Source organism: Cornus florida, unplaced genomic scaffold (genome assembly GCF_030987335.1).
Source record: "Cornus florida cultivar Cherokee Brave unplaced genomic scaffold, ASM3098733v1 CherokeeBrave_3.0.0_Hap2_Chr10, whole genome shotgun sequence".
Classification (NCBI taxonomy): Eukaryota; Viridiplantae; Streptophyta; class Magnoliopsida; order Cornales; family Cornaceae; genus Cornus; species Cornus florida.
This window is the reverse complement of record NW_026775580.1, coordinates 97,104,265-97,175,637: the sequence shown is the minus strand read 5'-3', so window position 1 is coordinate 97,175,637 and position 71,373 is coordinate 97,104,265. Positions and strand designations below refer to the sequence as shown.

General features: G+C 34.6%; 6 protein-coding genes and 1 long non-coding RNA gene across 10 annotated transcripts in view; 3 read left to right on the top strand and 4 right to left on the bottom strand.

Moving 5' to 3' along the window:
• LOC132279325 (uncharacterized) overlaps window positions 1-947 on the top strand; it is a 1,248-nt gene extending 301 nt beyond the window's left edge. The window contains exon 1 of the mRNA XM_059781275.1: window positions 1-947. This exon is cut by the window's left edge and continues 301 nt beyond it. Within this exon, the coding sequence (XP_059637258.1) occupies window positions 1-786 (786 nt within the window). The 3' untranslated portion in view covers window positions 787-947.
• Window positions 948-6,272: 5,325 nt separating this feature from the next.
• Window positions 6,273-8,057, bottom strand: LOC132279324 (disease resistance protein RUN1-like). Its single transcript, XM_059781273.1, has 2 exons — window positions 7,428-8,057; window positions 6,273-7,341 (listed from the first exon to the last, which is right to left on the bottom strand). The coding sequence occupies exons 1-2, from the start codon at window positions 7,931-7,933 to the stop codon at window positions 6,366-6,368; spliced, it is 1,482 nt and encodes a 493-aa protein (XP_059637256.1). The 5' UTR covers window positions 7,934-8,057; the 3' UTR covers window positions 6,273-6,365.
• Window positions 8,058-16,582: 8,525 nt separating this feature from the next.
• Window positions 16,583-18,052, bottom strand: LOC132279321 (disease resistance protein RPV1-like). Its single transcript, XM_059781268.1, has 2 exons — window positions 17,291-18,052; window positions 16,583-17,003 (listed from the first exon to the last, which is right to left on the bottom strand). Exons 1-2 carry the CDS (start codon window positions 17,878-17,880, stop codon window positions 16,721-16,723), a joined length of 873 nt encoding a protein of 290 aa, XP_059637251.1. The 5' UTR covers window positions 17,881-18,052; the 3' UTR covers window positions 16,583-16,720.
• Window positions 18,053-26,994: 8,942 nt separating this feature from the next.
• LOC132279489 (uncharacterized) lies at window positions 26,995-27,517 on the top strand. Its single transcript, XR_009471327.1, has 2 exons — window positions 26,995-27,126; window positions 27,326-27,517. It is a non-coding gene; the product is annotated as an uncharacterized LOC132279489 (long non-coding RNA).
• Window positions 27,518-28,119: 602 nt separating this feature from the next.
• On the bottom strand, window positions 28,120-33,772 carry LOC132276126 (probable protein S-acyltransferase 7). Of its 2 annotated transcripts, none has more exons than XM_059777399.1 (6): window positions 33,124-33,772; window positions 32,793-32,995; window positions 31,950-32,132; window positions 30,792-31,100; window positions 29,500-29,733; window positions 28,120-29,412 (listed from the first exon to the last, which is right to left on the bottom strand). In XM_059777399.1, exons 2-6 carry the CDS (start codon window positions 32,895-32,897, stop codon window positions 28,984-28,986), a joined length of 1,260 nt encoding a protein of 419 aa, XP_059633382.1. In that variant the 5' UTR covers window positions 32,898-32,995; window positions 33,124-33,772; the 3' UTR covers window positions 28,120-28,983. The 2 variants fall into 2 exon arrangements, with proteins under 2 accessions (XP_059633382.1, XP_059633381.1); XM_059777398.1 differs by having other exon boundaries at window positions 32,793-33,016; window positions 33,124-33,771.
• Window positions 33,773-38,391: 4,619 nt separating this feature from the next.
• LOC132276124 (probable inactive ATP-dependent zinc metalloprotease FTSHI 5, chloroplastic) lies at window positions 38,392-65,898 on the top strand. The gene is made up of 19 exons (XM_059777393.1): window positions 38,392-39,600; window positions 41,111-41,582; window positions 45,904-46,104; window positions 46,207-46,500; window positions 46,657-46,926; window positions 48,617-48,706; window positions 48,799-48,930; window positions 50,519-50,692; window positions 52,096-52,217; window positions 53,441-53,642; window positions 54,149-54,277; window positions 55,355-55,537; window positions 56,541-56,660; window positions 58,769-58,954; window positions 59,039-59,113; window positions 59,226-59,285; window positions 62,044-62,151; window positions 63,818-63,898; window positions 65,504-65,898. The coding sequence occupies exons 1-19, from the start codon at window positions 38,651-38,653 to the stop codon at window positions 65,570-65,572; spliced, it is 3,918 nt and encodes a 1,305-aa protein (XP_059633376.1). The 5' UTR covers window positions 38,392-38,650; the 3' UTR covers window positions 65,573-65,898.
• Window positions 65,899-67,259: 1,361 nt separating this feature from the next.
• LOC132276125 (delta(24)-sterol reductase) overlaps window positions 67,260-71,373 on the bottom strand; it is a 6,683-nt gene continuing 2,569 nt past the window's right edge. For 2 of the 3 annotated variants that reach the window (XM_059777395.1, XM_059777397.1), the window contains exons 2-3: window positions 68,557-69,830; window positions 67,260-67,985 (exon numbers count right to left, since the gene is read on the bottom strand). In XM_059777395.1, coding sequence (XP_059633378.1) covers window positions 67,530-67,985; window positions 68,557-69,804 — 1,704 coding nt within the window. In that variant the 5' untranslated portion in view covers window positions 69,805-69,830 and the 3' untranslated portion in view covers window positions 67,260-67,529. The remainder of the gene's footprint in view (window positions 67,986-68,556; window positions 69,831-71,373) is intronic. The other variant, XM_059777396.1, reaches the window with a different exon arrangement.

Below are 71,373 nucleotides of genomic sequence, written 5' to 3'. Positions count from 1 at the left end.
AATCTCTCTATGATGGTGAATCCGTGGCACTGTTTTAACATGTTGAGTAAACTCCAACGCCACCACCGCCGCCACCGCGGCCAATCCGCCGTGATCAAATTGGTGAGGTGGGACGGCGAAGTTATGATCTACGACAAGCCGGTCCATGCCTCCGAGCTCATGCTAGAGTTTCCCAAACACATGGTTTGCCGCTCCGATTCCTTCTTCATCGGCCAGAAGATCCCTCCTCTCAGAGACCACGACCAGCTTCAGCTCGGCCGCAACTACTTTCTCTTGCCGACCCATCTCTTCCATTCCGTACTCTCTTTCGTCACCATAGCCTCATTGACTTCTTCCAATTCTAATTCCAACTCTCAACTGTGTCATTCCTCGTCTAAAGCTGCATTTGTAAAGAAGGCTGGTGCAGTCAGTTGCCGGCCGTTTGATGTTATGAAAACTCCGACGGGTTGTCTCGGAATACGGGTGTGTGAGGAGTTTTTGTGGCAGTTGTTGACGGAGCAAGCGAAGATCAAAGAAGAAGTGGAGGAAGACGATATTTTGAACAGTAATTGTAAATTGTGCACTACGTCTCAGTTGCAGAAAGATTATATGCAGCTCGTTGAATCTCGCAAGTGTTGGAAGCCCAAGCTGAACACGATAAGAGAGTCGTCTCATGACAAGAGGAGGAAACTGGCTTCGTTTGGAATGATCAAGAGAACCAGAAAGTTTTCTAAACCTAGATTATCGAATCAAAAGAATCGGAGATCTGAGACCTGTCCTTTCAAATCAAAAATTAAGAATCATTAGTTAATTCCACATGTATTATACATATATATAGTTTTGTAATATTTGAGTTAGCCTTTTAATTTCGTTTCTTGTTCTTGGTTTCTCACATCTGTACTTTGTAGAACAAGTTTATATAATATAACAGTGAATTTGTGTTAATTAATTGTTGATGCTGCCAATTCTTGTGGGTACGATTTGTTGTGATAAATTGAATATGATCAAACTCAAGCCATGTAAGAAAAAGTTTCATATCTACCAAATTCATTAATATTAGGTCGTGTTGGATAAAATCCATTAAAATGAAAGAAAAAAAAATTAAAAACAAAAAAATCAATCTCATTGATGACTATATATATATATATACACACAAAGCATCATGACTTTAGATTAGATATATTACTGTTTCCACCAATTACCGTGAATTGAAAGTCCCTCCAATCGTTATCACCACGTGTTGGGTGGGAAAAGTACAAATTAGCAGTCAAATGGAGTCAGCCAAGAATGTGTACTTGGACCAGCTGTATTTGGGAGTGGGCATGGAAGGAGTATTGGATTTTGGTACTCCAACTGACCTAATTTTTTATTCGAAAAATATTTGAAACGCCAAACCGACCCAAATAAGTCCAAAAGTACCATCCTGAACCTCGAGTACTTTCTCTTCCATTGTTTGGATCTTGTGACATTCATTACATTCAGTATATATATATGTATATGTATATGTATACACGTATACACATATTAGATATATGTCCCTCAGTATCTAGCCTTTATGAAAATTAAATTTCATTGGACGGTGCAAGTACTAAAATGGGTGTGCAATTTAAATGTAATACATAAATTTGAATTCAAGTCTTTGGTGGATTCAGTTTGAACTTTAAATTTGAAATTAAAAAAAATATGAATTAAATATGGACTCATTCTTACCGTGAAGCATAAAACATAACATGAATTTAATTCAATTTATTTAAAAAAAGTTTAATTATGCTTAATTTCTGATTTTGAGTCGAATTAAAATTATATGCATTATACATGACATATTGCATGGAGTTGAAATAAAGAGAAATCACACCAAACAAACATTCTAACTTGAAAACTTTGTCATAAACATCTAACAATCTAAATACTAATAAAATATTGTATTATTCAAATAAAACACCTATAGGAGGCAAAAATAATAAATAAAAAAAATAAAATGCAAAGTAAAACACTTGTATTCAAGTCTAATTTGAGTTTTAGGTTGAGTTGAAAATATTTAGATCAACAAGCACAATTCAAGTAAACAAAAAATAATCCAAAATACGGATGTCCAAGAATTGGATTGAGCTCTAAATAGATCAAGTTGAATTTGACCTAATTTGAACCCTAGGTCACATGGGTTCAATATCATTTAATTTGTTTTGAGTATCACTAGAGTTGGAAAAGGATGTTAAAGATCAATTCCAAACATGAAAAATGCGTGCTATGATGATCACACACATAAGGAACATGTGAATTGAGTGATCTTATTATCTGTATGTTTTTCTTTTTCTCTTTTGATAGTATCTTAAAATGATTTAAGTATGAAAATAATGTTGAAAAAGTAATGCAAATTTGCAAAACAAAATGTTAGGCATCGATGCTCAAAATTGAGCACGTGGTACTTGACTCCATAGCAAGTTGGTACTTGAATTTTAGTTGTGATGGATTTGGATCCCGTTTTATTGAAGAGGTCATGTAGTCTTGTCTTGTGCTTCAAAACTACCGTAGTTTAAGGAACAATAACTCATCCTTATTATAACTTTTAAAAAAAATAAAAAAATTTACCATTATCATATTTATTCTCTTTCTCCACTCTCTCATTCCATATCTCTGTAACTTTATATACTTTTTCCACTTCTTACACCCCCACCCTCTAACCATGGCCACCTCCACTTCTTCCACCTCCAACCGGCTAATGGTAGCCACCACCCCTCCCCTCTCAACCTCCTACCACCACCCCCTCTCCACCAACCACCAAATTTATAGCATGTGCACATAAATTTTTATGCATAAATCTAATTTAAACAAGAATCAATAGATTCCCGCGAATACACTCGTGGTATATATAAAATCACAAATTGTTCTTCTCTGATGAAAATACTTCAATTTTTTTCAATTAGTTTTCATCACGTTAGATTTATTTTGAGGGCTGATTAATATTTCAAAAACAAAACATGGCTATTTAAGGAACGAACAAATACTTTCTTAATTAGTTTTAAGTGACTGCCAACTATGCTTCCAAACGTAAACATTTTGAGGCACAAAATAGGTCTTGTAATTTCCACAATAAGAGGGGATCCGGATCCTAGCATATCGCAAAGTTATTATTATTATTATTATTTTTTGAAGTAAGATTGTCTTAGCGATTAGAGGAGAGGTACAAGATGAAAGGCTAGTGAATATGGGAAGCAATTCAATAGCTGGAATAACTTTCAAATCACCGGTACTCACAAATAGTGTTAACAAAAATAAATTCAGGTAAATTGTATTTAACCCTTTTTAACTTGCAGGGTTTTGCAATAAATCTTTCTTTATTATATATATATATAACTTTTGTTAAAATACCCGAACTAGTCAATGGGGTTTCACTTGTGTGAATATAGTTTAAAGTCTAAAAAAAAAATTTAAAAGTAAAATTTACATTATGAGCGTAAACTAAATATTATTTTTTCTATTGAATCAAACAAAATGAGAAAAAATCATACTATTTTATGCCACTCAATTACTTTTTGTAATTGAAATTCATTTTTGTTAATCTAATTATTTGATCAAATGTACATCTTATATATGCACATTGTATAAAATAAAAAATATAATATACATAATATAATAATTATATATGTAATATTTAATATGAGAAAACATAGAAGTTTTGAACTTATATGCAATTACATCATAACTATGAATTTAACTTTAATTTTTATTTTATTTTATGTTTTTCTTTAATTGAAAGTATGATGATGCATGTACCCAATAAATTTCAAGGACTTTGGGCCTAACCGAATAGAGACAGGCAGGAGTTGTACCCACCATGCCCTAGCCAAACATTATGTCTCTATTGGGCTAGGGCCAAATGGGCCCAAATAAAAGTTTGATTGTTTTTTTGATTGATATTTTTTTTTCCCTAGGGGAGGGGGAGGAGTACTCAAATACACGTCTGTTTGAAAAAAAAAAAAAAAAAAATACTATCTGGGATTGCATATATGGTTGCTGTCTATATGTAAATGTAGCTCTCCTGCTTGTTTGTGGCCATAACTAAAAGGCATGACTGACCTTATCTGGGGAATCAATTCTCACATAATTGACATTCTCCTAGCCACTACTGTACACAGTCAATTAATTCAGATATATATATATATGTCAATATTCCCAAGAATTTGAAACTATAATTTCCAAAAATTTTGAATTTCAAACTATAGTGCATGTAAATTAATTCCTAGCTCTTCAGGTTCTCATAAGTGGAAACTTCCAATTAAACCACTTTTTGTAGCTTCAGATAAGATCACGCAAAAGGCTAAGGATGAGAATATTCGCGTGGCATTAAAGTCCATTTGAATTGATAGATGATCGATCTCTATATAAACCACACTGAGATTTGTGTGCTTGGTGTGAATGGGGAGGTTCTCAATCTCTCTCAATGGCTTCCGACTTTGCTGTCCTTTAAGTCTGAGAGCTGGCTGGAGGTTGGAGGCTTACTCATGCCTGAAAATGAAGGAGATCGATTTCGAAACCTCGAGAATATTGGAGGAGTTACCAATCTCCCTCAAAGGCCTCCAATTTTTCCAACTCGAGCACCTCAAGTGTTGAAAAGTTGGAAGTCTTCGTGGGACGTTGATGACTTACCTCTCTTGAATCTGGAATGGTAATGTGAATAGTTAGGGCAGCTAGGAACATTCATGATGGGATCTCTCTCTTTGAAGCCAAAATATTTTCTGCATGTTATAACCTTTGTGTATATATGCATGCACGCACCTCAACTAATGCTTTCAATTCTCAACTAATAAATTTAGACATCCAATTTGTAAACACCACTTAACTATTGACTAACAAGTAAACCATCCAACGTTCAATGTTAATTACTAACCCAAACTCATAAAGGCCCTTAGATATGTTGATGCATGCATGTGAGGCGCCTTAGTTCCGCATTAACATATCTAAGGGCTTATAAGGCATTCGGTCAGTATATTTGTTTAGAATTTTTGTTTAAGTAGTAGTGTTCACATGATATACTAAAATGAAAATAATAATAATAATAAAAAATTCTCAATTTAAATGCACGATATCGTAGAAAATTCTCATTAACTTTTATTTTTGCCCAAAATCCCTTTGTACTATCCAAAAATATGTAGATATCCGGTCATTTGCGGACCATTACCATATAAAATTGTCATTTTTGGACCAAAACTCTCTAAAATATTTATCCATCAAAATGCTTTTGATAATTTATTGTGTTGAACCACTTAAGCACTTTTATTTTTATTTTCAACAATTTTTTTTGGCAGCTTTAGTAACAAAAATGTTTTTCTCATTCTAACAACGATGCCAAGCGGACCCTTCGATTTATGAATTGACCTGTAATATTTTTTTATTTATAGGTTATCCATATTTCGTTTTATATATATATATACACACCTAATTCTTGACTTGTTGCAAGTAAGCCACCAACATTTGATATTTATCTCTAACCCAAACCCATAAAGGCCCTTTAGATATGTTGATGCATGTGAGACTGTTAGTTTCGCATCAACATATCTTAAGGGTTTTTAAAGCATTTGGTCCGTATATCCTCAAACTTTTATATTGGTTTAGAATTTTTTGTTTAAATAGTAGTGTTCACATGTTATACTAAATGGAAAAATAATAATAATAATAATAAATCCTCAACTTAAGTGCACGATTTCGTAAAAAATTCTCATAAGCTTTTATTTTTGCACAAAATCCCTTTATATATTCCAAAAATATGTAGATATCCAGTCATTTACCATAGAAAATTGACATTTTTGGACCAAAAATCTTTAAAATACCCTTATTTATCCATCAAAATGCTTTAGATTATTTATTGTGGTTGAACCACTTTTATTTTATTATCAACAATTTTTTTGGCTTAACAAAAGTGTTTTTCTCATTCTAACTACCCCCCAAAGGGGGCCTTAGATTTACGAATTCACCCGTAATATTTATTAATTCATAGGTTATCCATATTTTGTATTAATTATATATATATACACACACACACCTAATTTTTGTGTCACTAAGGATTCTTTTGTCATTTTACAACCAGTGTTCTTTTTATTTATTTTTTATTTCTTACGGGAATAAAATAGTGGGTTAGATTATACATGCATCGTACATCTTTAAAATAGTTGAGAAGGTCAGTTGCATGCCCCATTCACCATATAATATTTGCAAAACCGTGAAAGTTGAGGACTTACAGCAATTAACCATTTGTTAAGACAAAAAAAAAAAAAATCAAAAACTGCTAGCTAATATAAAATAATAATAACTCAAATAGATTTAACTAAAATACGAAGCAATTAATAACAGAATATGACTAACAAGTGAACGTTTTACAACAAGAAGAATCAATCGGACACAATTTCTTCAGCATCGAGTGAATCAACATCATCCAGACTATCAGAATCTATACCATCAAGATCCAAAAAATCAGAAAAATCCTGGATAAAGTTTTCAACTTTTTGAGCGTATCTTTCTAACGTACTGATAGGCAAATCTGGACCAAATTCATCAACAAAAAGTTCAACAATTTGTTCAGCTTCGAGTGAATCAACATCATCGAGAAATTTCTCAACTTTCTCCAATTCACTACCCCATTCTTGTACTACTTTGTCTGACAAAAAGAAACCTAATGTTTGAAGAAGTAAAGGAATCCCCTTAGCATAAGCCACTGCTTCCTTACAGAGCATCTTATAGCCATCGAAAATATCATACGACTTGAAGGCATGCCAACCAAAGAGTTGTAGAGACTCCTTCTCACTCAGCACCTCGGCCTCGTAAATGTCATTCACTTGAAACGGACTTAGCGAAGACACATCCCTAGTTGTTACCAGGACCCTACTTCCAGGACGTAGCAAATCATGATTTATGGCTAATGCCCTCAATTGGTGTGCGTCGTCCACATCATCCAGAATGAGAAGAACCTTTCGACACCATGCATGACGTTTTATTACCTCAATTCCGTGATCGAGATTTCTTATGCTTTGCTTTTTATCTAGTAGCAAATCAGAAAGAAGCTTTTTCTGTAATTCAACATGGCCGTCGTCTTGCTTCCAAGTTTCTCCAACATTTTTAAGAAAACAACTGCCGTCAAACTTATGATGTATAAGATTATACGTTGCTCTAGCAATTGTAGTCTTGCCTATTCCCGTCATTCCCGAAATTGCAATAATTCGAACATCATTTGACTCCAAGTCTAGCAGCTCCATGAGGTTTTCAACACGAGATTGTACTCCAACTGGATAGTCCGCAACATTTAATAACGAAGGATCTAATCTAATTGCGACCACTTCAACGATATTTTCAATTAGCTCCGACTCATCCCTGCAAATTCTTAAATACTCAAAATGTGTATGTGAAAGTCACAAATTCAAATACTCAAAATTTGAGAAAAAAATTATTATCCGTACCCGTCTTGAAAGTGCCAACCCGACAAATTGGCAACCTCAGTCAACGCATCTCTCCACCTCTGAACCTGGCCGTGACTGTAACGCGCCTGGTGCCTGGCAAATGGTTGAGCGTATGATCCCCGTTGACGCCGGACGTCGCAGGGATCCACGCCATGAAAAACAGGGAGAACAATCTGTCTGGAAGTCCTCCTGCAATCCATGATCTTCACAAGCTCTTCAAGGCACCATTTTGAGGACGCGTAGTTTTCGGAGAATACGATGATGGAGAGCTTTGATTCATCGATGGCGTTCAGCAATTCGGTGGCAATCTCTTCTCCTCTTCTGAGTTCGATGTCGTCTTTGAATGTTGAGCATCCATTCTCCTCCAAGGCTTTGTAAAGTTTGTCCGTAAAGTTATCGCGAGTATCAATGCCCCGGAAAGACAAGAAGACGTCGTATTCGTAAGTCCGTGAGGAAGAAGAAGGGGGCTCTTCAAGCCAGGAAAGTTCACTATCCGAAGAAGCCATTCTCGAAACTACTGTAAAAATGATGAATTGAACAAAGAGAGTTTGTGAGACGGATCGATAGCCAGACACTTATAGCAAAGAAAGAACGAGTTTTCCTTTCTCTTTCCTCGCAACGTCAATGGAAGTTCCAGGGACGACTTCGAACCCAAGACTTCAGCCCAAGTCGTCTTCCCCATTCCCTCTTCTGGGAAATTCATTGCCATCAATTAATTAATTGAAATTTCTTTATTTTAATGAATCATAACATGGGATTATTTAAGCACTAATACAAACCGACTTTCTCAAGATGGACCAGATCGAAAAGTTTATACAATACATTATAAGATTTCTCAGTAATTGAATCATTCATTAGGAATGAATTCCATTACCGGCATTATTTAATCACTAATATAATTTCTGATCATCTATTAATTTATAATTTATGATTGTTCGAGAATCGGGCGACTACTTTTGTATTATCAATGGGTGTGTCTCCCATAATTAATTATCGTTGACTGCGTCTTATAATAAAATTTCTTTCCAAATCAGTGTGAAGCGCGTCTACCATTATTACCATACAACTCCAATCCACAACACCACTACCTTCGAGGAAGCATCCAAATGAAATAGAAATAAACCTAATCATACAACCACTTTTTCAAATACGCCCGAAAGTGAGACGGGGATAATTTGTGGATTTTAAGACTATGTTTAGTATGCAGTAATGAAATAAAATGTAATTTGAAATAGAATAAAAAAGAAATGAAATGAGTATTACCAATTTAATGTTTAGTGTGGTACGGTAAATTGTTATGGAATAAAATGAATATTACTACTCTATTGTTTGGTTGACTATCGATTAAATTTGGAATGGAAACATTTTTTTTAAAAATATCCTTTTCATTACTTTTTAATAAAATCATTCTAATTAATATTTCGATATAAAGGGTAATATATATATATATATATATAATGATATATCAATCTCAATAATATATAATATGGTTAAAGGTTTTGTAACTTTATGTCAATGGCAGTTCTGGATATATTTAGAAGAGAGGGAAGGTGAAAGACCTTTACCACGTCTAATAAAGAAATTCGAGAAACGTGAAAAATGGAATTTGAAAGATTTTTGATCTATGCGAAATATTTTTGCTTTATTCGAATGTGAAGAAGGGGTTATTGGAAATATTATAAAAATATTTAATCTTACTATGGAATGGAATAGTGATTGGATAGGTTCAATAATGGAATGGATTTTCATTCCATTTCATTCCTGCGCACCAAACAAATGAATTTTTATAATGGACATTCTATTCCAGCACACCAAACGTAGCTAAATGTTTCGTTTGGATTGGTGAGTTGAATAAAAATAAATAAAAAATCAAAAAACAAAAAAAAAAATGGACCACATTGACCTTTGACAATATAGGCGAGTCATGATTGTATCAGCAACTTGATCATCAAAAGGATTTTTTGTTTTAATCAGTGGAGAGAGTGAGGGAGAGCAACAAGGTCTCAATCTAAGCCCAGAATATAGATTTTAAGTACTGGCAAATTTGGAAAGCCACAAATTTTGATTTGGAGATCAAATTAGAACTACGTAGTGAAAGTATGTTTGAAAAGTTTGGGTTCCTTTGGTTATGTTTCAATTTCATGTTTCTTGCTTCTAAAATGCTAGAAAATACTGTATAAATAAGTCTAATAATCATGTTTGGTAATTTTATTTTTATTTTTAATTTTAATTTTTGGAAACATGTTCTCAAAAGACCCATTTTATGAAGAAAAAAAAAAAATTTGTTTCCATTTGTTCCTGACTAAAATAAGGTGAATATATTCCATCTTATTCTAAAATTATACGTTTATTCCTAATACCTTTTTTATATCCCTTCTAAACCTTTTAATATTCTCCCCGAATCAAACTCTATATATTTGGCCAGTCACTCACTCACACATTCTTTGCCTCTCTTTCTTATTTTGATTGAAGATTGAACTAAAAAAAAAAAACCATATATATATATGTTGTTGGACAGGAACCAGAAAAAAAAAAAAAAAAAAAAAACATGGATATATGAATGATTGATAGCTTAGAAATTTGGCAGTTACTTTTTTAGAATGTGCTTATTTTATTATTATTATTATTATTTTTATATAGTTAAAGACTTGAAAAAATTTAGAATAATGGATTGGATCTTGATTACTTTGTGCAAACCAAGTGTCAGCAATATTGACATGCGCCCCACGCGTTTTCTCCGGCAAAAATTCGATTCCGGTGAATTTTTTGACGAGAATTCGGTCACATCTCCGACGAGCTGAGCCATTCAGTGCACTAATGGGTGAGGGGCAAATTGGGAATCAAAAGGGTAAAATAAGATTTTCATATTTAGTTTTTGTCAAAAAGTGGTTAGAATGACTTATTTACATCTTTTTTGAATTTTATAGATTAACATGCACATTTTAAAAAAATAGGAACTTGTTTTGCACAAATCTTGTATATCATGGGGGTCAAACAAAATATATGTACCATGATCACACACATAACAAAAATGTAGATTGAGTCATTTTATTATTAGTATTTGATTTTTTTAGTCTATTTAAATTAGGGTTAAGTGCAAAAAATCTTTCTCTACTATTAATATAGTGCAAAAATATTCGTGTCTAGTATAAAACTCTCCTATGCTAACAATTTGGTGTAAATACCCCCTATTTGCATAAAAAGACTATAATACCCTCTTGTCAATAAAATGAAATAATATTAAAAAGACTAGGCAATGTAAAATTACTATTTTAGACAATTCTCAAACTCACCCAAAAAGTTAACATTTTTGTGACAAATATACCCTTAAAAATACTCCTACATCTCTATGTGGCAATAATCCATGGCAGATAAAAAATGATGCAGGAACCAAAGAGTTTTTAAGAAATAATTTTTTTTACAAAAAAAATTACTATTTAGAAAAAGTTTATATAAATTATGTTTATTTTTTATGTTAATCAAAGTAGTGTGAAACAATAGTGGAGACCAGTTTTTTTTATGAAAAATAACATAACTATATTATATAAATGTTATATTTTGTTTCATCATAGACCAAATAATAATAATAAAAAAAACTAAAGAACATATTTGAAAAAGTAAAAGTAAATGATTTTATATGTATAATTGAAAAATTAGAAATTCCTTACCAAAATTTATTAGGAAGAATAAACAAATAATTTGAAAGCATTACATAAAATATGAAATTATATCTGTATAATAATCATATAATATCATACCTAAAAAAAATATATTTACATTTAATATGATTAGTATTAAAAACCAAATTATTTTGTATTCATATATGTGACGTACAAAAATAAATATTTATATTTAATATGTTTGATACTAACACCAAAACTGTAAAGCATTCGTATAATCTTTGACTTAAAGAAATAAATATTTGCATTTAATATGATTCATACTAAAAGTAAAAAATAAAAAAAAAGAAAAGAAAAAGAAAAGAAAAGAAAAGAAAAGAAAACATATTCTTTGATCTTGGTGATATGAGAAAAAGGGTAAATTAGGGTTTTTAAATTTATTTTATGTCAATTTTGATCAAAAAGTTATCAGAGGGGCTTATTTGCATTTTTTTTTAATTTTATGCATTGAAATGCACATTTTCAAAAAGGAAGAATGCATTGTGCACATAACCTATATTACAGGGGTTTTTCTGCATTTAACCCCTTAAATTATTGAAGTTTAAAAAGTTTGAAAAAATATGAAAAAACTTGGTATTAGACTCTCGAGAAAGTTGAGCAGCATCGATCCTCATATACAAACACCAATACTCACTTGAGTTAAAATTTTCTCTTGGATTGGAGTGGTGCACCAATTAATGGTGGTGATTGGCACCGGACATAATAAGTCTCACCTGATAGATGGATCTTACTTAATTATGGCAATATTCACCAATATTGATAGTGTATTAAAGTGAAAATGGTTCGAGTTGGTACTCGCATACACTGTTTAGAAGAGAAATAAATTTCAAGTAAAAAATTTATATATCAACCTCGACTAGTCATCTCCAATTAATTAGATGACATTGGTAACTCAAATAATTATTTTTGAAAATTTTCTTTAGGGCCAATTCGACAGCCTTAGCCCAATAGAAACAACCAGGAGATGCGCCCAATATTATGTTGAGTTCCACTCTTAGTCACTCTTGTGGAATTTTTTCGGTAATTGTCGGTACATATGAAATAGAAAGACTATAAAAGTTCACAGGTAAATGATGAAGTGTTTTAAGTTGTCCAACACTACCATCATCACAAAAAAAAAAAAAAAATAAATAAATAAATAAATAACCACACACAAACATGGCTAACCTCTATCAGATAGCTAGTATCAATGTGGGGAATCAATTCTCCCATAATTGACATTCTCCTTGCCACTGTTGTACATGATGAGTCAATTAATTCAGGATATATATAAAAGTCAATATTCCCGAGAATTTGAAACTATAGTGCATGCAAATTAATTATTTGACACGTACGATGAGAGCACCTAGGTGTTCTGGTTCGCTCATAAGCTGATCGAAACTTCCATCCTTGTAGAACCTTTCTAGTACTGAATAATGCTACAAATTAAACCACTTTTTCTAGCTTCGATCAGATAAGATCATGAGGCTGATCGAGCATGAGATTCGCGTGGAATTAAAGTCCACTTGATTGATAATCAATCTCTATATAAACCACACTCAGATTTGTTGCTTGGTGTAGCATTGTCCATAATGATTAACATGTGCAAGTTACAGGCAGCTGAATGAAGAGGTTTTCAATCTCCCTCTCAATGGCTTCCAATTTTACTGTCCTTAATTGGATGCCGGAAAATTGGCAGTCCGAGAGCTAGCTGGAGGTTGAAGGATTATTCCTGAAAGCAAAGGAGATCGATTTCGAGTGTGCGCAGAGCATGCAGTAACATTTCAAAGCCTCGTGAATATTGGAGGAGTTACCAATCTCCCTCAAAGGCTTCCAATTTTTCAAACTCAAAACAACTCGAGTGTCGAAAAGTTGGGAGTCTTTGAGGGACGTTGATGACTTACTTCTCTTGAATCCGGAATGCTAATGTGAATAGTTAGGGCAGCATGCACGATGGGATCTCTCTCTTTGAAGCCAAAATATTTTCTGTTATTACAATTATTTATTGTATGTATATATATGTATGCATGCACCTCAACTGAGGGTTTGAAGTTTGAAAATTTTGAACATGAATCCATGCAAGGGCACTAAACACTTAAAAAATTCACTCCTCCACGCTCATACTGCACCCGAGCTAATCAAAGCACATAAAATTAAGCTCTTAGGGCCTATTTCGCATCTGTTTTGTTTTACCATGTTTTTGTTGAAGGCCTGCTACAGTAGCTCATTTCAAGGCCAAAACATGTTTGGCTGAGCTTGTTTTGTTTTAAACAGTTGCAAAACAATGTCAAAAAAGGGCCGAAAACATGAAACACCATTTAGGTGTTTTAGCTTGTTTCTGTATTGTTTGGGCTACACATATTACTGTAGTGGAGGAAACAATTTGGGCCATTAAACTATAGTGGAGGAAACATGTAATCCACGTATAAAAGGCAAAATTGCTCATTTTCTAAGGTTTATACCCATAGCTTCTCTTTGGTGATTTTGGGCGACTCAACTATTTGTGATTGTTTGGCTAGAAATCGACGACCCATCGATGCTCACCATACTATTTTCGCTCAAAACCTTCAAGGATCTTTGCTATTTTCCTCTTATTTTTGAAGAGCATGCCAGGTTTGACCATTTGGTTTGAGTTTATTCGAATAAATGCAACATTATGGCTGTTTTTGAGTTGTTATTTAAGTTTTGTGGTTGGAAATCCTCATATGGTGTTCCATTTTGGAGTTTTATTGAAAGTTCTTCGAATTTTTTTAGAAACCCTAATATTTCATGTACTTTTACCTTCGGTATTCATGTTTTTGACTGATTTCTTCAACTTTTGTCGTTCAAAATCGACAGATTAGAGGAATATTATATGATTTTAGCCTTTGTTTAACCTAAAATGAAACTTTTTTGAAACCTTTTTTTTTTTTTTTCTGTGTTTTTTTTTTTTTTTTTAAAGTTTCACCTCAAACTCCAATCTTGTGATCTTTCTGAGTGATTTCTTTTGATCTGTTCTTATTTAATTGACTTCATTCAATTATATATCATTTGGTTTGTATAATTTGTTGAATTATTTTTGTGCTTATTGAGTAAAACAATGAGTTTTGCTTAAGTTTGTGGTGTTGTTGCTTTAGAGTCTTTATCAAAATTTCAAAAAAGTACATAAATTATTTTGGAGTTTTATTGAAAGTTCTTCGAATTTTTTTAGAAACCCTAATATTTCATATACTTTTACCTTCTGTATTCATGTTTTTGACTGATTTCTTCGACTCTTGTCATTCAAAATCGACAGATTAGAGGAATATTATATGATTTTAGCCTTTGTTTAACTTGCAATGAAACTTTTTTTAAACCTTAATTTTTTTTTTTCGTGTTTTTTTTTAAAGTTTCACCTCAAACTCCAATCTTGTGATCTTTATGATTGATTTCTCTTGATCTGTTCTTATTTAATTGACTTCATTCAATTATATATCATTTGGTTTGTATAATTTGTTGAATTATTTTTGTGCTTATTAAGTAAAACAATGAGTTTTGCTTCTGTTTGTGGTGTTGTTCCTTTAGAGTCTTTACTTTTTTTTGGGCCTCTTTTTCTTGTTTGGTGATTACAGTCCTCTCAAGTCCTACGGGAAAATAATTAATACCTAACAATGACGCATCCAGTATACCTGTCATTACTTTTCTTCTCTTTTATCACTACCAGGCATCCATGGAGACTCCCCATTAGAATCAGGATTGTTGTAAACAATGGCAAAAAAAATTTGTAGCATTTGTATTTTTAGAGTCATTACGTACATTTTTTTTTTTTACCAAATTAATTATATTTACATACCTTTGGCTTTGAGTATCTAATTTGTATCTTGGTTATCATAATAACTTTTTGAAAATGCAGAAATGACGATTGCCCTTGTTAATATATGAAACTGAAGTAGTCGATTTTCCTTGCATTTTGAGCTATTAGAAAATTTAAAATCTATCATGCTCAACCACATTTCATAATTCAAGAATATCTTGAGGAGCAAAGTCCATATAGAGCATGCATAATCCGAGCTTAAAAAAACCTTACCCAAAACTAAAAACTAAAAAATCTGGGCTTTAAAAAAGATAAACCATCCATGTATTGAAACATTCCCCTAGATAGCCTACTTCTTTAGGTATATTATTTGCTAATTTTTAAGAACCCAAATAATCAAACACACTCCGGAAATGATAATAAAAAAAAGAGAGTTTATATATCTATATATATACCTTTAAAACAAAATTTGAACCAATATACTCTCTTTTTTCCTTTCCTCCAATTATTTCAATTTCAAACACATTTGAAATTTGCATATGAAGTAATAATAATTTCTACCACAATTCCAAGTTCAACTAATTTTTGTTGTGTTTGGGCTTTACAAGTCACCCTTGTTTGGCAAGAAGAACTGTATTACAAGCACCCATGTCTATAAAGTCAAGACCCCCCATCTAATTTTGTTCCACGCATAGCCAACATATTTTTTCAGCTTCTTTGGATCCCCAACCCCCAAAACAAAATTATAATACTTCTCAATTTTTTAGATGTTGACAATTGGGTAATATTTTACTGCTGTTATGTGCATGTGCTTCTTGTTGTGTAATGCAACTGCTATGTTGGATTCAATTTGACATCATCTTTCAAATTTTGGAACTAGGTTTGAAAAAAAGTAATCATTTTTCGGACTTACATTACTTCATTGTTCACTGACACATGCTGTGGACAATTGGGTAATGTTTGACTTATATTCTCTACATGTGCTTCTTGTTGTAATGCAACTATTATGATGGGATTCAATTTGAGGTCATTTTCAAAAATTTGGAACTGAGCTTGAAAAAAACACGGTATACGTACTTTGAAGGCTCATTAAATTTTAATGATTGATTAATATATGTGTGTGACCAGTGGAGATATACTCACTTTATTTTTTCATTTGCTAGGTAACTATTGCAGACAAGAAAAATTGGACTAGTATTTTTGAGATGTGTTAGGCATTTAGAAGAAAATTATAATATTTGCTAATGTAAAAATGATGAATTGAACAAAAAGAGTTTGTGAGGCGAGCAAGGGACGGATCGATAGCCAGACACTTATAGCAAAGAAAGAACGTTCGTGATTGTATCAGCAATTTGATCATCAAAAGGATTTTTTTATATTTATTTAATCAGTGAAGAGAGTGAGGGAGAGACAAGAAGGTCTCAATCTAAGCTCAGAATATAGATTCTAAGTATTGCCAAATTTGGAGAGCCACAAATTTTGATTTGGAGGTTATATTAGAAGTATGTAATTAAAGTATGTTTGTAATTAGATGTATGTCTTATTCCAAGTTGAAATAGTTGAGGGGTTAGTGGCATCATTATCCAGAGTATTTGCAAAGCCATGTAAGTTGAGAAGGACTTTTGGCAGTTAACCATTTCTTTTAATAATTAGTACATTGGAACTAGCTACCAATTTTTAATCTTCAACAATCCATTCACTCTAATAAATGTAAAATTGCTAGCCAATATAAAAACAATAACAATAAATTCACTAATATTGTCACTTAAATGGATTTAACCATAAAGAATTGACCAACTGAAAAACTAAAGCAAAAGAGGAAAAGACATGAGGACAACAAAATCCCAAAGAATAACAGAATATCAAGAAGAATCCCAGAACTTATTCCACTCCTCCTTCAGACTATCTAATGCATCATCCACACTATCAGAATCAGAAGAAGTATCAGAATCCAGTAAATTAGAAACATCATCAATAATTTCACCAACCGTTTCACCAACTGTTTCAGCACAGTCTTCTAGTGCTTCAATGATGGTCACATCTTGTTTCAATTTATCAAAAACACTTTCAATAATTTCGAATAAGTCACGATTTAATCTATCTGCTACCGTTTTAATGATACTTCGAATTTCCTCTGACTCATGCCTGCAAATATATTTTCGTGTCACAATTCAGTGTTTTTTTTTTCCTCTGGAGACGTGCATTTAGTAACTTTGATGGAACAATATGGATAAACTTAATCATAGTACTTCAAATTTGAACGCTTAAAATTCAGTCCTTAAAATTTTATGTATTTAATTTTCAGTTTTATCAAACGGCACCTTAATTGGTGAAGAAATTCTAAATTTGAAAAAGTTTATCAGTTAGGAGTCAGATTACGTATTTAAATTTTGGTAAAAGAGAAAATTAAATAAATAAAAAAATAAAATTACCGGTTAAGCAAGTCCCAACCGGACAAATTGGCAGCCTCAGTCAAAGCAGCTCTCCACTCCTGAACCTGGGCGTCTCCGTAACGCTGTTGGTGGTTGGCAAATGCTTCAGCGTATGTTCCCCTCTGTTTCCGGACGTCGGTCGGATCTACGTAATGAAAAACAGGAAGAACAATCTGTTTCAAAGTCCTCCTGCACTCCATGATCTTCACAAGCTCTTGGAGGCACCATCTTGAGTCCGCATAGTTTCTGGAGAATATGATGATGGAGAGCCTTGAATTCTCGATGGCTTTCAGCAATTCGGGCCCAATCTCTTCTCCTCTTCTGAGTGACAAGTCGCCTCTGAACGTGGTGAACCAGTGCTCCACCAACGCGTAGTGTAGGTGGTCAGTAAAGTTACGGCGAGTATCTCCGCCCCGGAAAGACAAGAATACATCGTATTCGTAAGTTCGTGAGGTAGAGGAGGAGATTTCACTCTCGGATTTTGTCATTTTGGAAACTATAAGGTGGATCAAATGAATGGTTAACTGGATATATCCTGCACTTATAGCGGAGAAGAGAAGGAATTTTACTTTTTCTTTCCTGGAAACCATTAATGGACATTCCAAGAAGCACCATGCTATTGGAGTCGAAGACTTCAGATGAAGTCTAGTGCAGGCAGAACATTATTTTCCTTCACGGAACGCGTCTACGATACAATTCCAAAGGGGATGCTATTGGTCAATAATAATAAGACAAGCAAATAAATTTATTAATTTTATTTTAATTTTGTTTACACCGAATCATATAATTTCAAGGCATAATTCTATAAAAATTGAGTTTTGAGGGTTAAAGCACAAAAGAATAAAGTCAAAATCAAAATTTTCAAATGAATGAAAATTCCAAGAATACATCGTATTCGTAAGTTCATGAGGTAGAGGAGGAGATTTCAATCTCGAATTTTGTCATTTTGGAAACTATAAGATGGATCAAATGAATGGTCAAAATCCTGCACTTATACTGGAGAAGAGAAGGAATTTTCCTTTTTCTTTCCTGGAAACCATTAATGGACATTCCAAGAAGCACCATGCTATTGGAGTCGAAGACTTCAGATGAAGTCTAGTGCGGGCAGAACATTATTTTCCTTCACGGAACGCGTCTACGATACGATTCCAAAGGGGATGCTAGCCACAGGCATCTTACTTGTTGGATAAAAATTTGACATGTATTGGTCAATAATAGTAACACAAGCAAATAAATTTATTAATTTTATTTTAATTTTGTTTACACCGAATCATATAATTTCAAGGGATAATTCTATAAAAATTGAGTTTTGAGGGTTAAAGCACAAAAAAATAAAGTCAAAATCAAAATTTTCAAAGGAATGAAAATTCCAAGAATACATCGTATTCGTAAGTTCGTGAGGTAGAGGAGGAGATTTCACTCTCGGATTTTGTCATTTTGGAAACTATAAGATGGATCAAATGAATGGTCAAAATCCTGCACTTATAGCGGAGAAGAGAAGGAATTTTCCTTTTTCTTTCCTGGAAACCATTAATCGACATTCCAAGAAGCACCATGTTATTGGAGTCGAAGACTTCAGATGAAGTCTAGTGCAGGCAGAACATTATTTTCCTTCACGGAACGCGTCTACGATACAATTCCAAAGGGGATGCTAGCCACAAGCATCTTACTTGTTGGATAAAAATTTGACATGTATTTGTCAATAATAATAAGACAAGCAAATAAATTTATTAATTTTATTTTAATTTTGTTTACACCGAATCATATAATTTCAAGGGATAATTCTATAAAAATTGAGTTTTGAGGGTTAAAGCACAAAAGAATAAAGTCAAAATCAAAATTTTCAAAGGAATGAAAATTTCAAGAATACATCGTATTCGTAAGTTCATGAGGTAGAGGAAGAGATTTCACTCTCGGATTTTGTCAATTTGGAAACTATAAGATGGATCAAATGAATGGTCAAAATCCTGCACTTATAGCGGAGAAGAGAAGGAGTTTTCCTTTTTCTTTCCTGGAAACCATTAATGGACATTCCAAGAAGCACCATGCTATTGGAGTCGAAGACTTCAAATGAAGTCTAGTCCAGGCAGAACATTATTTTCCTTCACGGAACGCGTCTACGATACAATTCCAAAGGGGATGCTAGCCACAGGCATCTTACTTGTCGGATAAAAATTTGACATGTATTGGTCAATAATAATAAGACAAGCAAATAAATTTATTAATTTTATTTTAATTTTATTTACACCGAATCATATAATTTCAAGGGATAATTCTATAAAAATTGAGTTTTGAGGGAAAGCACAAAAGAATAAAGTCAAAATCAAAATTTTCAAATGAATGAAAATTCCAAGAATACATCGTATTCGTAAGTTCGTGAGGTAGAGGAGGAGATTTCACTCTCGGATTTTTTCATTTTGGAAACTATAAGATGGATCAAATGAATGGTCAAAATCCTACACTTATAGCGGAGAAGAGAAGGAATTTTCCTTTTTCTTTCATGGAAACCATTAATGGACATTCCAAGAAGCACCATGCTATTGGAGTTGAAGACTTCAGATGAAGTCTTGTGCGGGCAGAACACTATTTTCCTTCACGGAACGCGTCTACGATACAACTCTAAAGGGGATGCTAGCCACAGGCATCTTACTTGTTGGATAAAAATTTGACATGTATTGGTCAATAATAGTAACACAAGCAAATAAATTTATTAATTTTATTTTAATTTTGTTTACACCGAATCATATAATTTCAAGGGATAATTCTATAAAAATTGAGTTTTGAGGGTTAAAGCACAAAAGAATAAAGTCAAAATCAAAATTTTCAAATGAATGAAAATTCCAAGAATACATCGTATTCGTAAGTTCGTGAGGTAGAGGAGGAGATTTCACTCTCGGATTTTTTCATTTTGGAAACTATAAGATGGATCAAATGAATGGTCAAAATCCTGCACTTATAGCGGAGAAGATAAGGAATTTTCCTTTTTCTTTCTTGGAAACCATTAATGGACATTCCAAGAAGCACCATGCTATTGGAGTCGAAGACTTCAAATGAAGTCTAGTGCAGGCAGAACATTATTTTCCTTCACGGAACGCGTCTACGATACAATTCCAAAAGGGATGCTAGCCACAGGCATCTTACTTGTTGGATAAAAATTTGACAAGTATTTGTCAATAATAATAAGACAAGCAAATAAATTTATTAATTTTATTTTAATTTTGTTTACACCAAATCATATAATTTCAAGGGATAATTCTATAAAAATTGAGTTTTGAGGGTTAAAGCACAAAAGAATAAAGTCAAAATCAAAATTTTCAAATGAATGAAAATTCCAAGAATACATCGTATTCATAAGTTCGTGAGGTAGAGGAGGAGATTTCACTCTCGGATTTTTTCATTTTGGAAACTATAAGATGGATCAAATGAATGGTCAAAATCCTGCACTTATAGCGGAGAAGAGACGGAATTTTCCTTTTTCTTTCTTGGAAACCATTAATGGACATTCCAAGAAGCACCATGCTATTGGAGTCGAAGACTTCAGATGAAGTCTAGTGCGGGCAGGACATTATTTTCCTTCACGGAACGCGTCTACGATACAATTCCAAAGGGGATGCTAGCCACAGGCATCTTACTTGTTGGATAAAAATTTGACATGTATTGGTCAATAATAATAAGACAAGCAAATAAATTTATTAATTTTATTTTAATTTTGTTTACACCGAATCATATAATTTCAAGGGATAATTCTATAAAAATTGAGTTTTGAGGGTTAAAGCACAAAAGAATAAAGTCAAAATCAAAATTTTCAAAGGAATGAAAATTCCAAGAATACATCGTATTCGTAAGTTCGTGAGGTAGAGGAGGAGATTTCACTTTCGGATTTTGTCATTTTGGAAACTATAAGATGGATCAAATGAATGGTCAAAATCCTGCACTTAGAGCGGAGAAGAGAAAGAATTTTCCTTTTTCTTTCTTGGAAACCATTAATGGACATTCCAAGAAGCACCATGCTATTGGAGTCGAAGACTTCAGATGAAGTCTAGTCCAGGCAGAACATTATTTTCCTTCACGGAACGCGTCTACGATACAATTCCAAAGGGGATGCTAGCCACAGGCATCTTACTTGTTGGATAAAAATTTGACATGTATTGGTCAATAATAATAAGACAAGCAAATAAATTTATTAATTTTATTTTAATTTTGTTTACACCGAATCATATAATTTCAAGGGATAATTCTATAAAAATTGAGTTTTGAGGGTTAAAGCACAAAAGAATAAAGTCAAAATCAAAATTTTCAAATGAATGAAAATTCCAAGAATACATCGTATTCGTAAGTTCGTGAGGTAGAGGAGGAGATTTCACTCTCGGATTTTTTCATTTTGGAAACTATAAGATGGATCAAATGAACGGTCAAAATCCTGCACTTATAGCGGAGAAGATAAGGAATTTTCCTTTTTCTTTCTTGGAAACCATTAATGGACATTCCAAGAAGCACCATGCTATTGGAGTCGAAGACTTCAAATGAAGTCTAGTGCAGGCAGAACATTATTTTCCTTCACGGAACGCGTCTACGATACAATTCCAAAGGGGATGCTAGCCACAGGCATCTTACTTGTTGGATAAAAATTTGACATGTATTGGTCAATAATAATAAGACAAGCAAATAAATTTATTAATTTTATTTTAATTTTGTTTACACCAAATCATATAATTTCAAGGGATAATTCTATAAAAATTGAGTTTTGAGGGTTAAAGCACAAAAGAATAAAGTCAAAATCAAAATTTTCAAAGGAATGAAAATTCCAAGAATACATCGTATTCGTAAGTTCGTGAGGTAGAGGAGGAGATTTCACTCTCGGTTTTTGTCATTTTGGAAACTATAAGATGGATCAAATGAATGGTCAAAATCCTGCACTTATAGCGGAGAAGAGAAGGAATTTTCCTTTTTCTTTCCTGGAAACCATTAATGGACATTCCAAGAAGCACCATGCTATTGGAGTCGAAGACTTCAGATGAAGTCTTGTGCAGGCAGAACATTATTTTCCTTCACGGAACTCGTCTACGATACAATTCCAAAGGGGATGCTAGCCACAGGCATCTTACTTGTTGGATAAAAATTTGACATGTATTGGTCAATAATAATAAGACAAGCAAATAAATTTATTAATTTTTATTTTAATTTTGTTTACACCGAATCATATAATTTCAAGGGATAATTCTATAAAAATTGAGTTTTGAGGGTTAAAGCACAAAAGAATAAAGTCAAAATCAAAATTTTCAAATGAATGAAAATTCCAAGAATACATTTTATTCATAAGTTCGTGAGGTAGAGGAGGAGATTTCACTCTCGGATTTTTTCATTTTGGAAACTATAAGATGGATCAAATGAATGGTTAACTGGATATATCCTGCACTTATAGCGGAGAAGAGAAGGAATTTTCCTTTCTCTTTCCTGGAAACCATTAATCGACATTCCAAGAAGCACCATGCTATTGGAGTCGAAGACTTCAGATGAAGTCTAGTGCGGGCAGAACATTATTTTCCTTCACGGAACGCGTCTACAATTCAATTCCAAAGGGGATGCTAGCCACAGGCATCTTACTTGTTGGATAAAAATTTGACATGTATTGGTCAATAATAATAAGACAAGCAAATAAATTTATTAATTTTATTTTAATTTTGTTTACACCGAATCATATAATTTCAAGGGATAATTCTATAAAAATTGAGTTTTGAGGGTTAAAGCACAAAAGAATAAAGTCAAAATTAAAATTTTCAAATTAATAAAATTTTTAAAAAGTTTGACCTGGACATGGAAAATTATTGTACATCATCTTTTTATTCTCAAAATATCCTTCTATAGTTGTTATGAAATTATGCTACTACCCTCTCATATCTAGAGAGAGAAACCCATCTCTGTCAATCCTCTTAAACTTTCTTTCTCGAACAGCTCCTCCTTCCTTAAATTCCCGAAATACACCATCAAAATCACCAAAAAATGACGTGGCAGAGCTAGGATGGTCGACAGCATTGCCGGAAGTTACACCCAAGCCCTCGCCGACGTCGCAAAGTTCAACCAACCTTAGAAATTAAGAGCTATTTGCTACTTTTTTTTTTAAAGGTAGATATTTGCCACTTTGATACTATAAACCTTTAAGAAAAATAGAGAAAGATGTGAATATTCCAATTTTTATGGTGTGACTTGGATTTCACAGACCCACTTGAAGATTTCTTGTAGAACTACAAGCATTTGCATCAACCTTTTGTATTGCCGAGCCGTGGATTGACCATTACAGAGGATTGTGTTGGTTTTTTTCATGATGTTTTGTGTTGGGTTTTTGAATCTCAGCTTGGATCTTGATTTTTCTTTTATTTGATATAGATTTTGGGTTTAAATTGGGTTTGGAGGAAAAACTGTTTTGGAGAAAACTATTTGCTATTATTATTATTATTATTTAAATGGGTTTGTTGATAAGGTGGGTGAAAGAGAGAGATGACAGATAGGATTGTTGGTTATTCATTTGAGAAGAAGGTTTGAGAAGAAGGGTTGCTATAGATGGGTTTCTCTCTCTAAATATGAGAGAAGGGTGTTTTGGAAATAAAAAGACGATGTATAATAAATTTTCATGTCCACGTGAGACTTTTATAAAATTTCATTAATTTGAAAAACTTAATTTTGACTCCATTCTTTTGTCCTTCAACTCCCAAAACTTCATTTTATGGAATTATCCCTAATTTCAAACTATGTAATTGTTGACGCTAAAATCGCTTGTTAAATCCGATCTTATATTGATGGAAAACGGACATGTTAGAACCAATTGTATGGTTCGATTGTAATTGGTCAACTGTAGTCTCTTTCGAGGGTTGACTTTCAGACGATGCGAGGATAAAGAGAACAGTGATACTCCTCTTAGAGTTCAAGAATTGCCTTAGTTAAAATGACTTTTCAATGAATAAATTATTGGTAAAAGATTAAGAGAATAGAAAGGGGAGGAAAATAGATATAGCAAGAAAAGAGAGAGAAAGATAAAGATAGAAGAAAAGAGAGAAATAGATAGAACGAGAGATTGAGAAATATAGAAGGGAGAAAGAAGAAATAACAAGGATACTATTCTTAGAAAGGCTTGAGAAAGTAAACAAATAATAATAAAGATTCTGAGGGTGCTGGACCTTTTTCTCAGCGTACCCTTTAGTTTATTTATAGAAAATGTTGTAAACAAATTCCTACCAATAAGTATTCTAATTACAATAAAACTCTCACTAACTACTAAATTTAAACTCAAATTGAGATTCCTAGATAAAGATTAATTCATAACTAAAATCTGGTAAACATATAAATCTTATCTAACATAAAGTGTCTCAAAATATTTCAAAAATATTCCTATCCGATCAATGAGCCCTTGCGTGCAGCTTTGCCCCGTGTAGAACCTGTCACGTCACTGTTCCTTTACCTGTAATCCTTATTCATGTATAACACTGGTAAGCTTTATTTCAACTGAATTGCTGATCCGAACCACCTTCAGCCCAATTATAACCCAAATCCAGTGCTTTAAGGCCATACTTCCAAACCCGAACTAATCACTGCATCCTCAGCCCAATTTTTGTGCAACCCGAGTGTCTAAACATCATCATTCATTAGGCCCATATACTCTTGGCCCATGATACTATGTTAATGTTTATCAAGCCCAATTAGAGCCCAGATCCAAATTACCAAAATGGGTGCCAACAATGCCCCCCAAGTTTTGGTAGCCGTTTGGAATTTAGGCTTCCAAAAGTTTAAACTACGCACCCATTGTAGCTTACCCCATATACACCATATAGATTCCGAACCCCATCATGTTATCAGTTCCCAAAAACTGCCGATTGACATTACCTATCTAATCCGTAATTAATACTGCCGTAAACTCTTCTTCTTCTAACCACCCACAATTCATTTATCAAAACATATCTGTATTAGCCAAACTCTTCTTCCAAAATCTCTCATCTCCATCAAAACCCTTTTCTTCCTTTACAATATGTCTTTGAAAAAATAACACTCGGGTCTTAATCTAGAATCTCCAATACCAACATCGACATCTCAAACCCAAATGACCAAGAGTACCCTTAAAACCCTACCATCTTCTGAACTGAACAATACCACACTTATCAATTTAGCAAATAATGCTAAGGGTCTTAGTCCAGTATTTGTCAATCGATTTCCTCCATCCCTGTCTCCTTTTTACCCTCAAGGGGAGAACCAACTTCTTTTTCTCAAACCTGTGTATCAGACTGCTGAAGGTGAAAGACCGTCTCTATCAATCAAGAATTGGCATCCTCCCATGCCCCAATGGAATGAGTGGGTGGATCCTGTGTCTGTGGCTAAAGGTGATCTATGGAAGCGCATGGGCATCTTTGACTTCATCCAACTCAGTAAGGTTTCTTTTACTCTAGACAAACCACTATTTTTTGCATCTTTACACTTCTGGTCACCCACCACCAATTCGTTACATTTATGCTGTGGGATGATGGCCCCAACCCTTAGGGACATTTGTGTTCTAACTGGACTCAAACCTAGAGGGGAAGATATCAATTACCTTCTTCAAGACCCAGAAACCAATTTTTACTTTCCTGAACAAGACGACCCTAAACATCACGTCTAATCTCACGGACCATTCCTCAAAGTAATTTTTTTTTGTGATCCTAGGTGTATTTTGGTGTATCTGATTTTGTATAAGTTGAGGATTTTATTGGAATTGTCGGGTCGTGACAAAATGGTATCAAAGCTGTACCTAGCCGGAAGTGTGAGTGTAGTGATGATGTAGACGGGTATGAGTGGGCGAGTGTGTAGCACTAATGAGCTACCACTCGTAGCCGGGTGTGTGTGGGCGGATGGCGTTCACCGGCAGCTACTGCGATGGTTGGTTAGTGTGGTTGGGCAGGTAGCCCAGATTTGTTATTTTTTTTAGTGGGCGGGTGACGCATCGACTAGCTATAGCAACGGGTACGGAGTGTGTGGGTGGGTAACTAGCACTGTCAGCTACCACAACGTACTACATATTACTGTATCTCACATCGCCTGTGGTAAGGATTTATGGATTGGTTTTGTGATTATTGGAATCAGAGTGGCGCAACGGAAGGGTGGTTATTGGTGTTTTCGGGTATACGGACAGTTAGACTTGAATTTCGGGAACGAAATTCTTTTTAAGTGGTGGAGATTGTGATAACCCGATTGTTTTTTTTTTAGATTTTAATTTATTATTATTATTATTAGAAGTGTGGTGGTTATTTTATATTTAGTATATATATATATATATACAAAACCAAACCAAACCCATTTCTATTCCCCGTCCACCTTTGCTGCTTCTACATACTAAACCCATTTCTATTCCCCGTCCACCTTTGCTGTTTCTACATACTAACTATATATATATATATTGTATCTTATGGTGATGAGAGAAAAAAGAGATAAAGATGGATTGTAATGATGGTGTGGGTCCCATTTGTCTTTGGCTTCACGTGGGCTTTATTTGGTGAGATTGTGTTTCTTGTGTGTGAAATGAAAAGAATTCAAAAGGGTAAGAAATGTGATAGGAAATGGGCAGTTGGCCGAAAAGAGGTTTGTGGTCAAAATTAATTTGGGTTGTCAGGTTCACGTGGGTTTGTCTTTAGTTTTGCCTATTTATTGAGTGTAGTGTCTACATTATGAGTATACAGAGAAAAAGAGTGAATTAGAGAAAATTAGAGAATAGTAAGAAAGCCGAGACAGAGAGTTGAGAGAGAAAGAGGAGCTGAGTTTCATAGGAGGCCGGAGGCTTGAGGAGTTGGATGATCCAGCGAGGAATTCTTTTTTTCAGTGTAGGTTTCTCTATACCTTGAATGGCATGGGGAGGTTTTGATTAAATGTTTTATGAAATGTTTTGATTAAATGTATATTTATTTTGTCTATATACTCACATGATTATGCATGTTTTGTGAAGTTGTTTTGTTAAACCTCCATGAAATTCTTGTTATGATTTTTCCTACTGGGACTTTTCTCACCACCCTCCAATTTCAGGTACCGAAGATGAACGGGATGGCTAGAAACGGGCTTAGGATGAAGAGTCAACGTGGAGGATTTATTTTTTTATTTGGAGAATTTTTTTATATTTTTGAGGAATCTGACTTTGTATAAAAGAGGACATTTTTTTGTGATCCTGTGTGTATTTTGGTGTATCTGATTTTGTATAAATTGAAAATTTTATTGGAATTGTCGGGTCGTGACATTAGGGTTGGGCTTGGGTTGAAGTGCTTGCAACTCGAGTCAATCTGAACCCGAATTCTAATATTATTTTTATATATATTTATTTATTTTTACTTTTAAATACATTATATATAATATTTTAACTATGATTACTTTTTTTCTTTTCAACTTTTTTTGTTAAATCTTATTGTATATTAACATTTAGGAGAATTAATTTTTTAAAAATTTGTTTATAATTTATTAAAAATCTACAAAAAGTCTTTAAACTTCTTCTTCTTTAAGAGTAATTTAATCTAAAACTAATTCAAGATTGTATTAAATTGTTAGCATAAACATTAGCCACATGAGTAATTCAAATTAACCCGAAGTTTAACCCGGAATCTAACCCCGAGTTGTAAGCCCAAATTTAAAAGTAGAAGGATGAATTGGGCTCGGGTTGAGTAATTAAAATTGAGAATAGGATTAGGGTTGGACTTGGACTTAGCATTTTATATGGTGGGTTGGGTTCAATTTATACCTCGAACCTGCCCAACCCGCCCGAGTTGCAGCCCTACCAGTCTCGTGAACGTAATTAACAACAGTTGAAATACATCAGGAAGTGATTGAACTTTTCTCTTGCAACACCTTAGGTGAGAGTTTTTTGATTCATCTTATAATGGGTCATCATGCAGACAAGAAGTCAGTTCTCTTTACAACCAACTGCCAAAATAGCCCCCTCAGATCTAAAAATCTGACCACATGCACCTCCAAAAGAAAGAGTATTACAAAGAGAATCATTTACACAAAGGTAATTTCATAATTATAAAAACAAATCCATTTTCTTGCCATCTCTGATTTAGGATACCAGCTACCCCCAAGAAGCATCAACAGCACTTCCGCAGCCTTCTTGCCTTTGAATGATTTCCAAACAATCACAACAATGGTCGGAAGAAAGAAAAAAACAATGTTCATCAACCTCTTTCACCAAAAAAAAGTTCAATTTCCTCAGATTTTATTAACAATTTTCTAACAGCATCAATCAGGTCCTCGATACATAAGGCACTAAAATCCCACAACCCATACTAATCTAACTCCTCTACTACCAATGATTCAATTAGAACTCAGGGCTCCCAGTTTTCCTTTTTCCTGCAGGCTCCAAGCAGTAACCAACAAATCGAGAATTATCAACCAAGGCCCAGATCCCCAGCAAAACAAAAACACTTCCACAACATTTGCCCCGGAATAACGACACAAGCAGTTCATCTTACATGTACCTTTTCGTGTCAGGACGAAATCAACCCATTCCTTTCTCTCGAGCAAAAATAGAGCACAAACAGATCTTCCCAAGAGAGAATCTATGCCCAGTTCCGAGCAATGTCAACAAACAATTTCGTGAGCTGGGTTAGTGACTCATTTTGTAGGCAGGATCAAAAGATAATAACCCTTTTCCCCGCCATCCCGGAGTTTCTATATACAGAATACAATGACCACCTTCATGAATCTTCTCTCTCACTTACACCATGTTCCATTCCAAACTCGGCAGCCAGCATATGTATGTCAGGTGTGATTTCCCAGCTGCCTTTGTGATTCAAGCTGGTGTGTGTTGGCAGGGTCCCACATCTCTCTAATCCACCAATACTCTCGATCTGGCTCTGTATGTCTTCAAACTCCTCTGCATCAACAGCTCGTCGTTTCCCCATCTCTATATCAAAACTCGTCTTGGGCATCTCTGGGCTTATAGGTGGAGCCAAAGACATTGAAGTGCTGAAGATAGAAGATGAGTCACTCTTCACCTTAGCCCGGAAGTTGTTCTTGGAACTGGGTGTTTTGGAGAGAAAAATCTCCCGGATATTGCGCCCACATCCCAGGTTATAAGGATTCATCTTCCCATCATATCGATATCGGAAATTCTCATACGTTGTCTGTTAAAAAAATTTAAAAAATTACGCGGTGAACAAAAGGATAGGATAAAATAATATTGCAGTAAAGTGTGAAGAGATGAAAGATACCTGGTTAGTGGAAATTAAGTAGAGATGAAATGTAGTGAGACCTCCAACAAACCAAGAAGCCACAAATGTATATAATATAAGCACTCCTGAAACAGGGGACTCCATGACAGCCTTCCAAATATCACAATTGTATTCTTCCATCAATTTCTTGATGTTTATGCAGCAGAATGAAAAAACATATAGGCACAGGACAGTTGTTGAGGACACGAACATGAAAAAGGATCGGTAATTCCTCTGCAAACAGACAGTTGAACCTGTTAGGCTTATGGTTTAAAAAATGTTACATAAATAGAAATTAAAAGGGATAGGAGGCATCCAATGTTGGAAGCCTGACCGGTGAAGTCTATTGAGAGAAATCATCTCCTGAAGCTTAATTAAATTAATTATTACAATATGTAAATTATACATATTTCACCATTTTTTACGACACAACTTAAGGGGCAACGGATACAAAACTTAGCATTTCCACCAAGAATAAACATGTCACAATTGGAAAAGTCTCGCAGAAAAAGTATTTCTTTCATGTTAGGTTAATCGTGTCACAAGTAAATGTATTGACACAGCTAACGTAGTATATATCAACTGTGCTAGGGTCATAGCAAAGTCCCACATACTCCAAATTGACCCATCTTACATCCATGTCAACATTACACGAATATAGCCCAAGTAGATGTAAGCCTATTGACTTCAGATGTGGAAAAAAGTAGCAAGGTTCTCGCATTTTGAAAGGAGGGCGGGTAAAAAAGTTGTTGTCAAACTCACACTGAAATTTTCAAGCTTGTAATTTCAGCATTCACATCGCCAAATCATTTGTAAAACGAATTTTCTCAAGTTAGTAAAAAGGGTTTTCTCAAGCTAGTTGTCATTAGACTCAAGCCTTGCTTTTTAATCTTGTCATTCTGAGCCTTCATGATTGCACTTAACAATGATCCCTCTATACTACCACCCGTATACACCTTTTAATTGTATCAAGCTAGTTAAAGGGTCTATTACGAGAAGGTTGTGGTTCGTCATAACAAATATGAAGTCCCGAAGATTTTTTTATAAGAAATTTGTAATTTCCTAAACAAAAGTTTCATGGCTCATTGAAAAAAAACATATGCGACTTTGGATAGAACTAACATATTAATTGGCTGCAAAACTGAGCAACTTTCAATCTCAATGAATATGTTAATATTTTTGTATTTTATCCTGATCTTATTCATAATGAATTCAAGTGATCAAAGATACTAAGATCTTTGTTTCTTCTTTTTTTCGGGTGCAAGAAAGAAATATATTTAAGCTGATCATACCTTCCCAATACATTGCCCTACCCATGGGCAATGGTGATCAAAGCGCTCAATACAATTATTACATATTGAGCAATGTGAACATCGTGGTGGGCGATATAGCATGCATGTTCGGCAATATTTTATCCTAACCATCATGCCATTAACAACAACATCCTTTGTAGGTGGTAAACTTGGAGCAGCACTCTGACTTCCTGCCCAGTCTGTGGACATACTAGAGGTATCACCTTCATCATCTGGTTCCGGAGGGTGTAGATTTCGAGGAACAATGCCAGGATCTCTTCCGGATGTGAGTAGGAGAAGAAAAATTGTCTGCAATAGTTTACAAACCAATAGTATCAATTAGCAATTTTGCAAGTTAAAATCAAAGGTTGAAAGCACATAAAAAGTAATTAAGACAGTCTCAACTTATTTTTGACATAATTATCATTTAACAAAAAGATGCACATAAAGTCATCAACATCTAGATAATCTTTGACCAACTATATTTTATATACTTCTTGAAGGATTTATGCAAAAGGTACAGATAATGAATCACTATAAGTTGACCATTTACTTCAAGACATATTCTGTGAGACGACTAGCAAGGAGACTGATGCAGGCGTCAATAGTGTAACAGATATCACTTATCAGTTGTCTGATGAGGCAATCTAAAAATCTGGAAGTTACATTTTAAAAGGAAGTAAAATAACCATTTTCTTATGTGAACGACATATACTTGAAAGTTATAAGGAATGGTATTCTGAAAATTGACTCAAACTCTAAGACCATCAACAAGTATATGGAATGTACTGTGAAAATTGCAAACTGCAGATAAATGTATGTGAATATGGCATATTACAATTATTTATTATGCAAAATATATTTAGGGAAGGACAATATGACATGAAATTTGTGTTTCAAAATCTCCAGACTACAGATGAATGGAGAACATAGATCTTTTCCTTATCATTTTTTTGTTAATATAATTATGCTCCAAATTTATAGAAATTGAACCCAAGTGTATAAGAGTAGCATAACTTCTCTAAATATTCTATGTCTATAATTCAATTTATTCCTTTAATGGTTGATTTGTTGCATCAAAATAAGAGATTAAAAAATGTACTTGAAAAGCTTCTATTGATGAATGACTAATCAATCTGTAAACAAGAAAAAACTTACAAATGCTGTGAAGACGACACATATAGCCATAACAAGACGGCCTAGATGATGCGGGAATACGTTAACAAGCCTTTCAGAAACAAATGCACAGAACAAGATTACTGGCGTCAGAATTAGGAACATTGTAAGGAATAGGGACCGGGTATCTGGACCAAATATAAGCCTGCCTCCAAGGAAGAATATCTGCAAGAGTTATTAAGAGTAAGTCAGTTTTTTGTCTTCAGCAAGGCACACTTGTATTGCACATTTTAGAATATGCGCACACCTATTGTGAGACATCATCTAAAGAAATAAGGAACCCGGGGTGAAAGTGGTGAAAAAGCATATGCACTACTGTCTAAATTAACAAACGAATCCCAAATTCACAGCTTCGAAAGATGAAAAGAAAGAATTGGCCACAATCTACTGACATTGGAAAAACAAATGAATCTTATTTAAATATTTTAAATTTACCAACAGACCATGGCCTAACAGTAATACTAGGTTCCTACACTTCTCAAAGGGAGGTCAAGGTTTCGAGCCTCGGTGGAAGCAAGCATGTGTGTGAGTTCCAACTAAGAATATATATATTTAAAATTTTAGAATAATTTAACCAGATACCACAATTTACTAATTTGGAGAACAAACATATTAATTTACATTCCTTGTACCGCAACACCAATAGGCAGGCAAAATTCACACAAGAACAAGGACAACAGTTGAACGATACAACCCATTGGTGAAGAACTTATATCAATACACATAGATACCCACATTGCATATATATATATAAAAGAAGCACAAATAATATTTTTCATAAATTTTAAAAAATAATAATAATAAATGAGAAGAAGAAAAACTAACATTGTTTCCTTTCCAAACTTGATAAAGTCTGAGAGATGAGCCATTGATATCGACCATTCGCCTGTTGGATTCGGAGAGGTTATGGGGAATGGAATTTGTGTACATGTTCCTCTCAAATGAACTCAGCAGATCTAATGGCCCTACCTACGATCTCTGTCTCACACTCTTTCTCTCTCCAACCAAATAAACAAAAATCATTCAACCTGATTCATTCAATCCCAAAGCTGAAGAAAATAAATTAATTAATTAATTAAACACCAACACAGAATTGATTGAGAAATTTGAGAAAATGATTGGAGCTGGTATAAGAAAAAAATGTGAGGATTTTTACCTGTGGTGATGAAAAGATGGAATAATTGGGGAAGAGAACCGAAACCGAGGGATTTTGAGCAGCAGCAGAAAAGATGGTTAAAAACCTAATAATATATATAATGTTGCAGAATATATAGGTTATTAGGGTGGGAAGGTGGGTGGGTGCGTGGGTGGAGGGAGAGAGAGAGACGACGATGGTGATGATGTCTCTGTGTGTCTCTCTTCTCTCTCTCAATTTCTGCTGCAGCTGCAATGAGTCTTTGTGCTTTTGGTTATGATGGATCGGAGTTTGGTTCTCCAAGCCCCGCGTAGTCAGACTGGTAAAGCGAGGCCTCCTCATCATTACAGCGAAGATTCCCATCGTCCCCCACTCTTGTTCCCCTATTTTTCGCCGCCCCAGTAGGATTCACGTTTTTATTTTATTACACATACTATGTGTAAATAATGTAATATAGTATGTATATGTGTGTGTATGTGTCGCACACCTGATCAGAATTTTTTTTTTTTTCTTAATAAAGGTTTTTGGAAGCTCAGTGTAATTTGAAAAACTATAATATAATTATGACAAATTGTTCGTGTAAATGTACTCTAGCTATGTAACTATGTAGAGTTTTTCTACAATGCATCAACAAAAGCCCAACACATTTTTTACCGGCAACAATTTTATTGATAAAAACATTTGTTTCCTTTTACTGAAGGATTGTGAGGGCATTTAGGTGCGTTTGATAAAATCGAAAATTAAATACTAAAATTTTCAAGAGCTCAATTTTAAGTGTTAAAATTTTTAAGTGGTAATTAAAAAATAAATATTTTTTTTACATCTTTTTGAATTTTGAACTTTTAGCATTCACCAATAAATAATGTTTCTGTTATTTAAAATTTTTAATTCATTTTAAAGCATCCCTTTACAGTTTCAAGTGATATTTCTTAATCGAATAAGCATTTAATCCAATGCACCTTGGTTTTTTTTATACTTGTTGCCTTGATTTATTATAGCAAGTAAATTTCAATTTTATAATTATCAGTTTCTCTCCCCTATCTTTCTATCTTATCATTTAATTTCTTCTATTAATCAACCAAACATAATGAGAGGTAACATATACACACACATATATATATATACCTTCCCAAAACTATTATCATCTTATTCTTTTCTCTCTCCGTTTTTTCCTATTATATAAACACAACTCAAGATATAGAATAATTAAGGATGCATGGCAACGGCCGAGTTGGGGTAGGTTGGGCTAAATCCTACTCTACCTTGTTATAAAATTCAACATACCAATTTCACCCCTACTCAGGGATGAGTTTGTAATTAGTATACCATTTTCACTCCTACTCCAATAGACAAAGTACGGACTCCACCTGCATACTTCGTTTAATTGCAAGGTGAGAGCGGGCCCGGGCGAGTTATGCCGCTTTTAATATTTAGTTTAAAAAAAAAAAAAAAAGTACTAAGTAGTGAATATTAATACATTAACAGACACTTCCAACAAAGTAACAATGGTCTTAAAATATTGTTACTTTGTATATATATAATTTAAAGGTACATATATAATCGGGACGGGTTTATCGCTAAATCCGCCTCCACCCCAAATTCGCTTCCAGTTTTTAAGTATTTCATTATATTCATCCCAAACTCATTTAAAGGGTTACCAAATTCGCCCCATTAAAGACGGGGACGTGGAGAAAATCGAACGAGTGGGAGAAATTGTCATCCTTAAAAATTAATAATGATGTCTCATACAATGTTTTGGAAATATCCCTCAAGTCTCTTGCATTTTTCAAAATATAAGTTTATATTGAAACAGTAAAAGTATTATAAGTGAATGTGGTATATATTTATGTTGCAGATGCCTCGATAGTCCAATGGGTTAGTGTTTTTTGTAAATTTTGAAGTGCCAAACTTTGACTCTCTACATTTATTAGACTACTAATCTAACTTATAACCCTTCTCGCCTTGTAAATTAAAAAAAAAAAAAAAAAAAAAAGAAAAAGAATAAAAAAAAAGAAGGGGTAGTATATATGTTTGACAGATGTTTTAAAAAGTGTCTAACACCTTCTTCTAGGTAAGCAAACATTGATCCTTTGGACCTTATATCATTATACAATTATTATTCATTCATATTGAACATTATTTTCATGTTATTATAAAAAATAAATTAATAAAGAAAAATAGTTGTACCTTAATCCACTGGTACAATGGTAAAAGAATGGGGAAGTCAGTTTAAAGCAATATTCATAATATCAATATAAAAGGATTTCTTTCTCTTAATATATATATATATATATATATATATATATATATTAAAAGATGTTAGAAACCCCTTAATTGTCTTTTTGTACTTGATCAATCATATTAAAGTTCTTGAGATATTAGTAGTTAGTTAACAAAACCCACATTGTTGGTTAAAAAAAATCAAACAACAAAACCCACATTGTTTTCAGTGAAAAACAGGCCATTAAGTGAAGAAAAAAAAAAGGATGTTAGGAAGTTAATAGAAATAGAATGTTGTTTGCCACAAGTACCGACTACATGTGAAGTGAATCGCATATGTTGCATATTTTATTAATTTAACAACCACAAAAAAAATCTTCTAATTTTCCTTCAATCTTAACATAGTCCAAGAAGATATAGGGCTTAAAGAAAATCATTTTCCCCGTAAATATGTTAAAGAAAATCTTCCTAACAGAAACATTTAATACTGTATATATTTCAGTCATACTGGCAATGGTAAAAGAAATAGGAACTAAATTGCATACGGTAATAATTCATTAAAAAAATAGTTTTATGTAAAAGAAATTAGAAATTAGAAATTAGAAATTAGAAATAGATACTCATGTAATTGAGCAAAATACGCATATATATATATATATATATATATATATATATATATATATATCAAGCCAATAATGTTAAACAACGTGGGAGATCTCGAAAATTATTGACTGTTGAATCTAAAACTTTAAATACACTATATTACTTGTTTTTCATTAAAAATCTACAATATTCAAAACTTACTTAAGACATGAAAGCAGATTCAAATTTAATTTTTCTTTCTTTCCTAGTTTTTTATTTTATAATTATAAATAATTTGGACTGCATTTTCATGGCTTGCCACCACGATTGAGCACATGCATTAAAGCCCAGATCTGGTCCGGATGAAAAGTCAATTGTCAAATTGACCAAGTGATTAAACTTCATTTAAAATCAATATAAAAGAAATAAATATCCAATATATAAAAGATGTATGTATCTGAGTGTGTGTCCAAAGGAGTGCAAAGTGAAATACAGTACCTTAATATTCTTTAAAAAGAAAAAAAAAAAAAGAAAAAGAGTGGGATATTATAGTAAAAATGGGCAGTGTGTTACCAACCTTATGGGGATGACGTGATTTAAGAGTAGAAAAAACATAAATCCAATCTTTCGAAAAAAAAAAAAAAACATAAATCCATTCATGTTTTCCCACGGCTTTCTTGAGCTTGGTGCTTGGTGTTTGGTTCATAAGAAATGAGGAAAAGAAAAGTACTTACTTGGAAAGAAAGAAAGAACCACCGATCAAGTTTCAAGTTCAAGAAAGCCGTGGAAAAGCATGCAGCGAACTTCTATCTTCTTCGCCATGCATTTTCTCAAGTGTCATCACCATCTCATATTCCAATTCTTTTGTTCACACATATCTGTATAATTAATAAGTGAAATGATCGAATCAACAAAGAAATAATGGGAAAATATATATATTTCAGTAAAAAGAGTGAGAAAATCAAAAAGATGCAGGACAGTGATATAGGCCGGTCCTAGAAGTGTTGGAAAAGAAAAGGAATATAATTTAGATAAGCTCCAACTGTCGAATTATGAGAACCATGCATGTCCTCTGCACTAAAATTATTGTACTGGAGTGGACATGAATAATTAAAGTAACATTGTTTTAAAAAACGTTGTTTTAATGCAAAGTAGAGTACTGGAACGTTTTTTTTGGAAAGTAGAGTACTTTTTATTTTCGTAATAACAGAAGTAGCATTTTGGAACACTTGGAAGTAATGATATTCCATTCTCATGCTCCAAGTTAAAAAAGTGAAAAATAAAAAATAAAAAAAAACGAACCCATTTCATATTAAAAGTAGGTGATTTCACGAGTAAATTGAGTATTGGTTCAAGTAGTTGAAAGGAATGTAGTATTGACCAGACTAGTGATATATAATATAATATAATGCATGAACTTGTAAATTTCACGTGAATGATATGAGTGAGACAGTGTCAGGTAAGAGGGCGTTTGACCAATTGTTGGTTTCCGATGAGTGATTTACGGACCGTTTCCCAATTGTTCAAGCATGTGCGCCGGATTGGGCGCCGACGATTCCCTCACTCACACTCTACTGAGAGCCTATTTTCTGAGCCCTCACTGGCTACTTTCTTTTTGTCTCGTCTCAAACCCCAGCTGAATTGTAGGGTCCACTTAACCCAGATTGTTTTTTTCTCAAAATAATTTTGATGCAACACTTCACGGTATCATGCAAATAAACATATAATTTTATAATAAAAACTTGGCCAAATTACTCTAAAACTCCTAAAATATCAAGTTGTAACACACAACTCTCAACTATTCAGATTGTTTTGGTAGCAACCCGACGATGATACAAATCATTCTTGAGTATGCATGATTATCCAAGGGGCCTTTACCCTATAATCTTCGTCGACAATCAATCACAAATTTAAATTCGAATTGGCGTAGCCGAAATTATGAATCGTTTACAAGGACAAAGGTAACTTTAAATACACAAATTTAAAGAAATTCATAGAAAATTTTGATATATTATTGATAATTGAATAGAATAGAATAGAATATTTTTCAATGTAGTATACATATATTTATAATAAACAAAACACTAAAACAGTAAGAAAACTAATAATATAAAAAAACCTAATAATAAAATAAAACTATTACTAAAAATAAAAGATAGTGACACAGTTAGGACTTCGGAGAGTTGGGTATCTTTCGTAATTCGTACAAAAAAAGTGTCATATTTAGGTGTAAAAAGTCTTATTACTCATTTACGCGGATAATAAAAAGCCCATTTGTGTTTTCGATACATCTTGGGCTCAGCCACTCCGGTAAGCGGATTAGGGCTTTGCAGTCCAGGCTCAAAACGCCTCTTCCCTTCGTAGACTGATAATATTGGGCCAGATCTGTCAATCCATGTCTAATAATCCAAAACCTACATTACATAATTTACAAAAAAGCTCATCCCGGTTCTTGCGAATACATAGGTAACATAACCGGCCGGCTCTGCCTCTCTCTCTCTCTCTACTACTTGGGTGTCCGGACTGGTGAAAGACCGATATCTTATCTCTCTCTCTCCATTTCCTGAAGTTGAAACCCTCTCTTCTCACCTTGTCCCCTTGCATGTTTCAGGCAAACAAGAGGAAGCGTCTCTGTTACATTGTGATGAATCCAAACATGTCACAAAAACTCTCTCTCTCACTTCACCAAACACTACAGCTCCTGTAACCTAAAGCTTTCTATCTCCACTCTCTCTCTTTCTCTCTCATGTATTCCTCTCTCATTTCTTGCCCTTCCACCGTTGCCCTCATTCCTTCGCATCATAACTCTGTCCTCAATTTCTATCCATTTGCGCCAAAACATCTTTCTCGCCGTCAAATTCGAAGATTTTCAGCAAAATCCTCACATAAGCCACAAACCTCTCTCCGGCTACCAAACAATGCCAGCGCCAATAGATTTTTAGAACAGTCAAGAACCTCAATATCATCCTCTTCAAGTACAAACAAAGAGAATAAACCTGTTCTTCTTGGGGTGAATTATGATGACGAAAATATACTCCAGAGGATTGCAAAATCTATTGTGTTTGCATTGGTTTTCATTGTTATTGGGTTGTGCCCGATTCGAGGGTTTCAAGTGCCCGTAATCGCCGCTGCCCCAGCGGCGAGCGAAGTAGTTCAGAGGACAAAGAGTCGGAAGGGCCATGAGTACTCGGATTATACTCGGAGATTACTGGAGACAGTGTCGGTGTTGATTCGTAGTATAGAGGAGGTTAGGTCAGGTAATGGGGATATAAAGAAGGTGGTGGTGGGATTGGGAGAGGTGAAATTGAAGAAGGAGGAGCTGCAAAAGGAGATTATGGATGGACTTGATGCGGAGTTGAGAGAATTGAGGAGAAAGAAAGAGGTTTTGTCTAAGCAATCGGAGGAAATTATTGACTCGGTGTTGAAGGCGAAGAGGGAGCAAGAGAGTTTGTTGAAGAAGGCGGGCAGTGATGAGCGGACAAAGAAACGAATAGCAAACTTGGAGGAGGAAATGGGCAGTGGTGAAAAGAAGTATAATGAGATATGGGAGAAGTTTGATGAGATTGAGGATCAGATTTTGAGGAGAGAGACGATGGCTCTAAGCATTGGCGTCAGGGAGATTTCGTTTATTGCTAGGGAATGTGAGCTCTTGGTGGAGAGGTTTAGTAGGGCAATGAGACAGCAAAGTACTGACAGGTAAAAATTACAATCTTACTTTTGAAAATGATGTGACCTTACTGAATTATTGGGCATGCTTTTCTTTCGTCGAAATGATATTTTGTGCTCTAAGTTGCAATTCTTTGGCCATATGATTGTATCTATTCCAACAAACAGCAGAAACTCTTTAATGGTGCCATGAAATTTCCACAATACTGGACATTGTTCATGTTCTTTCTCTTCTTCTTCCCCTTTTAGAAGTCCACTTCATAATTTTTTTTTCCTTCCCCACAATCTTGGGAGTCTTATAGGACATGCTGTTGCGATCAGATATTTCGTTTTTTCCCTTAGGCTTGGGCAGACGTGACCAGCAAAGTGTGTTTAAAAGCTTATTTATGCAGAATGAATATATTACAAGAGTATCTGGGATGATGCAACTTTTAGGTAACAACTTACTCAGTTCCCACATCTAGCAAAGAGGAAATTTCTTTGAGAAGGCAACTGGGAGAAAAGAATGTATCGCATTTAGCTGAAGAATTGTTATAAAGAAAATACGATTATACATTATTGTAATTGGAATATACTGATTTCCCCTGTCAGGAGGAGAATGGGCAGGACCATAGGTTTGAGTTATGAGTTAAAATCATTAAATTGCTGCTATAATCTCTTTTACGTGAAAGTAGCAATGTCTTGTATCTCTTGTTTATTGTAACTTGTAAAGAAATCTCTTGTTCAATGTAAATATATATTTTGGGCTCCTGACATATGTTTTGGATCATCAGTTGTTGCAACCCTATGAAAAATAATGAAGCATGCTGAGAAGAAAGGCATTAGTTACTACCAGCTATTAGTCTGGGTGGCATTTGCTGCCACCATCAAATAAGGGTAGGTGGTAGGATTTAAATCCCAGTTGGAACATGCTTGTACGCATTTTTAAGATGGAAAAGGAAAAAGAGGAAGGCATTGGTCAAACTACTTAAACTTGACAGTTACTGGCTTCCAGCTTCAATGTTATTTTACTTGCTGAGGATGTGTGGCAATATGTATGTGATTTACCAAATTTACGACTTCTGCAAACTCTGATCTTTTAGATATAGAATTTATGGCTTCCCTTGTCTTCTGGATTCAAACTCTTTAGTTGATCAGTTTGCATTTTTCTCTGAAGTTTGGTTTGTTTGTGGAATTTGTTCAAGCATCATTGTTTTTGGTATAACTGTTAGCATTTAGTACATTTTGTTTGAGATCCATTATTTTTGGAGTTTTTTGCCAACATGGTTTACAAAATTCTGTGGCATTCTAAGTTCTATAACTGTAACATTTAGTACATTTTGTTTGAGATCCATTATTTTTGGAGTTTTTTGCCAATATGTTTTACAAAATTCTGCGGCATTCTAAGTTCTATAATTATGTAACTCTCTTCACGGGCAATGATTCTCAAAGTTTTAATAGTTCTATTATGTGTATTGTCAGTTTTAGCAGTATTTTTGTTTTTCAGGTTTCATGATTACTTAATCTATTGAAAACTTTTGGTAATGTTATGTGGTTGTAGTGTGCCAGAAAGCTCTCCTACCAAGCTTTCTAGATCTGACATTCAGAAAGAACTTCAAACTGCACAAAGGCAGTTCTTGGAGCAGATGATTCTACCAAGTGTCTTGGAAGCTGAGGATATTGGAAATTTGTTTGATCAAGATCCGGCGGATTTTGCTCAACGTATAAAACAAGCAATTGAAGATTCAAGGGAGCTGCAAAGAAAGCTGGAGGCTGGTTTAAGGAAAAAAATGAAGAGGTTCGGTGATGAAAAGCGTTATGTTGTAACCACACCAGCGGATGAGGTTGTGAAGGGTTACCCAGAAGTTGAATTGAAGTGGATGTTTGGAGGTAAGGAGGTTGTCATTCCGAAAGCTGTTGGTCTCCATTTGTTTCATGGTTGGAAGAAGTGGCGTGAAGAAGCTAAGGCAGAACTCAAAAGAAATTTATTAGAAAATCCTGACCTTGGTGAAAAGTATGTTGCTGAGAGAAAGGTATGTTTTGACCAAATTATGCAATAGTATCACCTCTGGGCCATTAGCCCATCTGGTATAATCTCTCCTTCCTCACAGGGGAGGTGTGAGGGGTTCAAGCACTATAGTAGGCATTTGTGGCTGTGTGTGTTTACCTAACCAAAAAACAAAAACAAAAATAAATAAATAAGTAAAACAAAATAAAATAATGCAAGAGTATCTGAAGTTGACATTCACATGAACAATTCGCTCCTGCATGAGGGACCTGACAAGGGCTTATTATTGTTATTTTTTTTTATTAAGTACGCACCATCTTCGGCAGATATTACCTGTGTTTGTGATGGATAAAATTCCTTTATAAAAGAATATGAATTTATCTCCCTTAATCCCTTTCTTGTTTTGGCTATCATGGATGCTTCCAATTCCTATTTGCTAGTTTATTTTCTTTGAATTTCCATCCTATTACTTCACCTATGTTTTTGTTGGTACCTCTATTTTCCTCATTTTTGCGCCTTTTTTCTTGATGCAATTATCTATGGCTTGTCAAAATAAGAAGTGTATGAGATTATCAAATAACATAGATATAAAGGTCATTATCTAATGTCGGTCCCATTAATCAAGGGTAGGGCTGCAAATGAGCCGCGCCTAGCTTTACCTTGCTCGGGCTCGGCTCGTCAATTTCAGGAGGTGGCTCAGGCTTGGGCGAGCTTGGCCAAACCAGGCTCGGGCTCGGTTCACCAATATTTTGGCAAGCTCAGGCTCGGCTCAGCTCGAGCTCGCCTTCCACCCAAAATAAATAAATAAATAAATAAAAACAACGAAAATCTTTAGATCGCTCCATCTCTTTCGCAGACGTCCATTGTTTGATCATCTTCCTCTTATCTCCCTAACACTAAAATGGGATTGAGACATCAGGACCCAAGAGAGAGATTTGAGAGAGAGATCTATTGGAATTTGAAACCATCACTGTAAGATGCTGTATAGAAGTTGAAAGGGATTAGTGGAATGATGTTGCAAGATTTGTTTAGGGTTTCATCTTAGATATCTGTTGGAGACCATTGCCGGCGTGACATAGAAGAAGAAGCGATGTTGGGTTGAAGATTAAAGGAGTGATGCTGCGACTTTTGTTGCGGCTGCTCAAATGAATTTGGTGAGACAATCCGGTGATATAAAGATATATAAATGATGATAGGGTAATAGCCAATAGGTTCAGTATAGTTGGGCTTAGGGTTAAATATAGTTGGGCTAAGGGTTAAATGAAGCTGGGCTATGAACTTGTATTTAGATTGGGTTTAATATTAAATGGGCCACACAATTGTATATGAGTATCAAATTAAATAAAATAAAAATTGAGTATTTTAATAAACGAGCCTGTTCACGAGCCGAGCTTAGCATTGCTCAAGCTCGGCTCGTTTACTCGGCTCATTTAGTAAACGAGCCTAAAAAATGTGTTCAAGCTCGGCTCGTTTAGTTCGCGAACGACCCCGAACTGAGCTTTTAACGAGCCGAGCCCGAGCTGTTCATGAACAGCATGAACAGCTCGGTTCATTTGCAGCCCTAATCAATGGTGCTACGAGGTTGGATTGAGTATTGATGTAACCTATGGCATTATTTTGACAAAGGGCTGCTGTTTAGCTTGAATTCGCCTTTTCACTCTTGGCAGCCTTGCTTTTTACCAGTGATAAAGAAATAACCCCTTCTCAAAGGGGCCTGAATTTTTATTTGGTATCTGTGATGAAATATTGTAGATAAAAAGTAACGAGAGCATACTATCTTATACAAGAATGGAGACCAGTAATCAGTGTTGAGTCTGGTGACAAAACTATCAGAAGCTGTCCATTAAGGTGGCAAAACTTCCCTATTTATCATTAAAATCATAATTCATAATGGAAAAGAGGGACTGGTCCACTAGGCTGTAGAGGGCTGATGGAACCAGGTGGCCCACCCGACAAATAGTCAGAGAAATGTAGATATTGAACATTAACCATGTTAAATCAGAGAAATAAAAAGAAGAAATTTTTTTGAAGCAAGTACATGTTACACTTGGTGTATGACAACAAAACAAGATAAATGAGACCAAGAGAAATGCTTATTCTTTGAAGTAAGTTGAAATTTGTGCTCAAAGGTTGTCTGACTTCTGACGCAAGCGCATTAATGAAAAGGAAAGCCAATCTCAAGCAGATACTTTTTACCCCCATTTGGTTGGCAGGGTTTCTTTAGATTTTTGAGTGACTGTGCTGTTGTGTTTTTCAGCTTTTTTTTGTTTTTGTTTTTCCTTTTTAGATTTTCTCATCTTTCGCTTTATTGCAATATTCTGATTTCTAGTTACTGAAACAACTTCTAATAACAAGTAAAAATTGCATCCTACAAAATATAGTAATAAATGAAGGCTCAATTATATTCTCATAACCATAGAGATTTGTAAAGATAGTTGAGAAAAGCTACATTGGTACAACACTTTTTTTTTTTTTTTTTTTTTTTTTTTTTTTTTTTTTTTTTTTTTTTTTTTTTTTTTCTGATAAGTACATACATTGGTAAAACACTTCACAAACTCGACTTGTTAAAATAAATCATTTGGTTTCACTTTTTTTTTTTTTTTCTTTAAAGGGGGTCTATGGACCATGTTGTAATCTTTTGTTTTGCATGATGTTAAAGCATGAGATCATTACCCAAGTCTCTGATACGTTAGAGTGTAAGCAGTGACTTCGACCTAGAGGGTCGTGAATAGGTCTTCTGAATATTAATTTGCCACAAACTAACTTTTTGAATTTCTGTTAAGCCTTGTTTGAAAATCATTACTTAGTTATGATGATTGTTATTAAAAGTTTTGTTTATATTCATTAGTTTTATAAATTCTTTCAACAAAACCACAATCATGCATTCATAAAAAGTAAGGTTGAGCAGAGACAATACTTTTACGTGGAATACCCTAAATAGAGAAAAACAATGGACCTAGTCTGATAAAAAACAATCTATTATATGAGAAAGAAGTTACAACTTACAACTAGGTTAACAACTTCCAAACTTAGAACCCCTAGTTACCTCTTGATGCAAACGAGTGCACACTTTTCACTCAAGTCTGCAAACCGTCCTTTCGTCAACATATTTTGCTCGTCACGAATCCTCTTTTCCTTTGGTTGTCCACTTTTTTGCACAGAAACTTGTTCAGTCGATCTGTTTTGTTTCGATAAGCTTGATGAATTCCTCTATTGATGAACACCCAATCACATATGATGGTGTCTAAGGAAACCCTAGATCTGGTAATTGGGAATTCTTAATCTCTCTCGAGGACTTCCTCCCTTTAGATAGCCTACACTGACTATAACCCCATAATTATTTCCAATATTGATAGCCTATACGTTTTGGCAAGTTGAATCCTTATAGAAATATGTTTTAAGAGAGGTTCCATAAATATAGGTCCTAAGAGTTCGATTGATTGACCTATTGTTCGAGGTATTTTAGATTTAAAATTAATTTTCGTTAAAAATCTCAATTGATTGACACTCCGCTCAATGCTCTCTGGAAGATGTTCGATTGATCAACGTCTACTGTTTTTCAGAAATCTTTTTCCTTTTAAATATGTTGAAATCCTTTGCTTTTGAAAAACCATTTTTGCAGAACTCATTTAAAACAAAATTCTGAGCCTCTCCAAGATCAATTTATTTCACTTAAGGTCTTTCTTATGCCAATTTTCCTGTGCCCTAGATATGAAATTAAGGATGTGGATTTCTATGCGTGGTTGTTGCAATTCTTTGTCCGCCTTGTCTTCAATGGGTTTAAAAGTAGAACTCGATGAAGAAGCCTCAACCAACTCTGTGACACAACTTTGGTAAGACCCTGGTTGGGTGAGAATTTATTTTTATTTATTTATAAAGTAACATATAGAGAGTGAATCAGGTTGAGAGTGAAAGTTACCCATAATTGGCCAGATGCACCTGATTTTTTTTTTTTTCATTTGACTGAGACTAGAGATAGTGGAATTTCATGTCCAATGATCATCGTTGTTATTATCTTTTTTTGATAAGTATCGTCATCATTATCATCACCATAAATGGTTGTGCGTTTGATTGGTCAAGCAGACAAGGTGGAGGTAAGGTCTGATTTTCGTCTCTTTGGTAAAAGGAACAGATATATGTGTTTGTGTGTGTGTGTGTGTGTCCATTTCTTCTTTTTGTAAAATTTAATGCTGGTCCTTGATTTTGGTTTCAGATATGCTGTTCAATGATATTTTTTTATTTATTTCAAAACCGAAATGTTTGTCTTTTTTTGCATGTGGCACAGTGACAGATGCATTTTATTTGGTAAATTGTATAAGCTTAGTTGTTTAAATGATTCTTTCTAGGAACGTATCCTTTTGGATCGGGATAGAATGGAGTCAAAGACATGGTACAATGAAGAAAGAAAAAGGTGGGAAATGGACCCGATTGCTGTTCCATATGCTGTGTCCAGGAAACTTGTAGAGAATGTCCGAATCAGGCATGATTGGGCTGCCATGTATATTTTGTTAAAGGGGGATGACAAGGAGTATTGTGTTGATATTAAGGTTATAATATTATACATGTGTAACTCCTGTATTATTTCTCACGTGAATAATTGTTTTGTTTCTTTTTTTTTGTCCTTTCTAATTTTAGCATTCTTATGCCAGGAATTCGAAATATTATTTGAAGAATTTGGAGGGTTTGATGGGTTGTATTTAAAAATGATTGCATCTGGAATTCCAACTGCCGTTCAGCTGATGTGGATCCCTTTCTCAGAACTGGATTTTCGTCAACAGTTTCTCTTGATAACGAGGCTCTCTCATCAATGCTTAAACGGATTGTGGAATACTAGAATTGCCTCATATGCAAGAGAGTGGCTTCTTCGAAAAATCAGAAATATAAATGATGACATAATGATGATGATAGTTTTTCCTCTTGTGGAGATTATCATCCCGTTCCCGGTAATTATAAAATAAGCTCAAACTTGCCACTGCAAACACTGGATTTCTAATCTTTTCCTTTTCATTGAAGGTCTTTTCAAATCTCTGATACTTTTTGGGGTTCTACAAAGTCACCATTTCTATTTGATACTTATTTTTGTTGCTGTTCTGCCACAGGTGAGGATGCAGTTGGGGATGGCATGGCCGGAGTATATAGATCAATCTGTGGGCTCAACATGGTACTTGAAATGGCAGTCTGAGGCAGAAATGAATTTTAAATCCCGGAAAACAGATGAAATCCAATGGTTTCTTTGGTTTATCATTAGAAGTGTAATATATGGATATTTGTTGTTTCATATATTCCGATTTATGAAGAGAAAAATCCCAAAAGTTCTTGGTTATGGGCCTATACGTAGGGATCCAAATTTGCGGAAGTTGCGGAGAGTGGTATTACTTTTTTCCCCATAAATGCAGTTTCTACCTTCAACTATGATATTCAGTTGCTTGTCTCCTATGAAGCATTGGTACTATATCAATGGGGATGTGTTTGTGTCTTGATATGAGACCCCAAATTCCTAGAAATTGACCACAGCTCTTATGTGTCTAAAGTTGGTTAAAAGAAAATAATTTTTGTATATGTGGCCTATACAATACAGGTATGCAACAAAAGTAGTTTTAATTTAGAAAGGTTACAGTTTCAGAAAATAGAACAAATGTGAACAGAAAGAAAATGGTGAGAACCGTGAGATATAAGAGTGAGAAGTATTAGTTTTGTACATTAAAAAGTATATGACACTTGTAAGCTTTGTCGTCCAATTTACACAATCATTTATTAAAATCTTGAAGAAACCAACTGAAAATACATATTTCATGTATCACAAATAGTTATGTAATAAATTACACACACACACACACACACACACAGATATATATTGCTGTGTTTGGTTCTTATGTTCGAGTTACTGTGTCGCCATTCCCATATTGTGCTGTCTATATCCATATGTAAGGCCTACAGAGGATTATATACTTCTTAATCATGAATTCTCGTTCTTCTCCTAATTCTAAAATTGTGATCACTTCATTATCTCTATGAGCATTACTGGCCCTTATTATTCTTCCAAAATATGCTTCAATTTGTGATTAGACTGTTTACTGTTATATATTTTTTTTAAATCATGCTTGACTTAAGTTCAAAATTAATTGTAACAGTTGCTTATTAAAAATAAATAAAAAATTTGATTGTAGTAGTTGTGTTTGGTTTTCTGTTTCCTACATTTTTATTTTATTTTATCTTTTTGTGTTAGATTTTAAAATTTACTTATTGTTAACATGTTTCATCATTATTTAGTATTCATGCTACATCAGCAACCTGTCAACACTTCAAACTCTCAAGATTTCTAGAGATTACAACACGCTGTACTTATGGAGGTGGAAACGGTACTTGCGACCTCTACAGCATGTTCAGTAGGAGGAGAATGGAGGGGGGGAGGAGGGGAATGGAAAGTATGGATTGTCTTTCCTTTGGTCTGAGAGAGGAGAAGAGGGAAGGGAGAGAAGTCTCTTATTTTGTGGTGCACCTATTCCTTCCTCCCAAAAGTGGAAGGAAAGGAAATGAGGGGAATGGCTCCTCTCCTTTCCAATCTTACCTTTCAAGAAAAAGCTTCTTTAGTATGGAAGGATATAATGGTAAAATCACAGATTATACAATCTTTTCCCCTTCTCTTTACTACTTAAACATTATGAGAGGAAGCCACTTTCCTTTTCCTAGACATACTTCTTATTTCCTTCTACAATCCTTACTTTTCAATTTTTTATCTATGATATCTGAGAGAACATCGGAATCCAGTTCTTACTCCAACGTACCCGTTAGAACATGTCTGGTGGGAGGAGGGGTAGAAAATTGTCTTTAATGCTTGTGCAAAAACACATCCTAGTCAGCCTTGTCAATTGTTATCTCTAGGTCAACAGTAGATGTTATGTGGTCTTCAACTAGATATGCTATCCTCACTTGGGAGATCATTTGTACCACAGAACATTTTTTCTTTGAAGTTCTGTATGGCAGTTGATTAAATCATCTTTTGTCTTGAATTTTTGGTTGGAAATTGATTTCATTTATTATTTCTGGGCTGTCTTGCAGAAAGCTTATTTAAAATATAGGATGAAAAAAACAAAGCGCAAGAAAAAGGATGGTATCGATCCGATAAGCACTGCTTTTGACCAAATGAAGGTTCATACTTGGTACTTAAAAAATTAATTCTGATTATCATGAGCATTTTTTAGCAAACAATTTGCAAACTCCATGGCTGCTTTAATTTTCAGAGGGTGAAGAATCCACCAATACGCTTGAAAGACTTTGCTAGTGTTGAATCTATGAGAGAAGAAATTAATGAAGTTGTGGCATTTCTCCAAAATCCTCTTGCATTCCAAGAAATGGGAGCCCGCGCCCCTCGGGTATGTTATTTTTAAGATATTGTATTGGAAGTGAAAGATTTTCCTTATTTTCATTTTACAGAAGTACCTATATAAGTTATCATGCTTGCATATCCATCATTTGAGTCTCCAACAATTATTCCAATACATATCTGATTTGACCTAGGATGAATATGCAAGTGTACTCTTTATGCTTGTTTCAGTAATAGCAATGAGATTCCATAATATCATGCTAAGAATAGCTAGGAATTCCAGAAGCGTTCAATCTAAGACGGTGCTGATAGATTGTAGTGAACAGCCCCCTTATAAAACCAACCGAAAGCAGCCTTTGGTACTTAAGGCCCGGTTTTGTAACGTTGCCGTTTTTAGTTTTCTGCTGCCATTTTCAAAAAAATGAGAAGTGGCTGCATAAAACATGATTGGTAACCACATTTTGTTTTTTGAAATCTTAAAACCAACCTGCTGTGTCTTTCTTTAGGATTTTGGCAGCATCAAAATGATGCTACCAAAAATTGTTGCGGTTATCAATGGTATTGTAGCGGAGCTACAGTGCCACTTAAAACTTACGGGATCTCTGTCTTAAACGAGAGCCCACTTGCTTCATTGTCTTCCTCATGTTCCTCTCTCTTATCTATATTTCTTCTCTCTCTACAATCCCAATCATTATCACAGTTTCTTCGCTGATAAAGAACGAATCGCATCGACGACCACCTTGATCATTGTGTTTGGTCGGCACAAACACCGCTCTAGACAACTTGTCAGAGATTTTGATCTTTGTGTTGGTATTACACCTTGGCTTCCAGCAGATGAATACCCAATTTTGGATTTCATGGATTTTTTTTCTTTCAATTTTTTAATTTTAACTCTCTCTCTCTCTCTCTCAGTTAACAATCATGTTTTATATTTTTTGCTTTCAAAAATGCAACAGCAGATGTATGTTACTAAACACGTTTTGCTTTTGACAGAAATGACAACACAACAAATCACTGATGTCATTTTTCACAAGAATGACAGACACAGCAAAAAAGGAAATAGAAAAAGAACAGTGTTACCAAACACACCCTAAGTAGTTAGAATTTGGAACCCTTGCAACTATGATAGAAAGGCGTTTGCTTGTTGCCAAACCTTTTGCCTTTCTTTCGAATGAAAGTAGCACGAGTAGAGCGTACTATTAACAACCATTTACTCTAAAAGCTTAAGCTGTTATTGGCTTCTTTTTGGTCCAACACATGTTTCAATTTTAATTATCAGGGTGATGGTGAGGTTTGAACTAAGGACTTTGGCTACTCTGATATCATGTTAACAGCCATCTACTCTAAAAACTTGCGCTGTTAAAGAGGGTGTAACTTTAATATTTAAATCCTCTCATACGTACCCTTATAGATTGGGCAAAAAAACAAAGGCCTTTCCAAAGTGTGTATTATATATTAGTTTTTGGTGAGTTACCATCTTAAAATCATTTTGACACACACAAGTGAATCTAACAGGATCTAGTCGATTGTATATTTGCGAACATTGAATGCTAGTTACTCTATATTGATCTAGTTGGCCAGTTTGATTTTTTTTTTAAGTTTTGGATTGTCTTTGAGTTAGTTACTCTATATTGCAGGGAGTTCTTATTGTGGGTGAGAGGGGAACTGGGAAGACTTCTTTGGCACTGGCTATAGCAGCAGAAGCTAAGGTGCCTGTTGTTGAAGTTAAAGCCCAACAGTTAGAGGCTGGACTGTGGGTTGGCCAAAGTGCATCTAATGTTAGAGAACTGTTTCAAACAGCAAGGGATTTGGTTTGTGCTTTATGAGACTACTTGTTCGCTTCCATTTTTTACTTAAGCGTGATTTATAACTTGACTTAATATATATTAATACGTTAGACCAATGATTGTGGGTTCAAAGTATTCAAGAGTATAAAATCTTGGGATCATTTTCTTCACTAAGAAATTCGTAACAGTTTTATCAGTCAGATGACGTAAATTTTTTGGAATTCCAGTTGAAGGTGTGGAATTAGTCTGTCTTAAGCATAACTTCATGTTCTGATCATAAATAACTTTTAGACATTAACATGGAATAACATAAAGCTGGACACTGACTTAACAGCATGGTTGGGTTGGACTTCCATAGTGATTGCTGATGGTGAGTATAGGCCTTTCGGAAATTGAAATCAGGCTTTAAACCTGTAATCTTTCATTATACTCTATAATATAATTTAGTAATCTGGCAAATTTTAAATTCTCATATTACTACAACAAACTTAACTCCTTAATTGTGCATTTTTAGTCTTTACACCCTTTTCCATTTCGGGATTCTCTAAGTCCTAAACTTGTAGTAGTCAACCCCAAGGGGTTGGCTCAAGTGGGTAAGTCACTTGGCCCTAGTGACTCGGGAAACATCAGGTCTAAGGTTTGACTCTTCTTGAGTGTAAACAATTCCTTGGAGGGGGTGTGTGTGAGTGCCAACTAGGAAAAAAAAAATCTGTAGTAGTCAGTATTTAATTAACATCTGTATTAATTTCTTTTCGATTGACAGAGCGAGAAAATCAAAGCCAAGTCATCAGTATAAAAAAGGAAAACTAAAAGATAAAAAATGATGCCACTAATCCCACCCTTCCCTTTCAGATGCAACACCTGCTCTTCACCACTGTGTTGCAACGCTTTTGGTAATGTTTCCAACTTAAAATTCTTTTTTGCATTTATTCTGGTTAAGTTTTGTGTTGATCTTTTTACAGTCATCCCTCTGAGCGCCCTTCATTTATGGGATTGACACTAAATGGTGGCTTTAATGTTTTTAAACTTTTTAACATTTTTATCAGTGCTGGAGAACCAAATATCCGAGGGGTAACCTTTCCTCCTCCTACCCTCCCCCAAAAAAAATAAAGAAAGAAAAGAAAAGAAGATAATCCAAAGTGTGAAGGTGAATACTTGAAGTATAATACTTGTCCATATCTACTTGCAATTTGTCTGACTGAATCCTCTCATCCCAGCCTGTGTTAATTAGAATTTCATTATCAGTAGTTAATTCTTGTGAAATTGTATGCTAATAACTTACACAGAATTTTTCTAACTTTGTTAGTGAGTTTTGGAGGGATATTTAATTTAATGGTGTCAGTCTATCCAATTATTTCTCTTCAATCAAACAGTTTATCATATAATGAACATTTCATTTTCGCTGAGTTATATGATTCCATTTGTAGGCTCCTGTAATCATATTTGTGGAGGATTTCGACCTCTTTGCTGGGGTTCGTGGCAAGTTCATTCACAACAAAAAGCAGGACCATGAGTCTTTTATTAATCAACTTCTTGTGGAACTTGATGGGTAAATCTCAATGTCACTCCTTGTTCATTGGACAAATGAGTTATAAGAAATTACTTTGCACGGCTTGAAATAAAATTCTTCACAGGGCATTGGAATTTCATATCGAATGTCTAGCTAAAGTTTCCATCATCTAGCTTTCTTTCTTTTTAAATATGATATTGATTTATATCTGTTTTTTTCATAAAAAAGTAAATAAGAAAATGTTTTTTCATAAAAAAGTAAATAAGAAAATGACTTAAAAATCATTAATATATTAAAATTTATTTAAAAATTGAAACAAGCAAATAAGTTGCAATATACCAAACCAAACAAAAAACAAAAAAACAAATAAGTTACAATATATGATTTTTTATTTAATATGATTTCTAAATGCCTACAGTATACTCATTTCCAACTACTTAAGTTATTAGTGCATATGATTTTTGTGAATACAACAACTCAATTAAGCCTTTTCCCAACTACTTGAGGTTTGCTAGATCAATTATATTTGTGAATATGACATGGTTTTTGTGTTAATTTGTATTTGCCATAAATTTATGCAAAGCACCCTTTACATTTTAAAAGCACACACCATGACTGTAACTGTGCCAGCCACAACCACAGCTTAAAACCTTGGTTGCAATTGCACTTGTCACCTTTTTGGGATTCAAATCCAGTACCTTCATTATGAGTTTATATGTACTCCCACCAGAGCCCAGGCAGTTTTGGGCAGAACTCTTTGAAGCCCATTGCTTTGCCTCTATTAGAAACTATCACTATATTTTTGTACTGAGACTAATTAAAACTAAAAGATTATAAAGCACAGTCATCCCTTTGTGGAGCAAACAAGATTCTATGATGCTGAGGTTGTGGAAGCTACTGTTTTGCGAGATCTTATTCTATTGACTCAATGGGAAGTGTTGAGCCAATGTAGAGCCTGTTTGAATCACATACTTATTTTGTATTGATTTTGTTTGCTTCTTTTTAACAATTAACATTGCCTTCTTTTTTTTTGAGTACAATTGTATTAAAGAGTGTTCAAAAGAGGATTGCATCCTCAAAAACTACACAAGGCCAAATAGGGTCTCTATACTCTTAAAGTGTCCAAAATATCGACAATCGCCTTATTTTAATTATGACCTCTCCTGGTTAATGAAACTGGGTATTGTAATAGACTCAAACAATTGTTTTGTCATGTTGAAGTGCTTAACACATGCATATGCTATGTACGACGCTCTCTGCAGGTTTGAGAAACAGGACGGGGTGGTTTTGATGGCTACTACTCGAAATCTCAAGCAAATTGATGAGGCCTTACAGCGTCCTGGTCGGATGGATAGAGTATTTCATCTTCAAAGGCCAACTCAAACAGAAAGGGAGAAGATACTAAAGATTGCTGCGAAAGAAACTATGGATGATGAACTCATTGATTTTGTAGATTGGCGAAAGGTAATTGCAGTTAATTTGGTTTACGGGTTACTTACCCGTTCATCTAAATTGTTGTTTAGGTCAATTGACTATATTTGCCGAATTATGATGAACAAACTGCTGTGAAGGTTGTCATAGCTACTGTTACTTTACATGCAATTCTAATTACTTTGGTTAATAAGTTTGATTGAGATTTAATGCCCGTGGATTTTACCTTATAAAGAATACATGATTTACTGGGATATTAAATGTTACTGCCTAGATTTTGTCAATCTGGTTCATGTTGGTAACCTGATGCCTTCTTCAACACCTTCACATTTGGTATCATGCCTGAAGAACTTATTTTAATCATACCTACTGAAAAAATGTTACTACCAAATTTACAATAGACTCTTGGTCATTGTTCTCTGAGTTGCTTGTTCATTCTTGATAGTGTGTGTTAATTTATATTTCCCAAAGTATCTTTTGTTGTGTGATAACTTGTTAATTTATCTTTCTATTGATGCATCAACATTTCCTGCCTTCAGGTTGCTGAGAAAACAGCTCTTCTACGTCCTGTAGAACTGAAACTCGTCCCTACTGCCTTGGAAGGTAGTGCCTTTAGGAGTAAATTTCTTGATGCAGATGAACTTATGAGCTACTGTAGCTGGTTTGCGGTAAGAAATAACTGATGCTATTAATATGTGATTTCATTAATTATCTGGATACAGCCCCATTATTATTATTATTTTTTTTTTTTGAGGCATTTTTTCTTTCTTTCCATTTCTTAACCTTTCAGAGCCTTTGTAAATATTCAAACAGGTTTGGGAATTGCCTTCAGGTTGCTGAGGGAACAACTTTTCTACGTCCTATTTTTTTCATTTTCATTTTCATTCTATAATTCAAAATTATCTACTCATTTCTTAAGTGTGTCAAGGGTCTTGACTCTTGTGTAGAAGCATTTATTTTTCTTATTGTTTCTTAGGTCTCATGCAAATAGAAATGAAAATAGATAAATAGGCAGGTACATATACATGTGTATACATAGACATAAATAGGCCGAGAGAGACAGAGAGGCCATATAAACTCTCTTTCTGTGTCTTTTTTGCTATTTTAAAACCTAGAATGCACCTTGGTATAAAGCCATCTCTCATTTTGCATGTCTGCTATCATTGGTTTTTGAGCCTATGAAGGCATTCTAATGCTGGGCTTGATGAAAAATTGACATTTGCATGACCAAAATTTGTAATAATATTGGTAGTCAAATAGCTTTTTTATACACGTAATGAAGAATGACAGACCCAAAGGAGGTCATTGCAATCCTAGGATCTTGAATGGAATGCCAAGTCTTCCAAAAAAAATTAATGCTCTCTTTAACTACTTGAGTAATGACTAACCTTCTTACGTTCCTTAGTAATTAAGTACTATGTAACTTCTCATTTCAGTTAAAGAATTTTATAGAGATTTTATAGTCTCTTCTGCTTTTTGGTTACATGTCATATACCTGTGATGATATTCCATGAAACTTTAAATAGAGAAAGTGATTCCCAACTTTACTATTATTATAATTTCAACATGCGCATGCATATCTATATACACACACATACATGCCATTTTTTCATTGCTTGCGACTTGTGTTAGTCTATAAGTGCTTGGGATTTTTACATAGATAAGTATTCTGTGATGAGGATGGTTTTTCTTTTCCTTCGTAATTATCTTCCTCAAATGATATTCATTTAATCGTTATTGTATAGACTTTTAGCGCCATTGTCCCCAGATGGCTGCAGAAAACCAAAATAGTGAAGACTATAAACAAAAAGCTGGTGAATCATCTTGGATTGACATTGACGAAAGAGGATTTGCACAATGTGGTTGATCTAATGGAGCCATATGGTCAGATTAGCAATGGAATAGAACTGCTAAATCCTCCTCTTGATGTAAGTTTTAACTTATTTAGTAATTTTATAAATGGGAAGCTGGTCTGATTCTTCCAAGGTCAATTACTTATTTCTATTGTAAATTTAGCCGTGATTACTATTTTTTTGTTGTCTCCCCTCTTACCATCAGCTTTTGCTACAAAATTTCCTGAAGTAGTTTGGATGGTTAGATCTTCATTCTCCGTTAGTTTATAATCCTGTTAGCCGCCAGGAAGAAAGAGGAAAATGAACATAACTTGGGATGTTATGAGAGTTAAATTTATATTCCTTGGCTTGGCCTGCTGGTGGAATGGTACATAAAATTTGCCCTGGCTCAATTTTATTGTGTTGAAGTTCGTTCCTGGGCCAAATCAAACACCGGTTCAGAAGCTTTGTGCTGCTGGATGGGTGGGTCTTCTTGACTATGGAAAAGGTTGAGTTAACTCGAGCCAGCTCAACACCAAGTGTTGGGGATATGAACCATGTTTCGCCATTTCACACTAGGTTAGACGATAATTTTAGCTATATAACATACATCTACCTCTTTCTATATTATTATCAAATTTGTAGTTAATTTTTTTATGTTATGCTTCTCCTGATGAATCCTCTAATGTGGATTATGCGACTCTTATTCACTGGTGCAGTTAGTGGTCTCCAATGTACATGGCCACACAATCTTGATCGTTTTTCTCTCATTTTACCTTCAATTTGTATTGGCATTGCCTGCACCTTCTACTATTGTTTCTCAATATTCCTATAAGTGAAAAAAGGCAAGTTACTTGATATGCTCTATTATGCTCCCCCATTTCATTGCTAAATTCTGCGATTTTCTGGTTGACTTGGGAGAGGATGCTGAATTATTCTGCAGTCGATCTTTTTATCGCATGAGTTTTAGTGTCTTTCCGCTTTGTTTTTCATTCTTTACTTATCTGTTTAAGTGGGATCTTATTGTGAAGTGTACAGCATCTGCTACCTTTCTTGCTGTAAGATACGGAATTAACATTGAATTTTACTAATTTGCAAGTGGACAAGGGAGACAAAGTTTCCACATGCTGTATGGGCTGCTGGTCGTGGTCTCATTGCTCTTCTGCTACCGAACTTTGATTTTGTTGATAATTTATGGCTTGAGCCTTTTTCCTGGGAGGTAATCAAACTTGCTTGTTGTTCTCTTTATATCCTTCTGAAATATGTGTTTCATGCGTGATTATCACAAGAAATTGTATCAACAATTCCAAATTTATAATAAAGAAGTATGAGCCCCTATAAGGTTACTAACATACTACATTTAGAAACAAGACCTTAAAGCTTGACAACGAAGTTCTCCTTTCCTTTCAAATATGTCTTATTAGGCTCCTTATCATTAAAAAATTAAATGAATAAGGCGAAATTTTAATGTCAACGATGTAAAGAGGTGTTATGAACCCATAGGACCTTGACTCGCATCATTGTTTGTCTATTGAGCATCAGTGCTTGGGGCACTGGGCAGCCAATGCCCGAGGTCATCTTTGAGCATTAGTGCTGAAGCTACTATATTGTTGATCATTGGTGCTTGATCACTAATTATCAGATTTTGAGGCACTCTATGACACAGAAAAGGATCTAAAACACTCCACAGTTTCCATTTTAATTAACACTCGTTATAGCAATTGAAATCAATTTAGAAAATTGTTCGCAAAAATTCTAAGTTTCAAAAACCTTTTTTTTTTTGATAAGTAGTTTCAAAAAACATTTAAAAACAACAGTAATTAAACTCTGGTTAAGAAAATCCTAATCTGAGGTATACTGAAATTCTATTCTGTGGTCCACTCAAGCCAACATTACCTTGTCATAAATTTGTGATAGTCTAGCTTGGGCAAAATTGTTAATCTTGATACATTTGTGATCACCAAATAATACAACCCATAGCCCATAGTCCTGCTTAGGTCTCCCCTTTGACAATTTGATGACAAGTAAAAAGAGCATTACCCAATTCTGGTCCCGCCATGGCAGGATCCCCCGCCGGGGGGGGGGGGGGGGGGGGGGGGGGGGGTCTGACTTGATAGAGAGACCTGACCTTTGGTATTTTTCATAGTGGCTTCTCTGACGCTCGAACTCGCTCAAGTGGCACCAATGCTCAATCATTTTACTGATGAACCAAGCAGAACTCCTCAACGAAACCAATACCTAAATAAAATAAATGGCCAAGGTTGGCATAACCAAACAAACTCAAAAAAATTGGCTATACCAAGGTATAAAAAGACTTACCAAATCTTCATATGATTACATATTCAAAACTATAGAATTACAAACCAAAAGATGTATAACCAAAAATATTCTGAATTAGGATAAAAAGGTTATGATGTGAGGGAAAACATCAAATGCTAAAGGAAATTGCAGAATCAAGCTGCCTTCAAAGAAATTTGAACAGTGAGCATGATCTCCATTACCATCACCGCTATCATCACTGTGTCTTTGGCATAGAAGAATCTCAAGTCTATCCGGCATGAATTCTAAAGCCTGGATCCTGAAAGTGTCTCTGATGATGCTGACCTGGAGCATCTATTCCCACTTGAATTCAAAAGATTGATAGGCTGACCACAACTTCATCCAAGTTGTGTCAATAATTCCAAGAGGCTTCTCCCTATGTGCATCACATGGTATTATAAATCGACGATTCATAGTCAACCTTGTTATTATTAATTCAAAAAGAACGGTGTGGGTCTTCCTAATACTCTGCCCATTGTCTTAGAAATAGTGGTTAGGTAGGCCTATCGGATCTCTATCCCCAATTTGATAAAAAAAAAACTCAGTAAACTGGAAAACGTAAGATGCATATGTGTGGGGGTCAGTATTGTGTCCAACAACTTGATTGACTACAATAGTTTTTTCAGTCATATCCATCGTTTGGAATTACAGTAACTCTTGGGATATTAGTCATATTCTTCTCGCACAACAATTCAGGCATAAGTTTCATGCTTGTTCTTTTTAATCTTTTGGGTCAGATGGAAAACAATATATTTGAAATGAAGTACAGTACCATTGAACCGTTTACTTCACTCTCCAATCTCCATTGTCTCTTTGGTTATATTGTTATGCTGAAGTAGAATATTGTTCTTCAACCTCCGTCATTGTGGATTCAGAAAAGGCTGAAAATTTTAAGCACTGTTCCAGATCTGTTCAATGGAGTAGATGTTCATCAGTCATCACGCAGATTATATTGGGGAAATTATATGTATTGGAGCACTGATGAAATTTTATTCATTATCCTTGCAGGGAATTGGCTGTACAAAGATTACCAAGGCTAAAAATGAAGGTTCCATTAATGGAAATGTTGAATCAAGAGCATACCTTGAAAAGAAGCTTGTGTTTTGTTTTGGTTCATATGTTGCAGCAAAACTGCTGCTCCCGTTCGGAGAAGAAAATATTCTTTCTTCTTCAGAATTGAAGCAAGCACAAGAGGTAGGATTATTTTTTTATTTTTTTAATCTCTATAATGTTTGATAGTGTTTTTTATTTTGAATAATTTCTTGTAATTCGCTGCAGATAGCTACGCGGATGGTGATTCAGTATGGGTGGGGGCCTGATGATAGTCCAACAATTTACCACCATGGCAATGCAGTATTCATCTTCCTTAAATCCATCATTCTTTCTTGTCTTTTCTTTTTGTTTTTGTCAATGGTTTTATTGCCATTTTGCTGGCCATGCTGAATGTTTTTGGCCACTGGTGCAGGGGACGGCTTTGAGTATGGGAAATAACCATGAATATAATATGGCAGCTAAAGTCGAAAAGGTATATATGTTGCTGCTGTGTGAATTTGTTCCATTATTTTTTATTTGAACAGATAACTCTTAAGCTTTTATTGTTGAACATAACACCAGGAACGAATACAATATTGCTTTCATCATCATCATCCTTACCTTTTTCCCAAATGGATGGGATCGACCACATGAATACTCTTTTTCCAGTCTGTTCTATTATGCGCCATATCTCCTCTAAAATTTAATTTTTTGAAGCCTTTTTTTTTTTTTTTTTTTCACTTCATTCCGTGATGGTTTCAGTCAGCCTCGCTGTTTCATACCTTCTATACAAACTACTCTTCCCTTTTCACGGGTGCATCAACAGGTCTATGTTTAATGTGTCCAAAGTACCTAAGTTTATTGTATCTTAATTTGTTATTAATAGGTGCCATTCATATTCTCGCCCCCACATTTTGTTTATTAAATATATTTTTTCTAAGGGCAAATTTCTGAAAACCCCCACTACTTTCAAAAAATGATCATTAAACCCCCGTAAGTTTTAAAAAACTCCAACACTATTATAAAGTTATCACATTGCCCCAATATCCCAGTCCGACCCGTTAACCGGGCTGTGAAATGACAAATTTGACCTTATAATTTAATGTTAAATTAAAAATAGAAAATTATTATTTTTTAAATTACAAAAATACCCTCTCTTTTTTTTTTTTTCTTCTTCTTCATCATCTCCGGCAGCAAGAATACAGCCAGCGATAAAGCCAATCGCCGCCGACAGCGACCAAACCAGGTCGCTGCCGGCTTCCTCTCAGTCCAGCGAGGTCGCTGGACTGGTCAAAACTGAACTCCGGGATAACCTAAGCAAGTATTAACCCTAACCTAAGCAAGTATTAACCCTAATCTAAAAAGTCGATGGTTGGAGTTAGTATCAAGAGGAAAATTGATGGTAAGAATTAGTTCCAATTGGTTCAAGTTTGAACCAGTACTTTATCATACCAATCCCAATGATTAATCTTCCACTCCATGGCAGCGGGATGACTGATGCCATTTGCACAAAGAAAAATATATTATCAATTTATATATATATATATTCTAGTACATCTATAATCATATATGTAAATTTGTATACATGTATGTGTGTGTGTGTGAGAGAGAGAAGCAGTCTATTGGTGGTCTTGTCAGGAAGAAATGAAGACAAGAAAAGGAGATCGAGTCTTGCAATAGCTGATGAAGATGGTGCTCTCTCTCTGTCAATTTTTTTTTTTTTTTTTTTTCTGTAAATTAATTTGTATCGATCACTTAATCCCACAAATCTACTCAAATTTATTACAAAGAGGATAATACATCTTAATTCACTTTCATTGTTTTCTAACCGGGCGACCTTGCTGGAATGAGAGGAAGCCGGCAGCGACCTGGTTTGGTCACTGCTGGCGGCAATTGGCTTTATCGCCGGCAGTATTCTTGCTGCCGGAGATGATGAAGAAGAAGAAACAAAAAAGAAAAAGAAAAAAAAAAAGAGAGAGGGTATTTTTGTAATTTAAAAAATAATAATTTTCTATTTTTTAATTTAACATTAAATAATAAGGTCAAATTTGTCATTTCACAGTCCGGTTAACGGGTCGGACTCAAATATTGGGGCAATGTGATAACTTTATAATAGTGTTGGGTTTTTTCAAACTGGTGGGAGTTTAATGATCATTTTTTGAAAGTAATGGGGGTTTTCAGAAATTTGCCCTTTTTCTAATCACTCCTGTCATCCACCTCAACATTCTCATTTTAGATATGCGAATGCTTTGTTTTGTTTCTTTTTCAACGCCCTACATTTGGCCCCAAATAAGAAAACTGGCTAATGACCGTCCTATAATGTTCTCTTTTAACTTTTGGTATTTTTTAAACACATAGGATATCCTCACTAGTTTGGTCTCCATTTGATCCAGTCTTACTAGTAATATCCTCATCAATTTCCCCATTTTATTCTATTACTTTCCAAGTATTTGTTAAATTTACATTCCATAAAATTTTGTTTTAGTCTGACTAATTTTTAACCCTTTTGTTTCTAAATCATTTCTTTGAGTTTCTAATTTTGTTCCCAAGTCTTTCTTCCTTAGAAGCATCCAACAACACTGTCATCAACAAACAGCATGCACCATGGGATGTCTCCTTGTATATCTTTTGTTAATTCATCTAAGACTAGTGTCAATAGGTATGAGCTAAGTGTTGATCCTTTGTGCAGTCCCACTTTTTGAGAGTAATCATTAGTTTCTCCACATACGGTGTGTAACCTAGTTTTAGTATCCTTGTACATATTCTCAGTAATATCTATAAGATTTTAAGGGAATCATTTTCTATGTAAAGCCCACCAAATTATATCACTTGGAACTCTATCGTTTGCTTTCTCTAAGTTTATGAAAACCATGTGTAGATCTGTTTGATTACTTCTACATTTTTGTTTTAATTGCCTAAGTAAATAAATAGCCTCCATAGTAGATATTTCTGACACAAGTGTGTCCTCTATTTCTCTATTATTGATCCTATTTATCATTCCCATATTATTATGCTCATCATATGTAATTGCCATCATCGAGTTTGGAATTATTTTAGGGGTAGTTTTATTCTCAGTTTCTCACATGCACATCCTACTTCTTTTACCAATAAAATAAACGGCAGTTTTGAATATAAATGCAACATCCATTATTTTCAGCTACTTCTGTGGATGTAATATCAATCAGTTGAAAGAGTAGAATTTTCCATGCATCGGATGGCAATGCCTTAAGTAGATGTTTGTTTTGGTGCAGATGTATAATTTAGCATATGATAAAGCAGTGAAAATGCTTCAAAATAATCGTCGAGTGCTTGAAAAAATCGTTGACGAATTGCTTGAGTTCGAAATTTTGACCGGAAAGGTAAAGAGCCAATAGTAAATATCTGTTTGAATATCAATTGCTATAAATTGCTCTTTTTCATCAGACTAGAACTTCTCTTATTTTGGCAGGTACCTTATTCAGTCTCCAGTAATAAATTATTGAGATTTCTTTAAAGTTTATTTATTTATTTTAAGCAACACGTTTATACACTATACTGGCTTGAACCGTTCTCCTTGCCCCACCTGGGTCAATGGCCCAATGGTATTTCTGTTATGTATTTTGTTTGAAGAAATTGACAAATAATGCATGAGGAAATATTTGATATGATATGTAAGACGAGAAAGGATAAAATGAGAAGTGTGCACATTTGGCTGAAGCAGTATTCAATGGGAAAAATGAGAAAAATCGATTAACATGATTTAGTCATTTGTAGGTAACTAATAACTGCACTTGTGGGGAAGAATGATGTGGTCCACATTGATTATAGTGCTAGGAGAAGAATATGGTAACATGTTGAAATTGCAATAAAATATGACTCTGGGTATGACTGAGAATTGGCATATCCAATAAGATTCATTAGCCGTCTTCAAATGGCTGGGAAAAGGCTTTATTCAGTTGATCTATTATTTGTTAATGTAATGTTCTGAGTTTAGTAAGGAATCCATTTAAGTAGATGTTGAAATTTTTGACGATTACAAGATAAATGACATCCTTGATAACTGTGGTGATGATCAAATAATCCTCGACTTACCATTCCTGATGTTCCTGTTGTATGGATTTTTAGATTCCCGTTATTATTGTGAGCACCGATTCCCATTTAGGGTGTCTGTCCATTGCCTACCATTGTGTGGCTCTCTCGCAATTGCCAAATCTTCTCCTTTTGTGAGTGGCATAATGCCCAGAAAAAAAGGTGGTTGTTCCTATTGTTCTACCTCTTATACAAGTTGCTCCCTCAAGCAAGGCAAGCAATGACTGGGCCATGAACCTCGGCCATAGGGGGCATCATTGAAGTGGTCTTAGTGAAGCTACACATTGGTCACCACCTAAATCTGTCCTACTGTTGAAAATGTTCAAATGCAGTATGGTAGCAAGGTCTACAGGGCTCCTTGAGCCCAACATGCATCCTCTATGTGACCTCAGTTTTTCTTGCACCTTCAACTTACCAGAATCCTCAGCTTTTCATGGCTTGGGTGTTATGCTGGAGGGTTATTCAAGGCATCACGTCATCGGCAATGTCTCGTTTCTTGGTCATAATACTGTCCTTGTATTGTATTGTAATGCAATGTGATAACAAGGTTTTCTTTGATGTCATTACTTGAATAAGATATCAAGTTCTCCTTAGGAAATTTAAGTTTAGTTAAAAATATAATTTAATACATTCATGTAATTCTTGAATTTGCATGAGAATATTACTTCACAATCTAAGTTGTGGGCCTCTTAGACTGCCTTTTCTCATATTAGGGTGACTAGATTTTTCCTTGTGTTTAAAGTATATCACTACAACCTATGGAAAATAGCTGCTGTTAAAGTCTTTGCTTTTAGTAACCATGCAATCTGGAAATGATGACTCTCTCAGATGCCCAGTCAAGGCTGTGAAGCATAATATCTATTTTTATTCTACAATAATTTTCTTACATTTCTTGGAATTGTATGATCCAAAGGATGCCTATTTAATACCATGATTGACTATAAGTTGTCTCAACAGGATTTGGAAAGAATTGTTGCAGAAAATGGAGGAGTTCGGGAGAAAGAGCCTTTTTTCCTTTCAAATTTTCATGATGCAGAGGTATAATTTCCATACCGTTCGGAATTTGGAATAACAAACTATTAAATTTGTTTGATATAAGAGTGCTCTATTGTGTTCAATGTGTCCTTTGTAGCATTTTTATTGGGTATGTGTACCTTTGCCTTGACCATATTAGATAAATGGAAAATTATAAGGTTCCTAAGTGAAAATTTTTGAGGAGCTATGGAGACTTATTTTTGTCAGTCAAATCTAAAAATAAACTTTATCCAAATATGTAAATATGATACTGGATTTTCTTTCCATGAAAAATAAATAATAATAATCTGATGGGGAAAAAGATGCCCTTAGGCATGCAGTCAAGTTGACGGATGAAAATGCCATAACCTCAATTTTGCTTAGTATCCTTTTCATTATAGCGGAAGCGTCAGTTGAGATAAATCCTCTATCTCTTTCTTACCTTCATCTAATATCAGCCATCAAAAGTGATGTTTTCAGAAAGATTATGAAACTGTTTGAGAAGGCTCTAATCTCTTTCTTTCCCTTAGAGACAAAGAAATGCAAATTCGATTATACCCAGTTCAATTGAATATAAAATATAAGTGGTTTGAAATACCTAGCTTTCTGTTAGACCAAGATAGATATATTTAATGACGGTTAGAGGCCTCAGCTGCCAAAGTATTTTGCCTCATACCTGTGACCGATTGATTATTAACGCAATCAACTGAAAGAGACAAATAGACTCTAATCAGTTGGGCAACATACAGTTAACATTAATACATAAGCAACTATTTATCCAGAGTGCAAACAATAGACCGTAATAATTCAGACAGCACACCAACAGAAATAAGATTAGATAAGCTTGGAAGGGGAATTTCTTCCCGACTCTATTCTTCCTATCATTTTCTTCTCTCCTTTCTTCTTCCCTTTTTATTTTCCTTTCCTTGCATCAGAATTTCCCGCCACTCGTCACTTACTTTTGATACCAAAGGTTGTAGCCTAGTAGTATCTCCTCTACCTCCCAAAGGGAATGGTGAGGGTTCGAGTCCCCTTCCATAGCTCTAGAGTTTAAAGGATGAAAGATTCTAGGCAAGGAGAGGATCTTAGGAAAAAAGTCTTCCCCCTTCCTATCACATCACAATACAAATGCTGATTGGGCAATTCCTGTCTTTTGGGGACAAATGGGTTTTTTGCCAATTGAAAGAAAAAAAAAAAAAAAAAAGACCAAACCTAGTTTATCCTGTGGCTAACCATTTTATGAATTTATCATTTTGCCCCTGATAATGTGTTCTTTGTCCACATTAGTTCTTATTAGTTAGTTCCTTCTTTGCTTTTAATCTTCCAGGCCATAATCCATGGCTAAAATCAGGATTATCACCGATGGTATGCTCAAATAAATTTTATTTTCTTCAAAATGTATGATGAGATAATTCAGCAAGCAAGTGGTTGCAAAAATGCCTGGCCTTTTTTATAATTGGTTTGCTGGTTTCTAATGCCTAATATGAACTGTTAAGAGTTTCTTGTAATTTTCTTCTCCAAAATTATAAGTATTTTCATTCTTGGTTGACTTATCAAAACCTCTATTTATTTTGGCGGTTATTAATTTGCTCTCCAATTTATATAAAACTTGTATCTGTTCTCTTGCAGCCTGTGTTTAGTAGCATTCTTGAAAATGGGAGCGCATCAGGAACTGCTCTTTTAAGTGCTGCAAACTAGAAGCAATGAATATATACTTTACTTGTACCTTGTGGAGCCAAGTAGATTGAAATTAAATTGTCTTTGATACTTCAACTTTAGGTGATTGAAATTTCTCAGATTATTTTTTTTTTAAATGTTTTTCAGCTACTTTTCCCCTGACCACCAAAAAAAAAAAAAAGAATTTGGGGGGAGAGACAAATAAGAGAGAGTGATTTTTGAGCCATAGAGATATGTAAAGTAGCTGTACAGGGTGTAGTTTCGTATTGTTGAGAAGAGGATTTCTTTGTTTTCTTTCCTAAACCTCATTTTTAAAGGCAATGATAACTTTTGTATATTTCTCACTAGTTTGTCTGCCAACTTTGCCTCATGTCTGGTGTTGAGATGTTTGCACCCTTAATTTGAGGATAGAAATTGAAATTGGAGTTTGCCTCGCGACATGGAAGGTTTCACTTAAGGCCACAATCTTGCTAAATAAGTGCTGCTCTCATTCTTCGCCCATGAATTGGCATTTTGAGAGGCCCCTTTTTTTTTTTTTTTTTTTTTTTTCAATTTGCGAATTTAATTGTCTCAATCCTCTGTAAATTTTAGAACTCATAACGATTTTTCATCTTTCCTTGAATGACAAATAAATATATGTGACATTATTATATGCCGTAACAAATCAAAATGTACCTAAAGACTCGATAAAAACTGTTAGAAATTTGCCATGATATTGACTATTTTTCTTTCCGTTTATTTATTCAATGGATGTCCTAAGGGATATCCCAACATGTTAAAATGTATAGATTAAATATATATAACTTTCCAAGCTGAAATATGTAGATGTTTCATGATTCAACTCAAAAATTTATGCCATCAAGTAAGATTAACATCAAACCTATATATAACCATTCACTTTTTCATCTGAATCCGATGTGGGACAAGCTCTCCCTATTTACAAAAGCTCATAAGAAAATCACAAGTAGAAATTATTTTCTTATATATATTTTTGAAGACATGGTTCTAACTCTAAATGGAAAAAGATTCTCTCTCTTTGGTATTAAGAAGGTTTATGTTTTACTCTATTTCCATCAATACTATGTTTTAAGGCTTGGATTTGAGCAAGCATTTAAAAAGAACACAAAAATAATATAGTATATCTTTTGGTATTAAAAAGGTTTATGTTACTCTATTTCCATCAATGCTATGTTTTAAGGCTTGGATTTGAGCAAGCATTTAAAAAGAAAACAAAAAGAATATAGTAGTAAAAGAGATAAACAGGAAAAGGAAAGGAGTGAAATGCTAAGGGTTAAACATAAGGAAAAGGAAAGGTGTGACATGTTTAGGAGGTAAGCCTTGGTGTCAAAAATGGTGTTAGTACGTGTGTTCGTTTGTTATCACCAAGCCAAGCTAAAAAGTTCATAATTTTTTTTCCCGATCTTCATGACTTTGAAAAGAAAAATCAGTATCGACTTACCTCCATCAAGAATTAAATCAAATATTTGAAGAACGAAAACCCAAACATGGTTCCTTTCACTTCATTGTCCAAGTGTGATTTTTCAGGCATCAAGCATCAAAACATGACTTAAAAGTATCAAGGTAATGCTACAGGTTACTATATCTGTATCCCAATAGGAGCAGTATTGGAGATGGCCTTTTCTAGGTTTCAATCACCGTGATAGCAGCAAAAGTGCTAAATGTTTGATTTAATTCAGCATCATAATCATTACTAAAATCAAATCTCATTACCAGAGGTACCAACTACACCGGGCGAAATACATTGCCAGTACCATAATCAGATCAGACACACAGAAGCCTTTAAACATCCAGAAACTCTTAGTTCTACCACCTAAGAAACATAAAGTCCCACAGATATCCAGCTACCACATTTGGTCAGAAGTTCAATTTAACAGAAAAGATGGGCACAAATGAGAGTAATAGAAAATGGCAAGAAATCCTACCATAAAATTCCAAACTCAACTTCAAAATCAATCAATCAATCCGCTGGTTGATCAACCTCCGCGTAGGGAGTCTCAAGAACAGCTTGCTCAGCTTCCTGCACCTCCTTCTCAGTCTTCCTCCCCTTCTTCGACTTGTAGTAGACACTCATAAAGGTTCCCACAGCTCCATACTTCCTTCTGCATTGCTCATAGAGCCCAGCATCAAACATTCTCCAGAAGTTCTTCTCTGTGAGCTCTGACACAGCATACTGCGGCTGGAATCCATGGTTTTCAATCAACCAGCTTTCCATCCGACGGACTGCCTCTGACCCATCAAATACCTCACCCCTCAAGACAGGTCCCGGGGCATAGTAGATTCCAACATCTGTGTACATCTGAGCATATTGTGTATCACCCTGCCTGCGATGTAGCTCAAATCCTGGTTCAGGGTAGACCATAGTTTTACAAGGCAACTTGTACAGCCTGTGTGGGCAGAGCCAGATGGGATATACCTAGAGAAACATCAAATCATTGGATCTTTAGTTCAACATAGAAAATATTTCAAGACAAGTTAGCCGACAGCGGCTTCAGAAGTCCATTAGAAGGTTTTGTTACGGACAATCTCAGATGCCTTTTACAAGTATCCTTAGACTCGACATAGTCCCTATTTGTCTTTCCCTAAGAACCATATATTTCCCATGAATTCAGTTATGGGCTCAAGGGTACATGTTTCGGGCGCAGGATGTGCAAATCTATCAGATCTTCAAACATTAAGACGCAGAACATTGCTAAATATTCTTCTTATTTAATATTTTTCTTTACTTTAAAGAGTAATTTAATGTTTTATATAACATAATTGGGCATGGGCATGGGCATGGGCATTTTCGTTTTGAAGCAACAATGTAATAAAATTGAATTACTGGATATGCTTTTCAAGGGCATGTCCAACAAATGTGATGGACACATCCAACACTCTTGTCATGTATACTAATGATACTTCAGATACTTTTGAAGAATTAATGTAACATTATCAAGAATTGGTGTTTGTGCATGTGACTTATAGTGTAGGAGCAAAGAATTTACCTCCATCTCTTGGTGGGCCCACTCTAGAGCATCTCCAACCTTGTAAAGAGGAACAAGCATATCCTGAATGACATGCATCTCATGGTAATAATTCCTGATGGCTTCACCTTGAGTAGCCTTAAGAAGAGAAACTTTGGGCGGCATCAGCCACCCAAGGAGAAACCTAAACCACCATTGATCGGCAAATGGAAGGATAAGCTTCCCTTCCCAGTACAAACACCTTGTATGCCTGTGGTAATACTCCCTGGTTGGGATGTATTCCACGAATTCCCCTTTGTTTAGGGCCGTCTGTGCATGCTGATAGAACCATGGTTTATACCACCACCCAACACAGTTAATTACATTACCCTTCTTCTTGGCCTCTTCTTTTGAGGCATATTTTCCTGTCATGCAAACAGCTTCTGTAGGAGTATAAATCATGGTTTCTACAAAGTCTGGAACCTTTTCAGCATTATCTTGATCTCCATCTCTGGGTGCAAAAGAATCGATATAACCCTGTGCAATCTCTTGTAGATTACCCACTACAGGTTTGTAAGTCAGCTTCATGTATTCCTTAACGGGTATAAGCTTAATCTCAGCAGATACTAGAAGCCCCAGTGTTCCCTGAGACCAAGGAATAGCATAGAAGAGATCGGAGTACTCATTGTCCTTCGTAGCTCTAACAACTCGTCCATCTGCTAGAACAATCTCATAAGCCACAACAGTGTCAGAGAACAGGCCATATTTATGAGAGCTTCCTTCAATCCCATAGCCATTAATAAGGCCACCCACAGTTAGATCGTCAAGCTCAGCAACAACTGCAAGGGAAAGATTCATCGGAACTGATGCCCTGCTGATCTGGCCCATGTTGACCAGAGGCTCAACTCTGGCTATCATTCTCTCTTTGTCGATTTCAAGGATATTTCTAAAAGCAGAAAGATCAACCTCGAAATGCCGAGCTCGTTTATAGTCAACATTCCGCATTCCAACAGCAATCCAGGGTTTCCGGGCTGTGCAGACAAGACCATCCTTTGATGGGTTCCTTTGTTTGAGGCGTTTCACCACTTTCTTCACATTTTCATCATGTTCCTTCTGACGCTGCTTGTAGGACTTCCACTCAGATCTGACATCCCCAAGATATGTGAGGAAGTACAATGTGAAAGAGATAGGGAGGACAACAAAGATAACAATAATCCATCGGAAGTTAACAAAGTAGTCCACCCAGATCTTCTTCCTCTTGGGGCGAAGGGGGGCCTCAAGATCTGACATTGCTATAAATGCAGATGCCTATTCTGCTGTAACAAATACAATGAAAATTGTGAACTGGCGAAAATACATAAATTTTGTATTTGAGTTTGAATCTTCAAAATAGATATAACATAAAATAAAAAATAAAAAAGATGGAGGACCATTGCTAGGTAAAATGGCAAAATCTTAAGACTGCCAAGAGTGAGAAAGAATGTTCCAGTTTGAGGGCAGCCACTTTGTGCAAATAATACCAAACCTTAAGTTTATACCCAGTCTAACCATCCCATCACCCTTGGTTAACAGGGATCACACTAGGTAATGGCTCAACAAAATGTTAAAAATTACAGCAAACAAAGGCGAACTTTAGAATTAAAAAGAGGAACCAAACCTGTAATTCATCATCAATAGCACAAATCTTATATTTTGCTTTTTAGTGTCCAACGGAAAGAATAAGAATTCAATAAATTTAACTTTAAATCATATTAGAAATGGATTTTCATTGCATAAATTCCCAGTTCATTAGAAAATGGGTTCACGAAAATTATATTACATCATTTAGAAATGCAATTGAAGGTTGTGACACTAATGGTTTTGAAAAATGTCAACATTCATAATCAACTATGCAGATCAACAACCAAGTTCTGATATTCTTGAAGTTCATTATATTATGCTTGGAAGAGATAAAAATAAATAAATAAATAAAAAGTGGACAAAGATTAATAAATATGATAGTATAAATATATAAACAACAACAACAAAAGATCCACTGAAGGGTTTCTAGTTTCTACCCATATACAACCCTTATAGAAAATATAAAGCAGAAAAAAAAGTGAGATCATATTAGAAGATGCCCACTTATTGAGATTACAGGGAAAATAAACACTCAGTACACTGAACCACAAGTTTCTTATAAAGGTGAATTCAGAAATTGATGCCATGGGCAGAATATAATGAAAGTCCTAACGGAAGAAAGTCAAAAATGCACGTTGTGCACGAGTTTTGACACAAATCATATACGAGCCATCAAAATTGGTTTTGAAAAACTAAGTAACGTATGGCGTTGGTGCAGCCACGCAGCTTTTTGCAATACTTGTAGGCCATGTTTTATATAAATCTTTTCTCCAAATTATGAACAGACTATGGTAAATGGTAATCACTACTCCCTACCACTGAAAAGTAGAGGGTTGGTCGTGCCAGTGTTCCATCCTATACAAATATGGGTAAAGCCAAAATATTCGTATTTCAGACAATAAGACAGTCCTCTTAAGATTCAAGCAAATGAAAATGACCCTCCACTTCAGGTTCTCATTGAAGGGAATGACTTTAATATTTGAAAATGGAAACTTAACATTAAGACTGGAAATTTAAATACAAAATAAGACATTCAGCACAGTTACAAAAGAAAGTTTATCAATGTATAGAACATCATGCTATCTGAGATATGCAAATGAACCATCTGAGAAAAACTCCCTAGCGATTGTCAAACTTAAACATGAAATATAAAATTAGAAAGTGACATGTAAGTGTACATGACAAAAGAAAATAAATATAAGAATTGAAAGAAACAAAAAGGTTGGAAACTTGGATTAG

What these genes read in the sequence shown, in the direction of transcription:
- LOC132279324 (XM_059781273.1), bottom strand. Translation starts at nt 7,933, where the DNA reads ATGGCTTCTTCGGATAGTGAACTTTCCTGGCTTGAAGAGCCCCCTTCT. An exon ending in GGTTGGCACTTTCAAGACGG is followed by an intron (nt 7,342 to 7,427) that starts GTACGGATAATA and finishes AAGAATTTGCAG; the next exon opens with GGATGAGTCGGAGCTAATTG.
- LOC132279321 (XM_059781268.1), bottom strand. Translation starts at nt 17,880, where the DNA reads ATGGTTTCCAGGAAAGAAAAAGTAAAATTCCTTCTCTTCTCCGCTATA. An exon ending in GGTTGGGACTTGCTTAACCG is followed by an intron (nt 17,004 to 17,290) that starts GTAATTTTATTT and finishes ATATATTTGCAG; the next exon opens with GCATGAGTCAGAGGAAATTC.
- LOC132276126 (XM_059777399.1), bottom strand. Translation starts at nt 32,897, where the DNA reads ATGTACACAAATTCCATTCCCCATAACCTCTCCGAATCCAACAGGCGA. An exon ending in AAGTTTGGAAAGGAAACAAT is followed by an intron (nt 32,133 to 32,792) that starts GTTAGTTTTTCT and finishes TAACTCTTGCAG; the next exon opens with ATATTCTTCCTTGGAGGCAG. An exon ending in ACTTAATTTCCACTAACCAG is followed by an intron (nt 29,413 to 29,499) that starts GTATCTTTCATC and finishes TTTTTTTAACAG; the next exon opens with ACAACGTATGAGAATTTCCG.
- LOC132276124 (XM_059777393.1), top strand. Translation starts at nt 38,651, where the DNA reads ATGTATTCCTCTCTCATTTCTTGCCCTTCCACCGTTGCCCTCATTCCT. An exon ending in TGCGGAAGTTGCGGAGAGTG is followed by an intron (nt 46,927 to 48,616) that starts GTATTACTTTTT and finishes GCTGTCTTGCAG; the next exon opens with AAAGCTTATTTAAAATATAG. An exon ending in GCTACTGTAGCTGGTTTGCG is followed by an intron (nt 54,278 to 55,354) that starts GTAAGAAATAAC and finishes GTTATTGTATAG; the next exon opens with ACTTTTAGCGCCATTGTCCC.